The sequence below is a fragment of the Cyanistes caeruleus genome, chromosome Z (genome assembly GCF_971803275.1).
Source record: "Cyanistes caeruleus chromosome Z, bCyaCae1.hap1.1, whole genome shotgun sequence".
NCBI classification, from domain to species: domain Eukaryota; kingdom Metazoa; phylum Chordata; class Aves; order Passeriformes; family Paridae; genus Cyanistes; species Cyanistes caeruleus.
In genome coordinates this window covers 68,454,464-68,515,411 of record NC_141732.1, presented here as the reverse complement: position 1 = coordinate 68,515,411, position 60,948 = coordinate 68,454,464, and the positions used below count along the sequence as shown (strand labels likewise).

At 37.3% G+C, this 60,948-nt stretch overlaps 1 protein-coding gene and 2 long non-coding RNA genes across 6 annotated transcripts in view; 2 read left to right on the top strand and 1 right to left on the bottom strand.

The window, feature by feature from the left end:
* Positions 1-6,306: 6,306 nt before the first annotated feature.
* LOC111941530 (uncharacterized) lies at positions 6,307-30,269 on the bottom strand. 2 transcript variants are annotated; one of them, XR_002870089.2, is made up of 3 exons: positions 30,183-30,269; positions 11,715-11,772; positions 6,307-6,394 (listed from the first exon to the last, which is right to left on the bottom strand). It is a non-coding gene; the product is annotated as an uncharacterized LOC111941530 (long non-coding RNA). The 2 variants fall into 2 exon arrangements; XR_002870090.2 differs by lacking the exon at positions 6,307-6,394 and adding an exon at positions 7,891-7,960.
* On the top strand, positions 7,956-14,559 carry LOC147648549 (uncharacterized). Its single transcript, XR_015281216.1, has 2 exons — positions 7,956-9,846; positions 10,939-14,559. It is a non-coding gene; the product is annotated as an uncharacterized LOC147648549 (long non-coding RNA).
* Positions 30,270-56,695: 26,426 nt separating the features above from the next.
* The window catches only part of LOC147648548 (uncharacterized), a 17,726-nt gene continuing 13,473 nt past the window's right edge, over positions 56,696-60,948 (top strand). The window contains exons 1-4 of one of the 3 annotated variants that reach the window (XR_015281215.1): positions 56,696-56,871; positions 56,981-57,089; positions 57,184-57,247; positions 59,490-60,948. The exon at positions 59,490-60,948 is cut by the window's right edge and continues 1,000 nt beyond it. Coding sequence is in view for 2 of the 3 variants with exons in the window: in XM_086870045.1 (XP_086726171.1) it covers positions 57,076-57,089; positions 57,184-57,297; positions 59,490-59,591 (230 nt within the window). In the remaining variant the exon portion in view is untranslated. Of the gene's footprint in view, positions 57,090-57,183; positions 57,298-59,489 lie in introns of all 3 variants that reach the window. The other 2 variants (XM_086870045.1, XM_086870046.1) reach the window with 2 other exon arrangements.

Here is a 60,948-nt window from a genome sequence, read left to right as displayed (position 1 = left end):
AAAAAACCACAACAAAACCGTCCAACCAACCAAAAATCACTTCTGGAAGCTGACAGTACTAACAAAGATTATGTAAAATACATCCTCTCAGTCTGCTGAGTTGACATAACACAGGTACAAGAAGTAACTGTGATTCCAGAACTTTGTATGGAGATTCTTGCCAAACTTTTTCTCACACCTTTTGACTTAAACAGTCCCTACCATGTACCCACCAACAGTGGTACCTCTTCCTCACCTTGGCCAATCTGGCCATTTGTCACTGCAAGGGGAAGATTCTAAGCCAAGACTGGACTGGTATGTCTTAGCACAAAGCTACATTAGGTAGTATTCAGTGGCTCCATGGTCACCTTCAGGACATCCTGTAGGCTTCTGAGGGTGATCTGTGATGACTTTAATAATTCTATTTATCCTTTCCCCTCTAGCTCACTCTGGTCTTGTCTCATATTGGGACCTCTCTGCACTATTACAAAGCTTTCAGCTGACTTACATTTTTAAGTCAGTAGATCAAAGAATACTTACCATACCACAACTGAGACAGTAAAAAAACGCAGATAAGTCGTACTTAAATTAATTTATTTTCAAAAATATTTTATTTGGTCTTACCATTTCTGAATGTATTTCGCATTCCACAGGGTTTTTTTTAAACTCTACAATTGATGACTTAATTTCTTCAGACTTGTAGACTTCAGCAGGGTGGAGACAAGCAGCAAGCCTTAGAGATGTGACTTTTCTTCTGCCAGTGCATCACACTGAAACATGGTTATCTGCTTAGCAATAGTACCTACAGTAAGTGCTTCCATTCAACAAGTGATTGTAAGCAAGGATTTAAAATAAGCTGGAATACCTCTCACAGCATTACAATGGTTTTCATAAAGTAATGTCTCTAGGCTGTTCAGCAACTTCATCCCACACCATAAATTCTACCTCATCTCTGTGTAAGAATGACTTTTTACCAAAAGTCAACCAAACCCAAATCCAAAGTTCTTTTTCAAGTTTGTTAATACAGCTATTGTGATTTTTTTTTTCCCCTCTAGTATGGACACATTTTCTGCACTCTAGGAAATGCCTAGATTCTTTATCCTCTACTATCTAGTCCCCTTTCCCCACTGCAAATGAACCCCTTCATATAATTAGCTGTCTAGCCTTTGAAAACAAGTTTTGAAAACTGGTTTTTCTGAAGAAGTACTAATTTTTGTCCACCTGAGTGATTTTTACTGGTTAGGGATTCTTGTAGTTATAGAGTAAAAATTTAGATAAACACTCATTTCGCCATGCAGAAATGAAGATAAAGAATAAAAATATCCTCTCAGCTCAAAATTGCACAAGAAATATAGGTGAACATAATTTATTTACCTACTTGTGATCTGTTCATAAAGCTGTGATAAAGTCTTCTTTCATTACACACAAATGGAATTTTATTTCTTTATTTATGCAGTGTAGATAAGAAAGGATTTTACATCAGCAGTTAGACATGGGTGAAGAAATTAAAAGTGGTGGAGACTAGAAATGCAGATTCTTTTTTTGATCTAAAGCTGTTTTTGCAGTGACTGCTGAAGTCTTACCAAATCGGAAACACCAGAGTCTCACTGTATTAAATGGCTAATCGAGGGAATCTTTTCACAGTTATTTTTTTTATGGCAGTTAGCTCTTTATATGCTCTTCAGAGAGGCTAATGGCATCCTAGCGTAATTAGGTGCTCAATAATGGGAGCTTAAATCACTCAAATTTAATCAGACATGAAGTACTATGGCTGAGAAGTTTAGATTGTTCTAACATTAACTAATTTGTCTAATATGACACTATCTGTCCTGTGCTCAATTCCTTGATTGAGTTGAATGATGGTGGTATGATTCACTATATTACCTTATGTTTGATCAGCTTGACTTGTCTGAGTCTTTGACATTTACAGATGTCTTTGCTCTAGCATACACTTTCTCCTTGAGTTTTCCCAAAAGATATGGCTAGAGAGACATTCTAATGAATACCAGTGATTTATTTCTCAGTAGACTTTCAAATGGACTCTGAGAATTAAATACTTTTCCCACCACTTCATATTTTTTTCCATTGTGAATAAGGAAAAATATTTAAATTTAGTCAATTTTCCTCTTCAAGGTCAAGTCTCTTTAGTCTCATCATTTTCCATCCAGAACTGACTCTTCTATGATCATGGCAAAGGGATTATTATTAGCTTATATGTGCATAATCATAAGATATTCTTGTCAGGTTTCTTGTAATGGATGTTTGTATGTAATACAAACTATTACAGTTACAGTTAGAGTCAGCAGGAAGCCTTTATTTTAGGTGCCTTCACATTGCCCAAATTTAATTATGTTGACAGAAGCTTTTTCCATGTCTGGTCTCTGTTTTACCCTGGCTTTATTTTGACAGCTGCTGGAAAGCTCTCCACTTGTTCCTACACTAAACCCTTATTTTGCTTGAGTGAAAGGATAACCATTTATTTTTGTCTCTCTAGTCCTGTATCAGCCAATTTATATTTGAAGCTTTTGACAAAAGGGTCCTATCATCCGAGATTGAATTGCGGGGATTAGCTAGAAATAATATGAAGGAATATTTTATATGACTGGCAGATGGTCATACTAGTCTATCACCTCTTTTTGGAATCCAAGGTTGTTCATACCTTGGATAACTCTCAGTGAGGTAATAGTTTGTCTTAGGTGACAGTGGTTTGGTTTGAACTTGCATTCAACCTCACTTAAGATGCATGTGTGAAAATACTATTGTTGGACATCTAAAAATCTATAATTTACTTTACAATCCTGGATATATGCACATACAAAAAGTAAGGGCTGCAAAGAAAAATGAGGATTCAGAAGTACTCTTAAGGGGCCTTATCCCAGCTTTTAAAATGGCAGAATATGAGAATTGCCTCTTGCTTAGTGTGTGACGTGTGAGCTAGTCAAGGCATGTTGAAACTGGGGCTTTGGATTCCTGTCTCTCTGCTGTGAGAACAGAAGTTCAGCAGGGAGGAAAGCAGAAGACAGAAATTGGAGTGTCACACCAACACCTCAGGCAGTGAACATGGACCATTCTCCTTGGATTATTAATCCCCAACCTGTTGTGCTTTAATTGATCTAAGAAAAGTGTTATATATGGTGTATTCTTTCTGCCATCCTCTGGAGACAAGGCTTATTTATGGCAGTTTTGTTTTGGAACATTTAGTTATGTGTATTGCTTTGTCTTAGGGAATGCTGGTCAAAGATGTTTGCCCTTTGCTCTGGCTTCAAGTTGGGCTTTACAGTAATACTTTATTTTATGGGAAAAACTCAGTTCACTGTGTCTGATTTTCTAAATGTCAGCCTAAGCTTCCTATTTGAGGTAATTTGCTTTTAACACAATAAAAATCAGGTGAAAATGCAAAGTCAAAAATGTTTTGTTGAAGTGCAATCGAGACTACTAGGCAAAACATCCAGAATAATATAAACTGTCAAAAAATGGTGTGATGAGCACTAATAATTCACCAGCCCAGTGCTCTCTTTCACTGGCTTTATATTTTATCTTTTAATAACAGTTTTAAATAAGCTAGTTAATTTTACTTTTCTGTGAAATCTGATGAAGAAATTACTTTCAAGTCAATTCTGCCTCAATGAGTCTCAAGAGGGAGAAAATTATTTTTAGATAGTAACTTTAAGGGGGCAAACATTTCTAGGGGAGCAAAGTCTGTAATTTATATCCTGTGACACTTGCTGGTGGCTGTAGTAGAGAAGTCCAGGATCATGTCATGGTAAGTGAGAGAAAGAAGCACCCAGAACTAGTTAATGGAGTAATATGAAAAACTTACAATAGTTTTAAAGCATAAAATAGTAATAAAATGTTGAGGCGTGTGTTTTATTTTGGACTGTATGTAGTGTCAGTCAAAGCATGGAGAAAATATGCTTGGGGTTTATATGTGTTTATGACCATGGTTTGTATCTTATACAGGGTTTGTAATATTTGTCATTATTTTAACTGGTGATTTTATTCTGTGAATGATTCTTTGCAATTTGTTGTGCTGTTGCAGAGACTAGGTTGTTCTGAGGATTGCAGAGTCCCCCAGGGTGGCAAGCCCAGCTCCAACCTGAGTTTGTGGTCTCTTATCCTTCTATCTACTGTGCATCTCTGAGAACAATCTGGTTCTGTCTTCATTTGTTCCAATCAGGTATTTATAGACAGTGATGTTGTCTGCCCTTTGCCTTCACTTCTCAAGGCTGAATAAACACTGTTCTCTCCACTTCTCATATTTTCTATGCTTTAGCCCTTGACTATCTTAGTCCTTTCTTTACTGGATTTATTTCTTTTTATCCTTGTGTTAGAGATGATAAACCAACATGACTTCCAGATCTTCCAATAGATTTATGCCCTGAACAGCATTCCATGCAGTCATAACTTCTTCTCTAGATTCCTGCAAGCTTCATGTAAGATGGAACCACTTGACTGGGAGAGACTGACCACATCTGGATACTAGATAGTATAAAAGCTAGCTCACCTTCCCTGTTTGTGGGGAAAATTAAGATTAAATGACTGTTCTACTTAGGAAAGGACAATTTGAATGTGTATCTTTCCTCTGGAGATGATTACAGGCATTGCTCTGCTGTTGAGTAAAAGGTGGATTATACTTATTATTTTTTCCACTAACAAGTCAATATTTGCAAGAAACATAAGTCAGTGTTTCACTTGGAGTAGATTTTTGATCTCAGGATTTGACATCACTGCTGCCTGAACCTTTAGATTTTAATAAGTTTTTTTTGTATCAAGTGAATAAATGTTCAAGTAATTTAGGTTCTTTCCATACTGAATGTCAACTGTGTGGTAAGTCTAAGGATTGAAACTTGAGGCGTGGGTTCTAAAACTAAGGTTAAATATGCCTTTATGCACATGCCCAAATTTGATCTTCATTTCACAGGGCAAGCATTTGCTGTTTACGAGAAAGGAGCCTGGAAGCCACAGATGAACAGATTGCTCAGTACGTTCCATTATGGCAAACCTCAGCATCTTCACAGTGATCTGTGTGCTTGTGGCTGGCACAGCTATTTGTTTTGAAGATGGCCATGACAGCAAAGCTATAAACACCAATAGATAGTGGTGTATTTTTTTAATGTCTTATAAATGAAAAACTGGACAAGAAGTGACTAGTACAGAGCAGGTGTTAGGTGCATTAAATGTTCTCGTGCCAAAAAGCAGTTAGTGCCATAACAACTTTTTGTATCAAGTAAACTTGAGTAGAAGCTCTTTTCAGAAACAAGCTTAGAACTGACTTTGGATTCATGCATAAATATTAGCTGTGTGTTTGGGATTCTGTACCTGAATTGCATCAGAACTCTATTTTGCATTTAAGAAAATGCAAATCTAAATTTGTCATGGCTTTGCTGTGAGAACAAACAAGTCAAAAGCATGAACGAACACTACATGCCTGCATCTGTAGACAGTTCCGAAGAAGTTCAGATCTGTTTCACCTGAGAAGGCTGTTAATATCCACATTCATATTCAGAGTATGGAATGAGTTCTGCAAGCATTCTACAGATAAAACACTCTTGGTGAAGCATGAAGTGAATATAAATATTGGAGCTTTTTCTTGTACCATAACTTTATGTTTAGAACAGATTCTTAGTGTCAGTGCTCTTTGGGACCCATGCTGTTGTTGCTTCTTCTGAAGACTGGATGATTCTCCTTTACCAATGAGGACTCTAGATCTTGGACTAGCTGTGGCTAGTATTACTTGTATCAAGACAGGATCAAGTGACATGTTCTCCTTTTGCATGCTCAGAACAGGAGCAAAACTCCTCAGCAGGTAAAATCAATCAAAACGGAATGTTGATCCACTGGAGGGCAGGAAGGCTCTGCAGAGGAATCTGGACAGGCTGGATTGATGAGGCAAGGCCTGCTGTGTGAGGTTCAGCAAGACCAAGTGCCTTTCCTGCCTTTGGGTCACAGCTCCAGACAGCACTTCAGGCTTAGGGAAGAGGGGCTGGAAAGTGGCTCTGGGACCACAGGAAGGGACCTGGTGCTAACTGACAGTGGCTGCACCTTTAGCATGTGACCATTGGCACCTTGAGTCCTCTATCAGCACTGCTTTCAAGAATGACATTGAGGTGCTAGAGCATGTCCAGAGAAGTCCAACAGAACAAGGGAAGGGTCTGGAGCACATGTCTGATGAGGAGCAGTTGAAGAAGTTGGGGGTGTTTAGCCTGGAGAAAAGGATGCTCTCTACAGCTCCCTGAGTGGAGGGTATAGTGAAGTGAAGGTTGGTCTCTTCACTCAGGTAAAAATGACAAAACAAGAGGAAACAGTCTTAAGTTGTGCCAGTGGATGTTTAGGTTGAACATCAGGAAAATTTCTTCACAGAAGGTTTTTCAGGCATTGGACCAGGCTTCCCAGGGAAGTGATGGAGTCAGCATCCCTGGTAAAAAAATGGATATGGCACGTAAGAACGTACTTTGATGGTGAACATGATAATAGCCTGGTAGCTTGGCCTGATGATCTCAGAGGTCTATTCCAGCCTTACCAATTCTATGATTCTGTGAGTCTATGAATTCTGTGCTTTTGCCATGGTGGATTTTGTTGAAGACACTGAGGCAAAAGGACTACAAAGACAATCACTAGAGATTTGGAATGTACTGGGTGATCTCAGAGGTCCCTGACAGGAAGGATAGGAGTGTGTATTCTCTTTCTTTTCAGTGACTGTCTTGCGTCTTCTGCTTCACTGCCCACGTCCCCATTCTCTCTATATTTGGCATTCACAAGTACCTCATAGCTGCCTACGTTCACCCCTTCTTTCTCCAGCAGGTTGTCTTACTGTTTTTGTGGAATAGGAGAGAGGCCTGGTCAGGGACACAGCTGGAGGGAAGTCCACCAAACCAAAGAGAGGGAGAGAACCAAACATACTTATCCTGCCCTTGCCTTGCCAAAGACAGCTGTTGTCTCTTCTAGGAGCTGAAAAGCTGCAAATTCTGCTGTCTGGCACAGAGAGCAAGAACAGGGGCTATGCATGTGGGCAGCTGGTCAGGCTGGACACCCAAACATGTGCATAGAGTTGTGCTGTACACTGCAGTCTGCTGTGCAAAGAAGTCTCCATCTCTTTGTGCCCTGACAATGAAATTGTGGTAGGATAGCGGGACAGATCAGCACACATGCAAGCAGATTGAAATCATGATTGTCTTGGTGGTGATTGCTTGACAGTATGAATTAGCCAGAGAAGTTGGCTTTTGAATAATGTAAACTTTAAAAGCTGTAGGGCAGTGTAAGATGACTTCTGTCTAGGAAAAATCCCCACCACTCCATGATGTAGTTTAAACAGAATTACAGAGGGAAGATTCTTCTTGAACAAGAAAATGGATTTGCAAAAAAAAAATATGATATAAGAGGAATAAATATTTTATGAAACAAATAGGAATAGGATTAAAATGATAAAAAATCCATTGTCAAAATGCTAAAAAGACTGCTTTTTCATTGCTATTTAAATTTAAATAGCAAGAGTAATTTAAATTCCATATTAATTAGTTGAAAAGGGAAACCTTTCTTTTCCTAAACAGCATCATGAAATGATTCTTGTACAATCTCCATTCTGTACAAAAACATGATAATTCAAACAAAAAAGATACTGAAATGCAGAATGGTGTTTGTCTGGATGGATGACATGGTGCAGACACAGATGTTTGTCAGGGTCAGCAGGATTTTTCTGAGCACTGTTTATTTATAGAAAAATGTGGTTTTACTTCTCTAAAAGTGTATACATACTTGAATTGATATTGGGTTGTAATTTTGTCATAACAACCACCCTCAAGTTTCAACATTCCTGATATATTTTTCTTTCACTTAGATTCTTGGTACTTGGCTACTGAGAAGGTTCATGACTGCTGACAAAGCTGGCAAAAAGAAGAGGTTGCTCTTACCAACCTTGAGCTCCAGAATGCTTGTGGTTAACAGTGTCCTCAGTTTGGTCTCCAAGAGACCTCATTCGAAGCTCCTGAATCAGAGAAAGCTTGAAATTTATACATGCCACTGCTCAGAAAGTGCTGTAACCTCTAGGTTATGTGGAACGAGCTGAATACAGTATATCCTCCAGGGGCCCATAGGAAATTGAAATTTCACACAGAAAAATCCTGAAGTGGGACTACTTGTTTCCTATAGATTCTATGTAGTAAATCTTTTTCTCCCTCTCGTAATTTTTGTTAGGAAACAGTTTTAGATTCAATAAGAACATTTTAGTAATGAGTGAAAATGAAAAAGCAATAAATGGTTTACAAGGCTCATGATGTTTAATAGTGAAAATAAGAGATATAATCAGATATTGAGCAAGTTTTAGTTCCAGCTGTCTCTGGTTTGGTTTACTAGAGAACATTCCCCCACAAGAACTTGCTCTAATAGAGTCAGAGAGAATGAGTACGACATTTCATATTAAAAATTAAATGTACAGCAGCAAATTTATTGCATATAGTGAAGATTAATCATTTAGTCAGAAAACATTGCTTGATTCTAACTTTCTTTGGAGAGCACTAACAGGCACTGGTTTGGACTTAGCAGTAAAAAGTTTATTGGATGAAATGGTGATGGATATTATTCAGTGTCTTTACTAGAAATCATGACCTAAAAAGGAATATGTATTATTCCCCTGGGTAGCTTCAAGGCCAAGAAAAAAGACTTATATCACATCAGCAAATCTCACTGGGTATCACTTAAATGAACAGAAAGATAGATATACACACACTATGTCAAATGTAACCAAAGAGTTCAATAAATATGTGTGAAAACTGCTGGAAAGTTTAATTAGAGTAGTTCAGGTCACCAGGTGGGGGAAAAGTCAAAAAATATAAGAAAACTATGAAATGTTCTTTCTTAAAAAACAGACTAAGAAATCCTGATTAACAATACTAGTAGGGGTGAGCAAGTTGACAGACTAAAAAGGATAGACAGAATCTTTTTAAATACCTCTTATTTTTCAGTCCTATAAGAAGTCAAGTTTTGCCTTCCTTTATAATATTTGTTTATTTTAACTAGAATAAGAAAGAAGAGGTTTTGGCCATGTGTTTTGTACAATAAGTAAAGCTAATCATTCAGGCTTTAAAACTCAGTTTGCAATGCCAGATTAATTAGGTATTCTCACACTCTAGTGTCCCACTGAAAAAAACACAGTGCATTTACAAACTATTCTCTTTAAAAAGAAGAGGAAATGAAAAATTGAACTTCACAGCAAGACCTCCAGAGATTCATGTGACCAATGTAGCCTTGTCTGCTTCGAATTTTAGTGAACCAACCATCACTAGCTTTACATTAAGGTAAATAGCTAATTCAGTGCAAGCAGCTGTGCAGTATAGAGATGTGTATCTGATTTTGCTCTAATACTTTTGGAGTGTCTAATGTCAAGATGATGTGATTTGGGTGTTGATGCTTGGAATTTCTTTCTGCCGTTGCTTCTGATTTTGCTTCTTCCCCCAGCTCTTAGTTGATGTTAACCAGGTGTGAATGATATCACTTGTCTAAACAGGTAAGTGACCACTTCTACTGTCACATCCGACTTGCTAAATGAATTAAATGTTCATTTAGTGTGCAGGTTACAATTTATATTGCCTTGTTTTCTTATCTGCAGGGGTTTAGGATTGCAAATCTGTGATTTGTATTGTGACTTGAGCTGTAGCTTGTATTAATTGGAAAGCTAATCTCTTGGCTTCCTGATGTTTCCACAGAGACAAAACCAACTAAAGCTTCATAATATTTCAGTTGTTTTTTCAAGACAGTGAACCATAGCACAATTCCACTGCAATGGTTACTGAAGTCACCACTGAACTGAATCTGGACTAACATGAAAGAATCAGGAATCAGACCAGCAACCAAGGAACAGAATCTCTTCTCCAGGTAGTGAAGTGCACCAACTGCATTTAGTTTCCGAAAACAATCTGGAAATCATATGGGATTATATAGGATTATATGGGTTTATATGGGATAATAGTGCCTTTGGACAAGTTTACAACCCTTAAATTTATCAGAACTTCCATTTTAAGATAGGTCCCAAGCTTTTTTTTTGCAGACAATAGTAAACTGACATATTTTATTGAAAACTGTAGCTTGGTTCTCAATAATATTAAACTATTTTATCCCTGCGTCTAGTGCCACATGTATGATTTGATTCATCATGGTAGAAAGTGGTTATTATTCCTATCCATCAGGAATATTAAGAAGATGCTTAGGTGGGGAAGTTCATATTGATGTTTCACTCTGTTCTTTGAGTTACAGTAAAGGAAGTGGTCACATCTGGGTGGGCTTTATTTGGACTGTGATGGGAACTCTGCCAGGTCACAAGATCTGTTTCTGTTAAAGATGCTGTGTTCATCTAATTCATTTCAGAGAAGTCTTTCATAATTAGCTGACTCATACACTAACATGATCCCATCCAGATGAAGGGAGGGGAGGGGAAATGGTGAAATAGCTTGGAAAGCTACAGCTTCCCTCTCTGATTTCTTTATTAACTCTTGAAAGCCCTTTATTCATTATCTCTCTGTGAATCAATGAAGAAGCTAACTTCAATATCTTACTTAACTTTTTAGCACTGTCATTTGTAAAGGATTATAATTATTATTTGATTGATGTTACAAGAAATGCTTTGCAACTTCTTTAAATATTTTAAGTAATGAGATGACATCAAAGAAGTAGATATTGGGAGCTTGAATGATTACTTTGTTTACTTTATGACCAAGTCATACAAACTTGTGTGATGTGCGATGTAGACCTGCATTTTATCTCAACTTTTTACTTTAATCAAAATTCAAACAAACTAAAATTATTTGAATGAATACATCAGACTTCTAAAACTAATATGATTCATCAGAATATCCAGAGGGATATCAAGTGAAAAATCTGGTTTGCTAGGCATCTTTTATCTTCTACATGGTGTACCCTCATTAGTACACTGGTGACCTGGGTAGCTTATCTGGTATTTCTGTTTTCAAGGAAAAAGCTTCAGTGTGGCTAAATTTGAAAAAGAGAGAAAAGGACCTGATTGATTTATTCTTCTCAAAACTGGTAGAAGCATAAGGTACTAAGGTAAGTCCCTGGAACATAACTGATTCACACGGCCTCTCAGGTCTACACTGATTTGGAAGATCCTGCTTCTCAAAGAGAGAAGCAATACCACAGTGGGAGAGGTCTGCATAATTTCTTGTATGAGCTGAGGTTAGCTGCTGGATCCAGGAGTAGGGACTCCTGGAAGAGTGGAGAAATGTTTCATACATGGCAATAAGAAACTGCAACAACCACTGGATTTTTAGTTGTGGTCCTCATGCCATCTGAATAATATAACTAATTTTTAGATTCCTGATATGATAGTCCTGATACTAAGCATCATTTAATCAATTATGCTAAATGCCGTATCTGTGATGCTACTAGCAAAGAAGAATTTAGTGCACCTCTTAGTTTCAGGCCATTTTGCTTTCCAGAAAGAAAATGCAAAATGGAGATATTTAAGTAGTTGAAGTACTGCCAGGAAGGAAACTGAGGGAAGCAGTAATGTTTAGGGAGAAAGAGTAAGAGAAGCTTTTTAATGTTGTCATTGTTAACATATTTGTAAATATTATTGTCAAGGCAACTGCACACATAATTTGTGGCCTTCAGGAGAAAAGACATTGGCATGCCTTGGGTCAAATGGCTACCACCTATTTTGTTGCTTATAACTAAAAAAGAAGGTGAGAAGGTGGAAGTAACTGGAATATATCCCACTACAGTCTTACCTTCAATTTGGATGAATTTTCTAACGGTTCTGTTCCTTGTGCAGCCCAGATTCAGTGGCTGAGAGTGAAGAAAAAGAGAAGGGGTGAGTAACATAGTCATTGTAACAAAAAAGCAAAAGCAGAAAACAAAGTCCTCTATATCAAAGACTTGTGAAAGAAACTCAAAAGTGTAGTTTCTAGAACCTTAAATCTGGAAGGTATGCACTTTTTCAGGGGTCATGTCATTTTTGTATATCTAAGGTTAGCAGATGATATCCAGCATTTTCCTACATTCTATCCTACCTAAAGATTACAAGCCACTCTTCCAAGCACAGAAAAGAGAGAAACTCCTCTTTTGGCTATCTCTCACACTGTAGCTTCTGTAGCTTCTTCTTTGTAGCTTCTGTGTTACTTAAGTTGAGGGGAACTAAGATAAAAAGTTTTGGTGCTTTTAATAATTCATTGCAAATCTCTCTCATAAAGCTTTTTTTAACTCATGCATTGATCTACTGTAGTAACTGTGTAAGAGAAAGATACATTTTACAATGCAATTTATGAGCTGCTTCTAAGCTGAAGCTTGTAAAGTATCACAAAGCCTTGTACAGTTGGAAGTTCCCTAGAATACTCTTCCTTAGGCAACCTATATGCTTTCCAAGTAAACAGAAGAGCAGGACAGCTGTCAAACAGATGTGGAGCTCCCATCCCCAAAGTTCCCAAAGCAAGTGTTCCCATTGTTTGGGTCATAATATGTGTCCTTTTCTTTCTTATAAGTTAGTGTTAAAAGGCTAGTGCTTACAGATTGTCTAAGGCAACAGTCTCAGAGAAGAAACAAAAAATGTCATCTAATTAGGCATTGTTCAAAACAGCTGCTTTCAATTATGCTTTGGAGCATCCTACATATATTTTACACACTTTTTAATGTAATTGCTTCCCCCATTCAGTCACAACTAAAATTCCTGACTTTTGCCTATACTAGATACAGAAGAATTCAGCTTGGTACTAATGCAGTAAAACATAAGATTTTTAGAGCTCTTGAGTCTAAAACCTTTTCATCTTGCATCATAAAATACTATTTTTGGATTAATTTTATTTTTTCAGGTTCTTGACTCATGAAAATTAATTTATTTCTCAAACCATTCTGTATTATTAGGGATATGAGAACCATACTGGACAAGAAAGCGAATTTTGTATAACTACATGTGGTCAGGTAGTGAAGTTTTAAGAAAACTGTCAATTAAAACAATATTTTATTTGAATGAAAAGTTACTGAAATATAAGAGGTCTTTGAAATACTGCCTTGTCCAACCGCTTCTTGCTCAAAGCAGAGTCAACTAGATCACATTGCTCAGGTCTATGTCCTGCCAGGTTTTTAGTATTTACAAGGATCCTGTAAGTAGGAATGTTTCAGTGTTGGAGCCGATTCTTTGTTCTGTGGGACTTACATAAGGAAGTCTATATTTGGTACCTCTCTCCAGTTAGAGAAGACCAAGACAGTACTTTTTACTTTAGCACTGGTTTCTCCCTCTAAGACATGACATTACATCATTCCTGTTGTTTATTTTTCTCTGTAGGCAACCAGTTTAAAATTGATCTTTCATGTCAGTTTAACACTCAATAAAAATGATGAGTGGCTACCTTGCCAGGGCCTTCTTTTTTCCAGAGACAGAAAATATGAGTGATTCCAGATCTATATTTAATGTCAAAGGAACTCTGTAATATGGAGAAAATTTATTGCCTGGGAAGAAATCTTCTGAAGGGTTGATGAGGGCATCCTTTCTAATCACTGGTAATCAGAATGCCTTAGTGGCCAGTAAATCTATGAATGTGGAGTTGTTCTGATATTGATTCAGGCTGTTACCCTGAACAAGCACTTTCAATACCTGACCTGCTATTACTGTGTCTTGTCTTTTTTATGCTTTTAATTTTACAGTGAGGCTCTATGCTATGTTCTGGAGAGTTGCAATTTTTGTTGAAGATACTTGAGGACAACTATAGCCATGCAGTAAATATTTCATAGAAAGGTACAAGGTACTTTATGTTTCTAACAACCATCTGTTGTCCTAGAGAGAAGTTAGGGGGTCAAATACAATAAAATGCTCAAGGAAGTACTTCCACTCAAATACTTGCCCCAAAACACAGTCCATACATGTCAACCAGGTAAGTTTCTATTATTTCTTTAGCCAGTATTTCAAGTAAGACTGAGTGTATCTCATTAGGCCTCTGTCCTGTGCTATCATGATCTCCTTGATGGGAGTTGAATAGTCCTCTTTAGATTTGGTTTCTTTTCGTGGAAGTTGCCATCTCTCGCCTCTGCCCCTCCCATATAACAAAGAGGAATATTCCTGGCCAAGTGTGTAATCCATGACACATTCCCATTTTTGCCTGCCTTATCTGTAGTAAACTGAATCAACAGTGTCAGCTGCTGAATAACCACCCCAAAGTCTGTGTGATCTATATTCACAGATTAAGTGAATTGGGTTTAAGCACATCATCATAGTTCATAGGTTTTCCTTGTTTAAAACCATGACACCAAAGTAGCCAGAAACTTGCATTTTAAATGGGCTGAGTTTTTGATGAAAGGAGATGGAAGGCTGAGTGGGATGCTGGTATGGGATATTGCCAATGCCAACCTTCTAAAAACAAAGTATTTTGAAAACTCTTCTCAGTGAGGCAGCATTCAGAATTATATGTCTAACCATTTCTCTTTGCTTTTAGGAGTAACAATGTATAAAGATGACTAAGTTTGTTAATTTAAACTTCTAGAGGAAATATTTTTTTTAACAAGTATGACACAATAATCCAAATACTCAAATAGCATGGGTGGAAAAGAGTTGTATTACATTTAATTAAATTGTATTTTCTTACAGATTTTGCTTGGTTTCTATGTCAATAATAAATATATTTAATTACTGGGTAGAAAAAACAGGCTATGTTAGAGAGCATGAGAACAACACTTTACCTTATTTATATTTATTTTCCTCTGCCTAAAATATCAATGTCTTCTAAGAGACAAAAGCTGTATTTCTCTAACAATCAAAATCCATATTTTCACGAGACAATGTGTTCTCCACAAGACAGTGTGCTCTGTGAGAATATTGGTAACACTGACCTAAAATAGTTCACATCAGTGATTCTCACTATTCTGCCTGTGAGCTGTAGCCATATATGACTATGGATGCTAGCTTTGGAACAGGCTGCAGAGAGCTGCAGAAAATGCAGGCCCATGGCCTCTCAGTCCTGCCTGATAAGCTAGCCTGGGAATTCAAAGGAGGATTTCAAAACAATCCTCAGAAACAGAAAACAACTGCCAGGTGTTGTTTATCTGTCCTCTTGTTTCCCCTTGCAAGAGAGGGTCAGGGGGGTAGAGTGCCCCTGACCAATGATGGTGATGTAGCACTTTGCTAGCCAATAAGAGTTTCCTTTCTGTACTTTTCCACGTATCTGTCTATAAGACAGGCCTGAAGCAATAAACTGAGGAATTCTCCTGTTGTGACTCCCTTGAGAGTCCAGTGTCGTTCTTTATCGCCGTTCCCAATCGGAACGACATATGACCATTATTTCTCCTTCTGAAGTCAACATGGAAATTGTGTGGGGAAAAAGCAAACTGGCACAGGTGTAAATATGGTCTTTGAACACACTCAGTGGGTGTAAAGACTGAAAGCATCAAGTATGGCAGGGACCTTCATTTTCTGAGCTTCCAGGAGATCAGGAGGAACTGGCTTCTAAACCGCATCAGTGATACTTCACAGAGAGGACCTGTTACATAGAAATGGAGCCCCTACGTCTTCAGCACTTGCAGAGAGAGGAACAGCAGTGGCTTTCTGTGGAGGCTCTGGAGCCAAGGGCAATAATGGTGTTGAAGGAAGCATCCGTGGTATAATATATGTTTTCCCCCATGTGAAAATATAAGGAAGCGGTCTTCCCCCATAGTTCTTTGCACAGCCACTCTAATGTATCAAACTACCCTGTCGGCCATACCTCCCCTTTTTATTGTTTAGTCTTTGCTCTGGGAAGTTCTCCCTTCCCCGTTTCCCCATTGGCCGCAGTTTGGTGCAATCCTCCTCCCCATTATCCCATTGGCTCTCCCGCTCTCTGACCCCGCCTATGCACCACTGTACCCTGTTTCTATTGGACCCTGACCCTCTGGTCCGTCCCCCTCTGCCCACATACAATCTGAACACCAAGGTTTTTCTTGTTTTTGTCCCTGTACTCCTTCGGTGGGTAGATGCAGTAAACCCCACTGGAACACTGTATAAAGACCCTTCTCATCCTTTTACTCGTCAGCTTTCCGCCACTATCCGTGGCTGCTGAGCAGGAGTGTGTAGCTGTATGCCTGACTACCCAAACGCTTCCTAGTGGAGACACTAAAGAAGGTAGCAGAATTTACAACTGCACACGCTGCTACAGCTTTCTGTCCCTGCAGCGTGATGACATGTGGTGACATGCTTTGAGAATGCAGGGCTGCTGAGGTAACAACACTGCGTCCTGTGTTTCCATACATGTGCTCATCAAAAACCTCTCTTTCCTTGGTAAGTCAATGCTTTTGCTTCTTTCTCCCAGGCCTCAGGTTTTAAGTTGATGATGAAGCTACCCTGTTTCCAGTAAGGTTTCTTACTTGGTCTGTCAGTGCTTATAAAGAAGTGCAGAAGTCTGAAATGTAGTGATGCAAGGAAGTAGAGGCAAAGCATTCATCGAGGCAAAGCATTCATCAGTTCTGGGGTGAGCACTGAGACCACCTCAGATTCAGCACAGAGAAAGAGATGGGTGTGATACCTATTTACCTATACTACCTGTAATGAATTAATTTACCTCCTTCTGAGAAGGAGGAGAAGTGGCTAAGGGTACTTAAACGGAAGGGATTTCGTCACTGCCCACATACTGCTCCAGAATATTAGAATAGGTCTGAGACAACAGTAAAACATAGATTTATGGACATACAAAAGAAAAAATAAACTAAAATTGCACAACAAGCACTCCTAAACTCATTATAGATACAGAAGGATTGAATAAAATCTTTTGTTATGTTTAAAAGAAAGCAAACCAGTTGGTACCCATTTAAATATTTTTTCCTTAATTTTAAGTTGAATAAAACATTGTCAAATAGATTTGAATAAGTTTTAATTTTACTGAAACAGACAAAAGCAATAAAAACCTAAATCAAAACCCCCAAGATCCCTCCCCTCCAATTTATTACCATTTTAACTCTCTTGTTCATATCTTCAGAGGTAGATTGCTTTTTCTTTATTTTTTACCTATGTGCCCAGTCATGGTTTGGCAACAGATGTTTGTTTTTATTCTGAGTCAGACTTCAAACGTTTCCCCATGAAACTAGTGTATAAATTTTCAAGTAGTTGCGTGATGAGGTAAAAGCAGTGTTTGGGGGTGGTAGTCATAAACAGCTGGAATAAACAGCTGGTTCCTACTGAACATGTGTTAGTGCTTCTTGGTTTACAAGATGTTTTTCAGCCGCCCTCTGCTCAAGAGAAGAGAAAATGAAATTACAACTGTACAGTGTTGCTGCCTGCCATGCTCTGTGGAAAACATCCCCCATAACTCAGCTGCCTCTGATGCACAGCACTTGCAGCACTGTTTTCCTACAACTTGTGTGACAAAGGAAGGTGCTAGAATGGAGCTGTGTGTAAGGCTGCTGTCCCTTGAGGGAGAGACAGGCTTCCTCTGGTGCTTGCACATGCCACCTCCTTGCTTCCAGCAGGCTTGTTGGCTTCCTGTTCACTGACCTCAAGTTTAATCTCCTTGTTTTGTGTTCAAGGCTTTGTCTCTACAATCTGGTTTGCATCGTGGGTGAGATCACTAGAGGAGGATGAGAACTGTAATACTTCCCTTGACTGTAATGTGGTTGTATATTTTTTCAGTGACTGAAGAACTGGCCTGTTACCTTCTTTTATTCTCAGATCATCCCATATAAGTGTATGAACTCAACCATGATGTTCCCTGATTTTCCTGTTTTAATGTTTTCCTTTATGTGTTTCATATGGTGTTCTTCATTGTGCTGTAATGCAGTACAGCCATAACACATTATCTCATCTCTGTTCCACCTGTGGCAGGGCAGTTTCTGATCCAAAACTCTGCTGTGGTACTGATGGAAAGCCTGCTGCATCACTGCCCTTCATGCACATGGAGAGGCTGTACTCAGTGCAGCAGAAATCACAGTCCACAGACTGAAAAACCAGTTTTGAACTCATTTTCACTTAATTTGTGCCATTCCCTTATTTTTGTTGTCTAAATTTTTCTCATTGGAGGAGTAATCCTTCAAATTTTTCAGACATTTTAGTAGCAAATATGTATATATAGGAAAACATCAGAAGTATGCCATTCAACATCCATGGTTCCAGATCAATCTGTTTTTAATACATCCTAGGATCAGGCTGAGAAAGAAAAATGTTTTGATTCTACTAAGGACAACTTGTCATTCTCTGAGGGTGAGAGGAAAAAACATTCTTCTCAAATTTGCACTCCAACTGCCAAAGTATCAGATGATACTATTGTTTTCCATAAAAGGCTTCACTAATTGAAGTCAGTGGTTTCTACTGCTCCTGCTGATACCTGCCTCAAGATTGCTGCTACACAAAGAAAGCAGATATGGAAGAAAAGTAGCCAGTGTTGAAGATATCACATCTCCTCATCAGTAACTATGGAAGTGATGCAGTCTATTAAAAAACAATTACAGAGGAGTAACTACCATGTGCTGGTAAGAAAATGCTGCAAATATTTGTCCAGAGAGTGGTGCTCTGAACTCAGCTAACGAAATGTGTTCTTGTTTGATCAGCTCTGCTGCCTTGGGGCTCTGGCAAATTCCTGTCTTAATCTTCAGCCTCACCTGGAGACACACCCCAGTATGTGGGGATTTGCAGGCAAGGAGTGGAATTTACTCATGAGGAAACAACTCTAAAAATCCTGTTTTAAAGTGAATGCAAAAGGGGCCAAGGAGAATGGAATCTGCCTCACTATCACGGCTAAGAATCACATGACTGAAAATATGTTGCAAAGATAATCTTACTGGTTTAGTAAGAATGGGAGTATAGTTGTCAATAAGCACTGGGTTGCTCCTGCTTTTCTGAATATTACCTTGAGAAGTTTGAAAAGTGTATACTATTGCATATAAAACTGCCTTAATTCTGACATCTGCAATGGGAATCACAAATGGGTGCAATTCAAAGATCTGTGTAGTCCACATAGGAGAAATGCAGCGGTTTAAAGATAAAAATTGAAACAATCAGAAGATTACTTGATTTTTATCTATCAGGAATTGTGTGTGAAGTGTCTGTGAACTCAGAACCTTCAAATATTTTTATGTTACACTCTTCCTCACGTACTTTTATTATTTGCAGTTGTTGCTACCTCAGGTTTGGGGTAGTGAACACATTAGGAAAGGCCCTTTTCTTTGCTTCCTTCTTCAAGCAGGGTTCATGGCAAATTTGTAGTGTTACCAAAATATTAAAAAAATTTTTGAAATAGCAACATTAAACTTCATGATTAATTTAATAGAATTTTTTCTCAAGTACGACAGAAAAATGTTCAGAATCCCATGTGCTCTTTAAAATGAAAAGGCCTAATTTTCAATGGCAGTGAGAATAATTTTTCTTCTTTTTCTGCCTTGAAACAATCTTGGAAATAAGGCTTTGTTCAGGGCTTAATACTTGAAAAGAGTACTGTACTTCAAAATTAGCTGTTGTTAATCATGGGGTTGTAGCCCTCAAATACTATACCTGCTAAAGTTTGCTGCACTATGTGCCAGTGACAAGGTGCTGTGTAGTGGTTTTCTGCTTAGAAGCTGCTGTTTCCCAAGACTCATTCTGAATTTTAGCTCAGGTTTTATTTAAGACAGCTAGTGGGAGTGTTTATATATTGTGGTAGGAATGGAACAGGAACTGTCTTTTTCTTTTTTGATCCTAACTTCTTGTGGGCAGGACACCCTGTTTCATAAAAAATACAGAAGTATTTAACTGAGCTGTGCTACTTGGATGTGACACAGAACTGGGAATCATATAGCTCTGGTATTTGTTCGTTTTAAGAGGAAATACTCATGGTGTCTGTATTTGTTTCCTGGTCCCACCATTCTGCCTGATTGCTCAGCTAGTTAAGCCTGCTGCATTACATGACAATGCTAGAACATCGGTTTAAGGTCTAAAACAATTGGCGAAATGACTCATAACACTAATTGTTTTAGGTCTGAAGTAATTTTCTGTTGTGCCATAATGACGATGATGACTCAACACAGTTTGTCCATGGAGAGGATAAACTTTTACCCTTAAGAAATTTTTCCATACTTATCTCTTAATTTAAGCTTAATTATATAAAAGATGTGGAAGTTAACTGTTAGTGTTTATGGTTGTCTTCTTATTCATCTACCTAAAAGGCAAAAAACGAAAGAAAACAAAAAGAGCAAATCAATACACAAGAAATGCTGGCCCTAATCCTAGGAGAACCTTACATTTTCATACTGAGAAATCACATTAAACCATTCAGATTGCCAGTGTCTTTAGAGTCCTAATCAGATCTGCAGAAAAATATTATTATCTTGTGTTTAATAGGTAGCCAAATCTAACACTCATTCTGTCTTCTTTCAGTGAACCAGAGATCTTAACTGTAGACCATTTTTTTTGTCATCTGGGAAGAGGTAAAAGCAACTGTAGGTTAGAGAAAGATTGCAGATCATCATTTATCATACTTGAATTATTTTTATTATTGGGGGGTTTGGATATGTCAGCTGATATTTAGCACTCAGTTTCTAGGAAGGACAGCAGCTTCTGCAAGTCTTTTCTTCCAGAGTGCAATCTCACACTTGGCTTGCTCCCCATGGCTCGTGGTAGACAAGCAACAGCACCTTGTATCTGACAGGAGATGGACAGTGAAAAACATATTTTTCCTAAAACTCTTGCCCAGGACTCAGACTAAGACTACAGGCCATTCTCCTAGCTCCTGTGAAATTCTTATTAACTGTGAGACCTATATCACTGAAACTTAATTTTGGGCTTCATTCTGCATTTTCACTAGTAAAATAAGTTAACTAATTTAACTAATATTTAACTAATAAAATAAGACAACTAGTATGGTGCACTTAATACTGGTTGCTGGTATTTCTTTCCTGCCCCCAAGGGATAGGACCAGGACTGGGTCTTTACACTACATTAAAGGAATCCTTTGCACTAATATAATTGTTCTGGTGGAAGAACCTGGAGAACCTGGAGAAATCCAGATGGACATCCCCAGAGGATTTTGTTTTCAAAACTTTCTTCCACAACTTTTACTAGAATAGTTCTTTACTATATTAGACAGCCTTTAAAAATTTAAAACTGTTGTGAAATTTCTTTTACAGCTTTCCTGAGTTCTTGATGAGAAAATCAGTTTTTCCATCTACTTTTCTTTTTCCTAGCTGATAAGCATATGTTGTGTAGTGCCAGGTGCAGCTTTATCACTGTTCTGCTCTTCCAGTTGTCTCCTCACCTTGGTTATCCTTAGGTGCTCCTGACACTTGCTAATGTTTCCCTACGACTCCCAGCTAAACTTTTCCCACCTGTTGCCTTGCCATGACAAAATACCTGTGCACTTTGCACATTAAAGACCAAGCCTGCCTCTGGCATTAACAGGTGAGCCCGCCTTATAATTCAACTTTCTCTGCCTCTGCCATCCTTTGGGGCACAGTGTCTCTAACTATTGTTTAGATTGTTCAAGCACCAAGAATAGTGTTTTTTCTCAGCACAGAAGACAGCAGGCTGAGCCCCTGAGGTGCCTCCAAGATGCAGCTGCCAATATGCAGAATTCTCTTGGTAGCTATTGTGACAAATAATGGAAAACTATGAAGATAGACCTGTGATGCCATCAGAAAGAAGGCAATGAGCACAAAGAGTCTCAAGTACATAAAGTACATCAAGTGCATCAAGTACAGCTTGGCAGAATGAGCAGGATTAAGTGATACTAGGGGACAAACAGCCTTGACATGCATTCAGAGGGAATAATTGTACTTAGATTGGTTTCTGAACAACTCTCTGGAATGAACTGTTGAATGAAAGTGTTGGGGTATAACTATAGTCTGTGGATTATTAACTAAAGATTGTCAAAGAGTCTTGTAGCATAAAGTCTGTTTTGCCAATGAAGAAGTTTTCTAGTATTGGGATTTATTTCTCATAATTTTGTCTCCAGCTAACATTAATTTCATACCTCTCTCTGCCCATATTATCTTTCAGACAGAGAGAAATTCCAACAGGGATTTGTTTTAACATGAAGTGCATTTTTTTACTTGAACACAACAATTAATATGGGAATTTGGAAATTTCTATTTTGATTATTTTTCTAGAATATCTCTAGCTCATCTTCAGTTATTTTGTACATTTTTTAATGTTATAGCATCAATCTTGCACTCTGTTATACACCATTTAAAATATGTTCATTGAAGAAAGCAGGAAATATTAAACTGCCTTTCATTTTAGCTGCTGCAGTATCCCACAGGGTGCACTTGATTTAGCATGCCTGCTTCTGCATTGCTGGATAATTTCCTTTCACACTTAACCCACAACCCTCACCAAGTGCAATTTCATGGGGATTAGAGGACATTTTCATAGAGTATGTAGGATAGTACTGGAGTTACTCCATGCTTAGCAGGGGAGCTCAAGGCAGCAGCCTGGCTCAGAAGTACAAGCAACTGTGATGCAATAGCTCACCTGTCCCTATTCTTCACTTTTTTGTTATAAACACACAGCTTCCAGACCCTTGTGATGCAGATGACTGTCAGCAACATGTGTCCTGCTTTTGCATCTGTCCCATTTGCAGAAGAATTATGGTTATTTCTCTTAAGCTAACGTGGAGCAATACAGGAGTACAGACAAAACACATTAATTTCAGATAATCTGTTGGCAGTCTCCTATCTTTTTATTTCCCTTTGAACTAAACAGAAAACAACACTAGTGACCAGTGTCATTACTTTTCATGGTACACCTTAGAGTTTATAGAGTGCTATTTGCTTTATACCTAGAATAGGCTTTTTCTTCAAGCAACTTATCTAAGCCAGACAGATAGGATAGGAGTAATTAAAAAAAAAAAAAAAAAAAAAAGGGCAGGACAACATGGAGCTGAGAGGAAAACCTTGCAGAGGCATGCTTAACAGTCTTCCCAAGATTGCTACACATGCTGTACTTCTGATTACTCAGTGTTCAGACCTGTTTTTCTCCAACAAAAACATTATGATTTGGTGCCAGCTGTGGTTGTGGTTCTGGGATGTGCACAACACAGGCAAAGCCAACTGAATTTAGACAGGCTATGAAAGAGCACACAGATGATACTCAGTTTGCTACAAATCCATTTTCCCCATTTAGTATAATTTTAATATGTTGGCCTAGCCTGTTCCCCTTCATTATCTCTTTTATTAAGTATTACCACTTTTCCCAAATAGATTAAAATACAGATGTAGAAAAGTTGAAAACCACCAAATAGCTGCTTCACCAGAACCATCTCCTTAAAGATAATAACTCTAAATTAACAATAGTGAATGCTATGCACATTTAGCATTCAAAGCATCTGACTTGGCTGCTTATGCCTTGCATCTTTTAAAAATGGAGAATTTGTAGCATACCCACAAGATTTATGAATTCTAATTCTGGTAGAATTTTGTAAGAAGTGTATTTCACAAACCAAGATACCATAAGAGTGATACCATGTCTTTAGAAAGAAAAAATACTCAGTGAAAGTTACTAATAGTAATAATTATAATAACATCAATATTTAAAATAATTTAAATCTCTTTAATAAAATATTAAATAACTTAAAGCACGTTTGATATATGTAAGTATTATATATAAAACCTGGAATGCATAGTCAAAATTCTAATTTTAAAGATATCAAACCTGGGATTTAACTTCCTCTGCACTGTTATGTGGGAAATTAAGAGTAAGTGTGATGAATTTCTACTGCATTGAATTCTGGAAGATGTAATCCAAAAACCACACACATCTAGAGCTCTTCATTAAAAGTGGTAAGAAGTGCATTTAGACTGAAGACCTTTTCCCCCTAAGGATGAAAAATACAAAAGTAATGGCATTCTCTTTATTGCATGCAGGATCCATAATATTTAGTTCAAATGTTCAGAGAATAAACAATTATTCTTTGGCCTCTTTCTAGTGCTTCAAATTACCTTTTTTTGATTTTTGCCAGTGTATGAGTATGCTCAGACTCTTGGAAATTTTTAATACTTGGCGCATCTAGAAACATCATTCTGATATATGTAATTAACTCACCGCTGTATAAAGTTCCAGTTATTGTAGTTATCCTTGAGAAAATTGTTCTTTTGTCTTTGTAGACTATTACACAGTTTGTATAATTTTCTAAAATACATCAGAAAATTGATGCAGAGAGAGATGCCAGATGTCCAAAGAGTGGAACTGTGCAGGAGTGAAAAAAAGTCAGTTTGTGTCAAACACCTGGCAGGTGGAGAGAGATCCCTAATCTATATGGTGCATTACTTAGTATTGAGAATTTTGTTTTCAAGGATATATATTCCCTCCATTCTGCTTTAGAAATCCATGTGAAGTGGAAAACAGTAATAAGTTGAATATGCTCAAAAATATTAGTGGAAATAAAATAAGACAAACAGTAAAAACAATAGCAAACCAGCCTGGGCTAATCCATAATTGTTTTCTTTTCAGTGCATTTAAAAACCTTCCAAGAGTTTACTTGACAGATTTCTAAAGCAGTCAGCCTGACTTCTATATTTTATTTTACCACTAAACTGGCATAAGTTAATTTGGAAGTCACAGGAATGTTCAGTGGCGCAGTTCCACTTTTGTGAAGTCAGTGGTGTCATGGGCACAACACAAAGTATGGAGAATTCCAGAAAGTACAGTTTCAACCTGGTAGTGCTTCACTCTTAAGCTTTTAAACTTCCTCTTTCTCAGCATTTGCTGTCATGTCTATGCACCTATGAGGGCAGTGATAGTAACTTTAGGCTTTGTGGGTGTTCCTGGAACAAGCAAGTGTCCTGCCTACTGATCTGAGCTGGCATTCTTACCTGTTCTTCTCTGTGTGTTTGCCTCATGCTGTTTATAGCCATTGTGTGTAACTTTGCAGAGGGCTGAACCAAACCCATGAAAACTCAGCACTGCTATGGACAGATACATTTGTCTTAACATGGTTTTACTTAAGTCTTAATAAAATTTTTATTAGAAAAATATTCTTTGACTTCAATTCTTATAGCAGAAGATGATTCTATATGATTAAAGTACAAGAGATGGGCCATGTTTTTAAACACGTATGTGGAGATAAATTCATAATCAGTGTGATTAAGCTACTAGAAATAATGATGGGTTGAAATATTACAGATGCTCACAGAAATGCCACTCATCAGGACACTTAGTGTTTTTATTTATCTTCCCAAGGGAAAGAAGAAATTCTCAGGAGTGGTCTGGAGCATGGAGAGCTGACAAGTGTGCAACATCTGATGAAAGATCTTTAAATTCTAGAGGAGATTATAAATTAGTATAAAATGATACACAGTGAAACTGTGTCATTGCCTTATTCCACCAGTGCCAAAGATCTGTGACAATACAACCTTGTCCAGGACAGTTTAGTGGCACAAAGTTAGCAAAGCATTTCTGGTCAGCCTTCCTGCAGATCTGCAAGGGCAAATGGGTATTTGGGACTGCACAGCTGGGCAGGGCACCTGTTGTGAAAGCCATAATGCAGGTAAGGGACATGGGGGGACACAGTAAATTAGCCTGGGTGAGGAATAGCTGCTAAAAGAAAGCAAATCCTTGTGAATCTGTGGGTGTTTAAGAAAACCCATAAAGGTATTTTACATTGAACCATATCTAGTTTATTGAATTGTGGCTAAAGAGAGAGTGCAGTGGTAGATGAGCTTGAAAAAAAGTTTTTGAAGAGTGGTTAAACAACTTCTTTCTCTACTCCTTCCCTGGTGACCTGACACACTTTTCTATTTTTGTCAAATTAATAACCTGCCTCAAGACATTGAATTCAATGACAAAACCCATGCAGTCAGTAACAGGATCAGGATTTTGCTCTGGGATGTTTCCTATGCTAATAGTATTTATACTTCTGGGAAAATAAGACCTCAAAAGAATCTTAGAAATATCTTGACAAATCTCGCGTGTATTTCCTTCTCTCTTCTGTGTTAACCCACTGACTGAGTTCAACAGAAGTCTCTTCAGCAGTCATCAAAACTTGCTGCTTTCAGCAGATTATTTTAATGTCATAAATGCAGCCTTGAAGTCACCAGGTTCTTGAATGTTGTCTGAATATTTTCTTCTATTCTTCAAAGACCAGTGCAGGGTTTCCTAAACACAAATTCAAGATTGGCCTCCTGGCTTTGCTCTGTGGCATTAAGAATGCAAGAAGCGATAATAAAGTATGGAAAATTGATGAGAAATGCGTATAGAATGAGAAGATAATTCTGTGGCAAAAGAGAAATCCGACATCATATGTAAATGGAAAGGTCACACTGACCTCCAAAGAGCTTTATTTCAAGTAGGTTTCTTTTGAAGAATATTTAGACATTGACCGAGACTTCTTTGGCTGTGATATTTGCTAATGGTCTGAAAGGGTACATGTCTATAGCTGAGAACCACCAGGTGCCACATCTTTATCAAATGAAAACACTGGTGGTATGGTACACAGGAATGACTGCATAATTGCTATCCTAAGATATAAAGGATAAAACCTGTTAATGAGATTTATTTAGCATAATCTATTTCAACTTTTCAAGCTACAGAGTTGATATTTTCTCTGGTAAAGTAGCAAAGAGATAAATTTGGCAAAATTTTATCAACTGACAGAACCAAATAATTCTTTATCTAAGCAGATTCAGCAGTAAAAATGTTTGGAGAACATCTGTAGAAGCCCAGAAGATGTGTATGTCACTGATAGCCAGATGGCTGTGGACCCAACCAAGGATGGTTGGTAAGGACACGCTGTGAAAAAGAACAGGAATCAGGAGAAGAGACCATGTAGGTCTCTGTAAAACTCTCCAGGGCATCACTTTCTGGGACAGATGTCCTTGTCCTGGCTCCTGGAGATAGGCAGCACAGCCCAGCACAGCAGGAATGAGGCCAAGAAATGGATATGGACTGTATTGTGTATCAAGACCACCCAAGACCCCCAAAGCCTCTGACCCATTTCCAGAATGGTCTGAAAGAATGAACTTCACATGAGAACTGATTTGCATAGAAAGAGAGAAATTTATCTCCAAGGTGGGAAAACTTATCTCTAAAGGGGTACCCCCAGCACTCTGGGTCACAGGACACTGTCAGCTGGATCAGCTCTGGAGCCAGGATTTACAGTCTTTCTCTCATTCTTCCTTTTCTTCTCTCCTTCTCTGAAATCCATCTGTCTCTCTTCCCCTCTTTAATCCATCTCTCCCCCTCTTTCCTTTCACCCTACCCTTTTGTTCAAAACCCACCTCTGTGTGCTTGGACAAGGACATCACGGACTGATTTATACCAATGCCCATGCCTAGTGTGTAATTTTCTAATAAAAATTCACAACTTTTGCAGAACCTCTGACTTCTGTCATTCCTTTCTACCACAAACATCAATAAATCTTGGGTCACTCTTCCCCTTGAGCATGGGACACCACAACATTTTAGCATGTTTCACTCAAGCCACCAATCTATTAAAGAAAACATTGCTGCAAGACCACAATAAAAGAAGAGGAAATTTAGTAATTTAGATGTTGCAATATATTTTCACACTGTCCTCAACCCTTTAAATAAAAGGTTTCTAGAGCACTACACACCCTGTTGACATGATCTAATTCAACAGGAAGAGCCATTGCTTAAAGAAATGTTGCATAGTATGACCAGATGGGCCACTACAGCATCAGCAAATGGCTTAATAACACTGTGCTGGGTTCACCCTCTTTCTATGCTTTTTGCAGGAAAATAATGAGCAGTGTAGGTAGGTTATGTATTCCTTATAGTGTTGCATCTGGAAGAATATGATTTAAAGTATATATATTTCCATTTGCCAAGAAAGTGAATGAGTTTATTTTCCCCTAGGTTGGAATACCAAGCACTTGTACATACACTGGGTTTTGACTGCAAATACAGAAGATTTCAAAAGGAAGCAACTTTAATAGTAAATGGTCAAGGGGTATGGGGATGATGCATTTCAAGCATCAATACTCTATTTAATAAAAATATATCTAATTTTTTTGCTTCTTAGTGATATGTTTTTCCGTCATAAATCAGGATGATTAATTTACAAAATCAAAGCCTTGACCATGATTTAGTTTGTTTTTTCCCATATGCATCCATGTAGTCCTTCAGTGCAAAAACTTGGCATGATTGAAAATTTTTTTGATAGTTTCATCTACTAGTGAACAGTTTAAATGACTTTTGTTTAATTGTCAAGGCAGGAAACTTGTGAAAAGTCAGAAGTAAATTCATGTAAGATTGCAAAAAATATTCATCAAGCTGCCTTGGTCATTTTGTCCACCAGAACAGTCAGATGCTGTTTTCTGAACAATAATCTAAATAACCGTGTTGTAGATCTCCAATATTTTGCATTTTGATGTAAACTTTTCCTCACTTTGGAAGTTTTTAAAAAGGTCAAGTGTTGACCCTGTGGACTGTGTTTAGTATGGTTTCTTGGTTATATCTTTTAGCTACTTCCTTAAGAGAGGAATTGATTTTTAGCACATTGTATAGACATAATAAGTGTGTAGTCAGATGCAGGGAGCGCTGGGCACCAGAACTGGCCTTGTCCTGAGAGGTGTGAAAGACCTGTCACAGTGTAATGCCAAAAGGAAGTAGTAAGTTACGTGTTTCACATGACAGGTGATGCTATATTGCACCCATCAGCTCCCAGAAATGCATGTTCATCCAGTGGAAGTGTGCTCAGTCCTGCTCCAGACTGTCTGCCACAGACAGTAACACCCCCATGGATGCAGCCCAGGGTTTGATTTGCCTTTGCACTGAGGCCTGATCAGCTTGCTGTCCATCAGGAGCCCAGATCTCTTCCAGCAAAGTGCTGCCCAGCCACACAGACCCTGCACTGGGCTGGGATCTTTGGTTATGCCATCCCAGGAGCTGGAGTTTGCACACATATTTGTTAAACTTCATAAAGTTCTGACTTGCCCACCTTTCCAAATCTCTCCTTGTAAAATGGCTCTCCCTTCTAACATGTTAATCTCACCAACCAGTGTTGTGTTATCAACAAACCAGCTCACTTACAGAGACGCTGGACACTGTATCCCACTGTGGGACCCTGCTTATGACTAACAGGTATTATGATATGCAAACACGCCTCATGTCTGGACTTGTATGCTAATAGTCACCTGAATGTTTGCACGAGTTACATATACATTGAATATCCCCAATAATAAACACTTTTTAGATTTATCTTACATCCCTATGTTAAAAATAAAGTTTCTGCAGCTGTAGGTCTGTTAATCTATTGATTTGATAATCTGGATATATGAATTTGGAAAGATTTTTGAGATTATTTATTTTTGAGATAATATTAATTGTTTCTGACTTTACTTTTCCATGCTAATCTATTAAATAACTTTTCCTATATTTGGAGGTGTATCCTGTGAGACACTGATGTACAGGTGTCTTTTTTCTTTTCCTTTTTGATTTGATAATGATTAATTTACAGCTGAAAATTAAGTTCCTTTATTTTGTTTTGAAACTTCCAATGAAGCTTCCTCAGGAAGCTATTAGAATTCCTAATTACTCTGACAGTTAGCATGCTACATTTAATTTCAAAGTCCAGCTTATTTATCCTCAGTTTGTTTCTGAGTTTTGTCTTCAGTAACAGGTTTCCATGCTTCCTTCTCATTAGGTTAATGAATTGTTCAATATGTTTGATTATAACTGCAACACTTTGTTCTTTCAGAAAAAAGAACTGAAATATCAGGCATTAATTCTACTTTCTTGTCCATAGCATATTCAGTCCATGCAGTCTACAGTGATAACCTGAAATTCAGGCACATAACAAGATTTATTTTAAAATCTTTAAAATCAGTCCTTTTTACCCTCAGCTGAGCTTTTTCCTCTCACATTCACTGATCTAACAGGTTTCTCTTCAGGAGAGCCGTCCTCCTCTTCTGTAACTTAGTAACTAGTTGCAGGCACTAGTTTTGCATTATTTTAACCAAGTAATTGTGAAGAAAAGTGAGTAAGAGCAGCAGAAGGACAAGAAAATTTTCTTCAGCCTGGAGTCTGTTCCATTATCAGCAGCAATGTGTTTTAGTGCTCCAGTGGTGTAAAACTGTGCAAGTCCCAACAAAGTGCTCCTTATCATTGTAGGCGAGTAGTTGCCTACATTTCATATGGATTCTGTGCTGCCTGTAAGGTCCTTGCTAAATCTAGAAAATCTTGTCCAAAATACAAAACCATTTTCCCTGCCAAGTAGCCCACACGCAGTCAGTGACCACCAGCCCACACAGAGCCTGCCGTAATGAGTAATGCCAATCTTACATTCCAATACTTATTACTCACACTTCTCCAGCATCCTTACCTACCTTTGTGAGGGGGAGAAAAATCTCATACATGGAGCAAAAGGCTGGCAGCTAGGAGGTGATAACTTGATTCTGTAGGTAAACCATTGTGATCAAAGCTTTGTGGTACATTTCGGTGAGCCATGTGTGTTGCCATAAGACAGTGTGATTACCATAAAGTGGATTCAATATTGGGAGTTGCATCATAGATGAATCACGCTGTCAATGGGAGTTGCTTTCATGCAGAATACAGAAGACTAATCATGTTAATATCTTCCATGAAAAGTGATAGCAGCAAGGTGGCTACCAAGAGAATTTCTTCCCTGTGATGACTACAACTTGCTCTGCAGCATCACAGTACGATGCATTCCCTAAAAGCCCAGTACCTTATATAGAAATGATCTTGCAAAGTTTGAAAAATCAATAAAAGTGATAGGTAACTTGGAGCAGGAAGAATTGTATGCCTTTCCATTTGCTGCCAGATTACTTCAGTGTTAATTTTTTTTTTTTTAAGGCTTGTGAATGTATTCAGTTAACGAGCTTCTAGACTACAGTGTGGGAAGCAGAGTGGGTGAAGTGCAGGAGAGGTATTTTCTCTCTCTTCCTAATATTGTTATCCCTGTTCTTGTTGAAAGAGTTAAGTCAATTTTACATCCAAGTTTCTCCCTGGAAAGGAAACTGATTACATAAAATCTATAATACTTGAAATTTCTTTGTTATAATTGATATGACTACTTGCTGATTGAAGTGTACTGTGCTATTTGCTATTAAAAAATAGATTTTAAAGTTCAGTTATTTAATGTTGGGGGATTAGCAGAAATTAATTTTTAAAGATTGTTGGAGTCTTAGAGCATTGTGTATAAGGGAAAAAATTAGCCACTGACTAAGAGTTCTAAGCATTTCCTATCATGAAGGCTGTGATTTACTTTGACTCCATTTTCACTTTTATTCCCTGCTAACTTTATTTCATTTAAAAGGAGCAGAAGGCTCCTGAGGCAATAGTTTCAAATACAGTTGTACAGTCCTGCCATAGCACCCATTAGTCTGAATGACGCAGAACAGAAGTTAAAACAAACAGATAATTACTTTGTATTGTAAAATACAATTAATCTATATTCAGGCTATGATGTGGCAATTAACTTGAAGGAAATAAAGAAATTCCAGTTTCATCTATTGAAATTGCATTTCAGTTTGTAACATGTGAGGTAAAGAGATCCACAGATAAGTCTGTTTCTACAAACTATAGGACACAGAGAGCAATTGGATATGCTTGATAAACCTAAGCTATCATTCTAATTAGTTGAAGTGAAACATTGCCATTTCAAAAGATCCGGCAATTAGGAAATTTGGTGCTACACATCGTTATCCAAGAGTCATGCCAAATTCTTGTGTTTAAAGTAAAAGCCAAACTCCTTCCTTGCAGGGAGGAGGCATGGCCTCTGGGAGAGGATGCAGTCTGATTTTTCAGCAGGAGGCAGTCAGTCAGAAAACACACCTGAGAGCAAAGACTAGAAAAGTATGTTATCTTTACTTGTACTGACCTCTAAGGAACAAGACCTTTGTCTTTTTTTTTTTTTTTTTCTTTCCATAATGCCTTTCCTCTTCCAGAACTAAAAGGCATAATCTTCCATCTCAGGAGGGTGCTTATAAAAAATGCCAATTGTCTTGGGGTAATGATGTGCCCTTAAACTCTGACAGTGCTTGATTGCAGGCCTAAAGATCATCCTGATTATAGGATAGTTGCAAATGGAAATCTGAGAGTTCATGCTAGTTTAAAGGATATAGACAGCTAATGTGCAGTAACTTGTTACCCTTTGAGATAACTTGTTTATGTGTTGAACCTCTGGAGATTCAAAAGAGTCTGGAATGTGATGTATGAATTTCCTTAGACTGATCTGAGGAGGGGTAGTGGACTGTTGGGTATTTTCCCCCCATATGGCAGTGTGAGAAGCAGCTTTACTTACATTAGTTTATCCTGTCCTAAGAAGTCAGATTGCAGGAATGGAGACATGTGACTTGACACATGTTGCTGTGTGGAATAGTTTGCAGGATGACATCTTGCTGACAGAGCAAACTTGCAGAGCTGCAGAATGAATTCTTCTCACCTGTATCCTGTTAATCTAATTCCAAAACTCCTTATGTTTGTGGTCTCAGGGTGGCACAGTGGTTTGCACTTTGGCAAGCAGAGAAAAACATTACTGGGTTGTAGCTCAACATTATTACCATTGCACCCATCTTTAGGAAGACATGCTTTTATTGGCAGAAGCATTTTTATTTGCATATTGATAAAATAATGATTATCATTGGAGAGCCACAGTCCCTGTAGTCACATAAAAACATCCCCATTCCATATTTGCTTGTCAGTGACATCTACTTTAATATCTATCAGTCAGCTTTCTGAAGCTGCTTGTTTGGCATGTTAAGGATATTGCATAGTGTTATTTTTAACCAGAATGTTATGCAGCACCAAGTCAAACATCTCATTGTAACTACAAACATGCTGCCTCTCTGTTATACCTCCATCACACATGCAGTCTGATTGATGAAAGCAGTTTCGTTTGACAAGATCCAATTTCTATAACATGATGTTAACAAGTATTAATTATATTCCCATCCTTTCATCTTTTATCTCTTGCATTCCATGTAAGCTTGTCTCCTGCTTCACCTGGATTAATTGAGTGATAAGTATTTAGGTCATTTCCATGATGTTGTCTGTAATTGATTGGTAACTGCCAACCTATCCTTAGTTTTCTAAGATACATAAAAGTAGTATTAGTGTGATACTCTTGTCTTTCTCTTTTAGGATTCTTGAGTGGAAGTTATCATAATTTAAAAATAAATCTACAAAGATGACGTTGAGTACAGCATCCTCTTTAATAACCCATGAGCTGGACAAGATTTCATTTTCTTTCCTCTGCACTGCTGCTTTTTAAACACACAAAGACACAAAAAAATCCACATAATAAGTATAAGCTGCTCATCCTTTTACACATAATTCCCGCTCAGTGTACTGAACTGTTAATACTACTACTACTACTTCCACTACTACTTCCTCCCCTACCCTGCCCCCCTCCTCCCCCCACCCAGGAATTTTTCACCTGCTTTTTATCCATCTGAGTCAGGGTTCTAAACTTGCTCTAAACTTGACTTTTGAGCTTTTTGAACATTTCTCCTGCATTATCACTCCTCCTGAATTGTCAGTGCTATGCACTCCTTGTTTCAGTTCTAACTTGTGCTTTCAATTTCCTGATTTGCTTTCCCATGAGAGGACAGTACTTTTCCTTTCCTTCATTTTCTTTCATTTAATTTTGAAACATATGCCTTCAACTGTCACTCAGTTTTATTCTTTAGCTTTAGGCATTTGATTTCTGGCTTCTGAGTTTTTGTTTATCTAAGTAATCTGTTTTACTTAGGCTGCAATCCAAACCATCAATTTTCAAACTAGATTTTGTTTCAACTCTTTATGTGAAGACAAAGAGCCGGGATCAAGATTTGAGGATCATCAATGTTTTTATGGATCCATTTCATACATTGTAGTAATCTATATGCCATTATAGAGTAGACACACCCCAGACAGAAGTGGTTTTGAACAAAACATGAACACACAGTGACTGATCATGTGTCTCTCCAAATGTCAGTCTTGTAGCATCTCTGCTCAATGCCATAATCTAAATGTTAGCTGTCCTATTTCCCCTTTGGCAGTCAAATAAATGAATAAAAACCCAGCAAAACTGCTTTTTTAGCCTTTGTCTAGGAAAAAACAGTAAAAGAGGCCATGAAAAATTTAATCTAGATGTTTTAAGGCTTTTCTTGTCCTTGAGATGAACTTTGTTTTAAACCTTTTGCCTTAGTATTTACATTTCTGTATACTTTTAATTGACAAAAACGATGATGTTTCCTCTCCAGGTGTCTGAGCCTTCTGGTGTATGGTATGTCCAAGTAATGTATTCCTAAGTGTTATTATTACTTTCCCTTTTTCTAGTGGTTTCCAGTTTAAGATTGGCACTATCGTGGTAAAACCAAGACTTACATAGACTTTTATCTATCAAATTGTAATTGAGTGCAAGAAGGAAAATCAGGATAAATGATGACATTTAGCTCCTAGATTGAGTTACCAGAAAGTTTCTGATCATTGCCTTATCACATTATGAAACCTTGGAAAACTTGGTGTAAATAAAATCTCATTTTCCTGGAAGAATTTATCAACAAAGAGCAACACAGTGATTTGCTCAGCCTGGTTGATCAGATTTAGGAGTACTACTTCAGAAAATGAAAGCTAAAATGAATTAATTTTTCTTATATGGATCCTTTCCCTAGCCAGTTTTCCTGTCAGAACGTCAGTTTAACTCTGATGATGTTCTGTTGCCTTCTTTAGGGCAGGATTTGTCAGCTGACAGGTTGTACTGCCCATTTCTAGCTCCTGTGGAGCTATCCAATGCCACAGTTTCTTCTTGGTGACTCACAGTTCTTTTCCCAGCATCACAGTCCTAGTCTTTTCAGAGGAGAGACTCTGAATGGAAAAGGAGAGCTGGATTATCCTTCTGTTTTGCTATTATATGTAGCCCTCTGTCTCTTGATAAGCTGCCAGTGGTGGATGTTTTGTTTTTCTTGCCTTAGCAGGTACCAGGACTTTTTCATGTAGATGGGGAGATCTTAAAAGTCCCTTTGTGTGAGTCAGGGCTACTCAGCTAGACATAAACTCAGTGTGAGCCTTGTGTTCAGCAGAGAACATTGTCCTCCCAGAATTTCAGGTTTATTCACAGAGGTTTTTATTCAGCTTCAGCCATAACAAAAACAAGAAAGATGAGCTTGCACATCCTGCACTTTTTTCTCCAGAAACTTCAGTCAGAAGTTCTGTAAACAGAACAAATCATCAGTCTACAGGCTGGCTTCCTCTCTCCTGGTGGTGCTTATGACCTAGTTTCTAGTTAACAAACCTCTGCCTGTTTCCTGATTTCACTGCTCTGGCCAGATGAGATAAGGCTGGATGCAGGAACAGAGCCGCCTCCATGTATTTCCACAGAAGTGTTTCTAAATGGGAATAACATCTAATTAAAATTTACATTTGAAATCAACTTCTAAGTGTTACAGTTGCTAAAGGTATATCCTCATCCACCTTTAAGATCTGCTTCTGTGTCAGACTTTCCTGCTTCCATTTTACCTCCTAGCTGGTAGTCAGGGCCTAGTAATAACGTACCCTGAGCATTTTACTGTTTAAACCTGCCAGATCAGAAGACCAGTCCCAGAAATTCTCAGTAATGTTTAAAAATAATTAGCTGTGTAGCTAAGTTTCTTTGAGTGGGTTTTTATTTATTTCATTCATTGGTTTTTGTTTTAACTTGAAGGTACTAGTGAATCATATGTTCAAGAGTTTCCCTAAATTTATGCAAATTTGAAATCGATCCTTAAAAACAGCATCTGAATCTATCCTTACTAAGAATCTACTCAAAAATCTTTCATTTTGCCAATATCTGCATCTTCTTTTCTTCACATCTGGAGTCTCCAAGGCATTATCAAAAAAACCCCACCAAAACCAGAGCAATTTATTTAGAGATAAGCTGGATAATTTCTATATCAACTACACATTGACATGTTTGTTCACTCTTGAGCGACCTGGGAGATAGGAAAACCTGCCAGCCATCTATGTAGGCTTGATTTTTCTTTTCTCTATTTCCATGTAATTTGTTCCTGTACTTGTGAGTTCTTTATATTGTATTGACATCATAAGCTAGGTTAGGGACACCCTCATACGAAAAATAATTGCACAGACTACAAAATGTATCTATCTGTAGCCATAAATTCTATTTTTCCACATCAGCAATAGTGTAAAGGGTCTGAAATAGCTCTCATCATAAACCAAATTCATTTATTAAACATAGCTCATGTTATCTTAACATTTACTCAAAATTTCCACTGCTTTAGAAGCTCTTGTGTCTCGAGGCCTTCTCTTGTGCCTAGACCCAAGCGCTCACTTTCTGGCAACAATATGCACAGAAGTTTTATATTAAATTAACCATCAACATTTTCCACTGATGTGGATTAATCGTTTTCTATTTTTTACACCTGGTAGGTGCTGACTTGCCCAGTTGATAAGAAGATTCAGATTTGTTTTATATTTCTTTAGTTTTACTGTAAATTATTTTTCTTATTTTAGATAAAAATTGATTGTTCTCTTACTGTGAGAAATTAGATAAAAAGCTCACTTTCTTAAATAAATCTTTAACTTAAATCTTTTCTTAAATAAATCCTTAACACATCAGGGTGATGAACCCTGATAATATAGCTAATACCTGAAAATGGCAGGGCAATTTTAACTGCTCTGTGATGGTCTTGAACTCTACAGCTTTCCAGAAAGCAAATAAAATCCACATTTATTAATTTAACAATGAATATGAATGTATTTTGTTCTTGTATCTGTGTATGAGACCCAGTCTCTGTCTACTTTTATTCTGGGTTAGGCAAACTTTAAAGACAAGTGTTCAATTCTTCTCAAGTATAATTTCCAATTGTTCCCTATGGAAATGTTTTTTATTTAATAACAGCTTTGCAAATAGAGGAACGGTAGAACTGAAAGTGAGGGATCATTTGGCGAACTCTTCTTATGACAAAAAAGGCATCAAAGTACAAACAGTACTCCCTTTGTTATCATCTACATGTCTAAAAGCAACACTGAAGCTGAATTCTGGGATTATGGACAATTGTGAATCATGAGGATCTCCTAGGCCTGAAATATCATGTATGTCTTATCCATACAAAAAGATCTTCGAAAACTGTAGACTTAAAACTATTACCCTGTATCAAAGTGAGTTATCTAGTTTCCACAGAAAACTGAATTTAATGACATCTGAACACCTTTGAAATAAACAACCCTTCCCACTCTTCTCACCCAGCCAGGAGTAAAATATATAATTATTCTGGCTTCAAAATTATTTGCTTAAATATGAAAGGAAGTGAAACTTATCTGTTGACTCTAACATAAATAGGAATTCCTTGACCATATCATCTCTACAGTGGAGTTAATCAAAATATAAAAATTTTTAAATTACTTTAGAAAATGGGAATAAAAAATTCAATTTTAGTAGAGAAAAAGGTTAATCTTTATGCTTATATCCAAAATGTGGACCATTTAATTAATAATTCTGAAACATAATTCAGTGTAGACTAATGCCATACTATCACATACCATGGTTTGTGAAATTTCTAACAGAGCACTACAAAATATCTCTGGAAATTTACATTTCCCTTATATTTGAAAAAAAAAAAAAATTCTACTTACCATTCAAGGTAAAACCTTAAGAACATGCTTCTCTGAAAGTCATATTTTAATATGGTGTTATGGTTATATGGTGAAGAGCTTCACCATGAAATTTTACCCTTTTCCAGAACCAATTGAAGGAATAGAAATAACCTTTCTTCTTCTAGAATTCAATGCAACAAGTAATGTTAGGGTAAAACCTGGAATAAGAGAAGAGTGGATAGTAAGTTTAGAGAGCTGAACGTTGCCTGAAAAAACAGAAAACTGGACCAAATTTGTGAGTGAAGCAGCACCAAACTTTCCATTTCTCCTGAAATCAGCTTCACACAGAAATGCATAAAAAATGTGGCTTCTGGTGGGTCCCTTCAATACATTTCTTACAAGGAAGAGAAGTTTTACAAATTCAAGATTCTGGTCTAGAGTACAGACTTTCTGAGATGGTCAGCTTTAATCCTACACTTCTTCAGTTTATTACAATGAGAAAAGGCCTTGGATTTTGTTCTCTGCTGAAAAACACATCCATGAAATAGTGACATGACCACAGTGTGTTACAGCAATGTTTTCACTGTTTCAAAAGCTGCTAAAAGTCACAATGAAATAAAGTCCCTTGAAAAAGACCTCCCATGTTAGCAAAAACTATATTCACATAAGAAATCTAAACAAAATAAAAGGGCACACAGTTGATATCAAATAACCTGAATATCAAATCTTACGAATTTACACAGTTTTGCTATTTCTTGATAATCAAAGTTGCCTTAACTCTGTGGGAAAAAAACCAAAAGAAGTTGAAATGATAGTTTTCAGGGCAGAAAATGCACATGGAAAATGCAGTACATTGTTGTCACAGCAAATCAAAAATTGGTTTTTGATCTGAGAACAAAATCCTTCTCTGACTTTTCCAGAATGTGTAAGAGTCCAAAGAACAAGTCAAAATTTTCTATTTTAAACAATTTATATTTTAGATAAAAAATATTTTTTTTACAGATATGAATAGAGCATCATTAAAACAAAACCCTTTGGAAATGCAGTTTGTACAGGAATTATATAAGCTTAGACTGGAAAAGCATTAAATGTTTAGTGTTATGATTTTTAAAAAAAATAATTTCTTTGGTTTTTTGTTGTTTTTTTTAACCTTCTTTCTCCCTGAAAGTTGAAGTTATGTAAGAAAATATACTATCATTATGAGAAGACATACAGAATTACAGTGTGTTAAGAGATGAAAAAACGAGTCTCAGCTGACTGGAGGGGAAAAATTTGGCACCTGTTAGAACTGAAATTTCTCCTTCCTCATCTGTTCAGTTTTAAAGCCATAGCCTTAATTGATTGCTTTGGTGTCTGCATGTTCCTGTAGTTCATGAAAATCTGCTCATACTGGATATTTCATTTAGTCTAGTTCCAAAAGGCAAAAATTCTTTACATAAAGAAATTCTCTCTTTGAAAGTTCTTTATCTCCTAGTTTGGCCTTGCTTAAAAAAAAAAATAATAAATGTTGCTGCAGAGTTTTTGATGTTAATTTTTCTTTTTCTGGATTTTAATGGATCTATATGTATACCTCTCAGAAGCCCAGCACCCTGAACAAAATCAGACCATCTGTCTCCAGAGCTCATTATACTATATACAAACATAATTATCAGATGCTCCTTGTTTTTAGTGTGAACACACTCTTCTTCAAGTTGGCAGAGTAGTGTTTTCACCTCCATGTAGTGGGATGGATTTTTTTTTTTTTTGTTACAGCTAGACATAATTATGTTAATGAAATATCCTCAGGGAATGTACTATTTCAAATGGAATGTCTAGTTAAGGTATCTTTGTATTTTATTATTATCCTGGGTCAGTGGTTTTCAGGGCTCATCTTACAGCCAGAGTACCTACAGGTTTCAACATATTCCTTAGCTCAGTACCAAGAATGTTAATTGAACTAATAAAGGGATTATTACATAGATTATTTTTTTTAATGATTAAAATACAAGATGCCCTAAACTCATCTTATTGTAGACCTATATATTTTTTTTTTCTTTAATAATCTAAAAGACCTGCTTCTGGGCTGTTTTCCTCTATATTCTCTTGGTAGACTTTTTTTGATCTTTTGACATATCTATTGTATGGGTTCACAAAAATAGTGTTGATTTGGGAGCACTGGATCCAAACCCATTTGAGTAGTAGAGATCTAAACCTACATCTGCCTCTCTCCAACCAAGATGTGTAACCCCAAGCATACTCTGCAGAAGAGTTGTTCTCTTCCTTCTCAGAACTCAGTGTGCCAAATCCCAAATCAGTGATGCATATCATCTGCTATTTCCTAGAGGGCATCTCTGGGCTGCTCCCTGTAAGCACACTGAATTTCTTGGCTTTTATATGTAGTCAAAAAACTGATAGTGCTTCAGTGTACATATCAAACCAGTCTTTACCGCGGAAATAAGGAGCTTAATGTCCTAATAAAGGCTTTCATTCAGGTCAGTAACCTCTGCTTAGACTTTGATTTTCTAAGTTTGGAGCTTAAACAAGGCCCCATTTTAACATAATTCCACCATAAAAAACCTGAAAATGCCATTTAAAGGCCTTTAAAATTATATTCTGCATGCATTCAACATGGTGAATCAGACATCCAGTTAGTCCTTCAAACTGCTCAGCCATCCAGCAATGCCACCCTGGTTGCATACTGCTGAAGCCTTGTGGCTGTGGATGCTGTGCATCTCCCTGGAACTTCCTTCATGGTGCAAGAACATTTTTCTGTAACAATATTTTCCTGCTACTCCAACAAATCTCCTATTGTGTTATTTTTATTCATCCCCAAACCCAAGAAAATTTAAACACTCCTGCTACTGTGCTTACACAGTGTGTGTATTCCATACTCATGCCATCACAAGGTAGAAAACAAGAACTTACACGTCTTTGGTAGCAGCAATCTATCTTTTGCTGTTTGTATCACAGACTCTTTCAGCTTTAAAGAACGAACAGGGTTAAAATTGCTGCTCACTGTAGAACTGAATGAAGATATTCCAGCTGTCATAAAGTGAAACTAACATCAGCCATCATAGCTGGGAAGCCCCTTGGCTTGGGTTGCACAAAACACATTCAGGGAACAAGGGGTGCAGAGTTACCTGTAAAGGATTAGATTACATCAGGTCGCCTGTGACCCCATTTACTGGCTAAATTGTAATGCTGGTACTCAATTCTTGTACTGTTCTAACAGTACATCAACACCATTTTCTATATTGTATCAAAATAAATTGTTACAAGGAAAGAGTGTTGTACAGATCAGTAATTTCAGTGATGAGTGTGTAAAATTCTGAAGTAAAGGAAAAAATATTACTTTTGGTATGTTCTTAGTAAATATCAATGAACATTAATAATTTTTAAAATTGCATTCTTGTGGTTAGCTTTGCCTGTTTCAGCTGGTGACCACAAAAAAAAAAAAAAAGGAAATTATGGAAAAAATAATAGAATATTTTACAGAAGGAAAGAGACATTTTTTCCTGTAAAATTCACATTAAGAGTCATTCATTATTTAATTTTCATCTGTTTAGATGCAGACAAAATTCATCATGTCTAAAGATAATGGAGTAAATGCAACATAATCTGCTTACAGTAGACAAAGATCATCTGGCACAGGTTTGTCCCAGTTTTATACAATTTTGGCTTTGATCTGAACTGGGCCATTTTGTTTCTGTTTCAATATTCATGCTGCCTTTTATAGTGATAGAAAGGACAGCCAAAAAAATCATAAAGCTGTTAATTCTCCAGCGACATCAGAGTCCAAACCTGCATTAACATGAGTTCTTTATCCTGTTGTCCTCTTGCAGTTACTCCCTGCACAAGATGGGAGCGTGTAGGCATTGAAGGAGGAGCTGGTTCTGTGCACACACCGTTGCCATAGCCTCCTGGCTTTCAAAGCCCTCCAGCACTTTCTGGTTCCAAATTCTTCACATTTTACCAGGCATATATAAATATCACTCCTCTGTTTAATAAAAGAAAATTAAGTCAGTTCCAAACCTCAAAGACACGTTCGTCTATGAAAACATTGCAAGAATGAGGTATGTATTTTCTTTCATCTTAAGAGAATCCACTAATTTCCTAAATAATATGTCCATTAATGACAAGTTGCCATCCCTACTGCGCAGCCAGAGACAATGTGTCAGACATGGACTGAGAGCAGAACAGTTTATAGAGGACTAAAGAAGAAAACAGGGACTTCTGAAAGTAGTCAAATAACAGCAGCAGTGTTTGGTTTTGAAGAAAAGATCATTTGCAACCTTCAGAAACACCCTCAGCACTCGGGGAGATTGTTGTAAAAGGCTGTTTTGATTTGACCTGGGCTTGATGACTGCAGAAGAGCATTTCAAATAGTCTGAAATGAACTTGATATGTCCAGTAACCTGTGCCCAGAGACTGCATGAGTGCAGCCTCCTCTTTCTGCTTGTATAAATGGGGACACCTCTGCACTTCAAAGGTGTTAAGAGAACTTCCATATTGACTGGTTAATGGGACTGCTCAAACTTGCCTCCAAATAAGGTAATATTTTCCTTTATTTAATTGTGTAACACCTTTCTTCCGATGCTGTGTAATTCAGTGACAGTAGGGTTGAGCACCTAGCGGCCACTTACAAGAAGAAAAAGACTCTTGTCTTTATTTTGGATCAGATCCAAAATTGTCCTAGTGGACTGAGCTGGTGTAGCATGGCCTAATATACAGACTACTGGCTTCAGACTGAAGAGATCCATGTCAGGTTTTGACTGAAACACATATTTTGGAATATTTGGGACAAATATGCTAATCATGATGAGTGCTATCTTCCCTAGTCAAGGAATTATAAGAGCAGATGTAGTGTAGTTTTTCTCCCCTTCTCTTTTTCAGCGCTAACCCTTTTGGAACCTTTTTGGGATCACATAGACAGAAAGAAAACTCAGTGCTATTAATTTTCCTTCATTGTCTCATTTTGTTTATGTCTTGTCCTGTTCTCTGAACTCCTTAAAGGTTTTCTTAAAGAATATGCTCCTAAGAAGTAACAATTTTTTACTCAGAGTCTCACCTGGTTGTAGGGGTAGGCTAGGCTAGTTAAGCAGTGGGTGGAGGTTTCCATTCTTATCAAACACCATCAAACACCATTGAAAGCCAGTGCACTGTCAGAAGATGCACTGGGTAAAGCTGTTTAGATGATGGGGAACAGGGAAGGTCAAAAGCAGACGCTGTGGTCACCTGTGCTAACCAGGACAGGTGTGTTCCTAGAGAAAGTTTGGAAAAAAAATTAATGAGATTCAAGATAAAACAATAGTAAGGAGAAGGGAATTACGTGTTTTTTTTACTTGGTAGTTTTAGGTGGCTGTCCTGCCAGAATCTGGTGATAATTTTACCCGATATTAGTTCTGTTGCATTCACAGGACTATTGTTAGCACAGTAAATGTGAGCATATGGTATCTACTGCAACTTACATGCAAGAAGAAGATTGAATTGACTGCTGAATACTGTGTCAATAAGAATGTCCAGGAAAACAAAGAGAATATTATCTTTTTTTGAGAGCATATTTAAGGCAAAATAATATATAATATGCAAAATTGCCTATCTTCCATTAAGTGTTCTTCCTCTTATGAACAAAGTTAGTCATATACATAAATAAACCAATTCCTTAATTGATAGGGAGACAGTTAGAAGGTTTGTGGTTGCTCTATAAGTAACAAGCTGAAAAATGGGGATAACAAAACTGTTAATCTGAAGCTGACATACACTCTTCTAACCATAAGTGGCCTTAGCAGAGTGTTCAGTAAGAAATTGTCAGGTTGTCAGGAGCACTAGCAGCAGTATTTATAAGTGCATGGGAAGGTATTCGTAATACATTTGCTTTTTTATTGTGAATTTTCTAGAAATCCACTTCTGCAGGCTGTCCAGTTTGATCCAGTACAGCTGTTTGCAGGTCTTGGTGTGTGGCAATGAGAGTGGCAATTCATCTGTTTCAATTTGGAAATGCAGCATCTGTTCTTCAGACCTGATGGTTCTACGTAAATCCTGTAGTAGCTGTGACTTTGAGAACAGAACTCTGCTACCCTCATTATAAAGAATCATAGTCATGTAAGACCATGAGAAAATGGTCCCAAATTTAAAAACATTTGGGAAAATTTATTGAGCCAAAACCCCCTTAAGCAACTTTTTTATCTAGTTTAGTTTACCGGTTGAAAATTAATAATAAAATGCCTCTGAGTTCAGTTAGGTATTACTTAAGGGTGTCATATTGGCAAAATAGATGAGTCTATGTGTTACCACTGTTTGACTTTTCATTGTGTTCTCATGCTTGACTCCAGAGCTGCTTTATCTGGAATGGTATTTGATGAGATCGCATGAGGAATGAGGAGTGGCACAGAGGAGAAGCTGGGTAGTGCCTGAAATATTGGTATCAACAAAGTTTGCTTAACTTGCAGACTGTGCTGCTAATGATTAACCAATCCCTCTTTTCTTTCTCAGATCCATTATTTTTGTTGCACAATTTTCAGATCTTTTCTCTTGATTTTAGTTGGTTCCTTTGTGTTTTCTTCCTTGTTTCATGTTATTTCTTGTCTTCTACTTTCGATGGTCATCTTTACTGGCTGGTTTTCCCCACTCCCAGAAATGAGCCAAGACTAAATTATTAAGAGCTGGCTGGGTATGTAGGCATAGGAGGTGGCAGGCACCCTGTTAGGTCCTCAGATGTTCTGGATCATAATTGTGAATTAAGGTTTAAAAATAATAATAATAATAAACGTATTAATTGAAAGAGAGATTGAATTTACATTATAAAAATATCCATAATGCAACATTTTGTGCTCAGCATTGGACTGGAATTAATTCAAATTAAATAATTAGATCAAATGAAAAAAAAAAAATCCATCCTTGTACATGCATTCTTAAAAATCTCAGGTTTGTTAGGTCTATTACCCAGCTAAAGATCTGGACCAAAACCAGTCTCATTGATGACTCATAACTGGTATAGGGAGCATTTGTTCTGTATCAGAAGGGGCCCAGAATAGTGTATCTGTTTTCAGGCAGGTGGATTAGCATGTTCTGGCATTTCTTTCACTACAAAATTAGCTGTTGAATTATAAACTGAAAATGACATATTATCTAAAATCTAAACCACAAGTTAGGACTAATTATAAAACTTCCTTCTTACATTGTAATTCTTGTGTTGTGGTGACTTTTCCTTCCAGGTGTCAAAGTATACTACAGATGTTTCTTGTAACAGATTTTTTCCAAATTATTGTAATGCCAGGATTCTTAAGATTGGAAGTCTGGGACATGAGTGTGTTTACAAGATAATATTTAAGCATCCTTTTCCTGGCATATTTGTCAGGTACATTTTAGGAGAGTATTACCTTCACAGAGAACTGCAATTTCACATTCTTAATTAATGACTATAAAGAGCACAGACAACCCACAGAAGCAGATCAGAGGCCTATCTAGCATGGTGAGGAAGACAGTTACCTAGATTTTTACTCACACACGGCGATAGAACTCTGAAATAGAATTCTCCCAGTTCTGTGCTGGAATTCTTGTAATTGCTTATCGAATCTCCAAATTTTAGGTTTCATTTGGGTGAGGTCTGGATTATGCTTTCATCTCTACAAGTGATGTCTTTCTTGTGTTTTTCCACCTTTCACTTCTATGAAATATGTAATCTTGAGTAAGATCTTGTATGAGTAGCAGTCAGAAGCATCATGTCCTTAATGTCTCTCTCACCTGTAGCTGAGATGCTCTATGTTTTAATCTTTATCAATATAGATAGCTTTCATATAAAATTAATTCCCTTAAAATGCATGTGAAATTCAGTGGCATAAGTCAGGTATCTCTTCTTTTCCTTATCTACCATTTTACGTCATGTATTTTAGTTTAAAAATAACACTTCTTAAAACGGATTTTGCTTATTAGTTCTTGGAAAATAGTGATAATATAAACCAAATAGGAAGCAGCTATTGAAAACAACACATATTGCTATTTCTGCATGTAGGAAACATAACTTTCTTTCTAGATTTCTGAGCTGTTTGCCTTCATTTGATGTTAAGTACTTTTCCAAAGTAAAGAAATACAGACAATGTAACAGCTATTGAAACTGGAGCACAACTCCCCTCATGTGATGAAATTCTATCATTAAAGATCATACCCTGCAGTAAATTTCATGTTGCCAAGATCAGAGCATGATCCAGTCATTTTGTGCTGGGATTTGGCAGGATTTGGCTGTGTCTTTTGTTTGTCTGTTTGTGCCAGTATGAACAGATTAAATCATGTTAAGATTAGGATAGAGTGTGACAGCTCTAGGTAGAATATGTATTGAAAGAAGTATTTTGAGCAACTAGCCTATGGAAACAAAGATCTATTTGTTTTATTTAGGCTGATGTGATCAGTGCAGAAGGGGATTGTTTCTGAAATTGAGGAATTCCTGGGACTTTCACTTTTGCTTTCCTTTAGTCTTGAAGCAGTCTAACAAGTATTTTTCAGTACTGCAGGGGTATTATATATCATGATTGCCTAAATTTCCAAGAAACTGAACTTGATGTCCCAGCATGTCCTGTCCATGCCTGTATGTTCCTAGTCCAAGCAGAACAGTCTGTGCTCTTCTGAGTCTCAATACATCTGCCTTTCATAATATCCATATATTATGGAGTTGAATAGTGTATAGTAGTCATTAGCAAGTTCCAGAGAAGAGAATTAATTGAAGAGGTAGGATTGCATTAGGATCAGTGTTAGGCTGTCATGTCTTTTGCCACAGAATCATAGAAATAGAATGTAGAGATTGGAAGGGACCTTACAGATCATCCACTTTCACCCTCCCTGCCATGGGCAGGGACGCTTTTCACTGGACCAGGTTGCTCAGGGACCTCTATAACTTGGCCTTATCTAAAAATTTACATCTTTTTTTCAACCAAAATACTCCGAAGTATTTCATCATCTCTCTGGGAAATTTTTATGAGATTTGTAGCAGTATATTAACCAGATTCTTATATCTTTTAGATGGATACATGCTTAAACAGTAGAATATTGATGATCAGTTATGCTGGGCTGTTATTCTGTCAATGGAGGACCCACTAGTTAAAACATGGAATGTAATTATGACAGGCAGCTTTTTTAGGGCAAAAGTAGTCTTCCTCAAAGTCTGTGTCCTTTTTAGGACAAAAGTTTGAGTCTTCCTCAAGCTGTGATGAACCAGTTTACATTACTGGAGACAGGAGGAAGATGGCACTCACAATTTCCTTACCTATCACTGTGTGAACCTCTTAATGGGAAAAGGAGATGAAAATTACCAAAAGCAATGTACCTGTGATAGTGGTGGAAGATGCTACTCAATAAAAATAATTCTGAATACTGTAGACCAATAAAAGAGATTAGCCACTTTTCTGGAGATCTGGCGTAGCCTGGGAGAGCTGGCTATGCTCAAGAATAAGTGAATGAAGATGTGCCTTGTTCTTGAAAGAGAGAGAAAAGAATTAACACATGAGTTCCTGTCATAATGTGTTTTATTAAATGGGAGTGAAAGAGCTGAGTTCAGAAGTCAGAGTAAACATCTGATAATGTCAACATCTCCCTCTGGGTTAGTCACCGCGTGCTTCCTTTATACTCAGTTGAGGGGCAGATAACACTCTGGGAGCTTAAGTCATGCTACCCTAAAGCAGATGTCTAGAAATAGGTCAGCTGAATCACCCCACCTGGGAGCTGTGGACAGATATCTCAGAAGTCATAATCTATGTTTCAGACATCTCAAATCAATGAGATGAATCCCAGCCTTAAGGTCTCTGTTCCAGCACAGAGTCTTGCACAAACAGCTATCTGCTTGGGCAGTTTCTGTTGCTCATCTGATCTGGCATGACATGAAACAAGCAGTTTGAGAACATGAAATGAAATGCACTGCAAAACTCTGTGTGCTGGGAAGCTCTGCAGTATGAATAGCATGCAAGTGAATATGCAGAGGCCTTACTTGGAGTACAGAAACCAATCTTCGGCATTACTGGTAACACTATGGACTGAAATTAGATTTTTAGTGAGGGGCTAAGAAAATTTTGTAGACTTTCTTATGGATTCCTATTTATAAGTTCTTCTAGCATTTCCTTAGCTCCATAACAGGTCCAGCTCTGACTCTGGGACACTTGAATAGGTCCTGTACAAGTACTTTAGTACAATACCTCCACTGCAGTAGTAGTTTCATGTCTGAGACTTGGCAACAGATGTGTTCACAATTTTTTTTATGTAAAGAGCTTTTAATGTAGAAACCTCTGCTTCAATGTCCTCAAGTCCAAACTATGTATGTCTTTGCAATGATTATGATTTGACAAAGATCGAAACCTCACTGAACATGATGGTTGCTTACTCACTGCAATGCCAAATTTTCTAAAGAAGCCAAAATACTCTAAAGCAGTGGTTGGTTTTCTGAAACAATTCTCACCTATCTACAGCAGTAAACCAGCCTGGTACTGCTGGATGCATGCAAATAGAATACCAGATTCAATGCCCAAATTGCCACCCTGTTGTGTCACTTGCCACTGAAAACAAGCCCATTAAACATTGAGTTAATACAGGAAGGTCTGCTTTGGGGCATATGGATAGAGGAGACAGATGGTTCTGGCTATTAAAGCTTAAAGTTGGCATGTGGAATTAGTTCTGCTGAACGTGTGACAATGTGGATGAAAAACCTGTTTATCTAAACTAGGAAATAGGAATAGTGGAAACCCTCACAATGGGATAGCTAAGCAAGCATTGTCTGCTTACATAAGCACAGATGGTGGGAGCAAATGAACTTCATGAAGGTGAATACTTGATGAGATGGAAAACAGTGTTTCAGCACACTGTTAACTAATTCCCAGCTTGAGCAATAGCTGATGAGCATCACACCTGGAGAACTTCTTCCAATAACTTCAGGGGCTTTAATCAGCATGTTCTGAGTGCCTTGACATGTCACTGAATCAATCTGTTTATTCCCTGGTGTGCTGACTTTTTTGCTTCACTAGAGGCATCATAACTGCCCAAGAACTCTGTTTCAGTTTTCCTCTTCCTTTTTTTAAAAGCCATCTGAGTTGTAAACTTTGGTTCAAGTAGATTACGTGGCTTTTAATTTTGTTAAGTAATGTCTGAGTTATAGTGTTTTCCCTTTCTCCAGGTACTTCCTATTATTTTTAAATCCACTTACCACTTACTCATTTGCCCATTAACTTGGAGGTCATATTGTTTTGTCTAGAAGCTAAGAAACAACAGAAATAAGAAAACAGGCAGTATCTAATAAAGCTGAAATAAATAACATTTAATCTCTGCTTAAAATTCATTTTGATAAATGCCTGTCAAAAAGTATGGGTCTGGATGACTGTTTGATGTTTGCATTGCAAAGTGAATGTATTTCCAAATCATTAGGCACATAACCTGATGCTACTTTAGTTAGTCTAACAGCAAAACTGGTATTTTGCTGGTGTGAGAGGCCACTATTTGTCATAAACTGATAACATAAATACTCTTGCAAATGGGTTCAGAAAAGACATTTCAGTTCTTTGAAGAGACATGCTGAAGAGGCTTAATGAAACAAAACCTATGGCAAGTGTGCTCCATTTTAAACAGGGCAGATTTTTCCATGCGGGAGAAGCAGCCTGAACCTGGCTTTCAGCTGACAGAAACATGCCACATTATTGCAACTGATTATAAAGGGGAAAAAAGTATCAAAATGATGTTATCTACATTGGTTCAGGGCTATTGATGCTTTGTTCAGCTACGCACATCCACATATCTGAACCCATTTGGTATCCAGGATTCAGTTTGGAAAGGATTAAAAATAAATTCCTTTTCAGTATGCATAGCCACAGTTTGGTCTCACCATCATCCTGAGTCTGTAGTGTTCTGTGTTTCTACAGAACTTCAAGATCTGGGACAGTACCACAGTGTCTTAATTGGTGGTGTTACAGAGGTCTGGATGATTACAACCCAGTTTTGACTTTTGTAAATTATTTTTTCAAGTTTGGTGAGTCATTATATTAGTGGCATAATAGTGTGAAAGAAGCCAAAACATCAGTTTCATTTCTTTGGCATAGCTGTTAGTGTTTCACTGGCATTCATGAGAGAATATCCAGAGATTCAGTAACTCAGAAGATAGTATTTAAATAATGCCTTTTGGGACAGAAATTACTGTCCCAAACAGACTAACATTTCTGTCTACATTTCCAATAGAATTTGAATAGACAGTTTAAGTTCTCAAACTGAATTTGTTGTCAACCTTTGACTACTGTATCTTAAATCCAAAATTCATCAGTCCGAGTCTTTGCCTTTGAAAGGATGTTTTCATAAAAAACAAAAGCAAAAAAGAAATTAAGCAGTTATGTTTGCAAACTAAAGGTTTGAAGATATTATGTAAGAATTGTTAAAAAGTAATTAACCTCAAATTTAAAATAACATATAGACCATTGTTTTAGGATTTCTGGCTTGGAATTTTGAGATATGTACAACAGATGGTACAGTTAGAAAGAAGTGTTTTATCTAACATGTTTTATCTTACATTGCTGATAATTATGTTGCAGATTTTAATAAAGTTATCAACGCACCAAACCAGCTATTTATAATTTTAGGAGAAAGTCTTAGGTCTTCCTTTTAAGGTGAAGATTTAACATGATAACTTTTACAATCTGTTCTCTATATTTTTACAATACTGTATTGCAATAGTAACCCTCTTAAACTATTCAGCTAGGACTCATGAGCATGCTGACTCTTAAAACTCCCAAATTACTTCCCAAATATAAGGATATTAGTTATGCTGAATGATTTTGAAAAATGTTATAATAATCCCAAGGATAGAAAGAAATTTTCATTTAGTCACAAAAACACTTGTAATTTAATTCTGTGTAATGCCCCACTCTTGTGTTTTGGTTTTATGAATGTATGTCTTTCATTTGATTGCACTTCACACAGTTTTGCAGTATTGTTGGAGTTAAAATGAAGTTTCAACTCTGTAACAGAACAGTGTTTTTCCAGCCAGATACACATCTTATTATGTCTCTTGATAGTAAGGGTTACTGTTTTAATGTATTTTGATATCTTTTACTTTATTCCATATAACAAAGGTAAGGAGGAGGATTTTTATTTTTTATGAACAAGTTTTCTAACTTCTCAGCCAAAGAAACAGTCATTCTGACTGCAATGTGATTTCTTTCATATTATGCAATAGGAACAATGAAGAGTATACATGTTCATTTAAAATTTTCTTACCAGTATTTCTTAGTATTTTTAGTTACCACGGATCTTCAAGAGTTTACACACTGATGTCCAACTTGAGAATGAATAGGATGACTCCCATTCTGAAAAAAAACAAGCAGAAAAAAGTGGGTTACGTGAGTATAAGTGAAAGAAACCAACAAAATTTCTGATGTTTGCCAGAAGATGCCTTTTACACTACCATGACATTTAAACCTGGCAGAGATAACTGAGAAGCATGGATTTAGGTGTGGCTCTTTGTATGGAAGCAATTTATACAGATCAGAGGAGAGACAAAGCGTCCAATATATTTTTAGGCTGTGCTTTCTAAGCAGATGGTGAAATAAAGGCTAGGTTGCTTTGGAGTAAGAAACAATACAAACATGATTATGTTAACTTACTGCTGTCATCGTAATAATTCTAAAATCATCACCTGTTTTTGGATGCAACTAAAATATCACCCTGTGCTCTGAATGCACAAATCATAAATATTTTAAAACAATATTTGTTGCATATGTCCTGTGTCTTTATAGTCTCTTTCAAGTAGCTACCAAACCAAAAAGAAAACGTGACTGTTAAGTGTGCCAATAAGAACACTTTGCCTTGCTGACTATTTGCGTCTTTTCAGAAGCGTGACCTACAATTAAAGCAAGATGGAACATAGAACTGTGTCCTTGGCAGCATTTCCCATCGAATCAAGTTTAACAAGATCTCTTCTATTGCAGCTACTCTTTCAAACCCCTGCATTTCTGATGTAAGAAACCTTAGTGTCTCCACTGATTGCAGTTTTATTCGTGTTTCACCAACGTCTGGCAATCATTCAGCTTTGAAAATTCTTATTTAAAGTGACTCTTGAAAAGTATAAGATTAGTGTAGACATGCACAATGCCTGGAGCTGATACTCATCTTCTATATTCATGTTTTTTATCTAATACAATGTAGAGCATCCCAGCAAGTAGCCATAGTAACAGCAACAAGGTGGAAAGTTCCTCATTCTTTTCGCCTTACTATACTTCCTATAAGGAATTATTACACCTGTACTTCCTATTTTCAGTTGTACAGATTATATTTACGATTATTATTATTTCTGATCCAGTCAGTAACTTTCCCTTGCTCTTGGAGATGGTATTTCAGATATTGCATTGTATGTTTTGCCTCCAAAGCTTGGGAATACTTGCCATGTTTTTTATGAAGTAAAAAATCTTTCAATCAGTAACTTTTATTAAAAGCTGAGAAATCAGAAAACTGTACTTAAATCTTCTCTAATTATTATTATAATAAAAAATAGTAATTATTCTATATTTTCTAATCTCTAGAAGTGAGAAAATTTGATTATTTTTCTGAAGTATTGTACAAAAAGCTTCACATTTTTTTGGGACAAATCTGTGGTAAAAAGTAGCATCCTTTTGTTCTGTGCTATGCTGGTAAAATAATAAAACAAACAATAACATTCCAAAATTTCCACAGAAAACATACTTGGTAATTGATTTTATAATTTTAAATGTGATGTAATTTAAATGTGCATTCAGTGACATTAGGAATTTTTAAGGGTGGAAATAACTTAGGGGAATGTCAGAAAAAGTATCTTCTTATTTTTGATTGATGATTTTTGTCAGTGTGATTTGGTAGCCTATGACATGATTCTCCTTAGAACAGAGATCTAGATGATTCTCATCCAAATGGCACTGGTAGTTCATACCATAGCCTAGGCTGTGAAAGTGAGCCTTGAAATGCCTGTCCTTCATTTTCTTTGGACATTTTGTGTAATTGGATGCTGGAACTGGTCATTAAAAACATAAATGGTATTTTACAAGTAATTTCTGCAATGAATCTTCTAAAAAATCACTTTGGAATGATGACAGAACCCAAATATTCCTAAATAGTGAATGAGTGGGAACCTACTATTGAAATAAACACAGTTTGGTTAAACCATGTGAAATTGCTTGGGTCTGTGCAGTATGGCTCTTTCCAGGGTGTATATCCTTATTCTACATTTGGAAATGAGAACTTTAGCTAAAATCATTATTTTGATACTGCCTTAGACAACAATTCACGCTTTTCTGGTGCTACCAAAGACATTCCTAACCAAGCCTATTTGTAATACATCTTCACATTCAGCAGCATCCTCTGTCCTTGAATTTGAATTATTTTTATTTTCACCTCTGTTGAATTCACACCTTTAATCACCATGTCTGTAATTTTCTATCATTCCTACAAATGCTGTTTTTTTTAAGTTAAAGGAGTAGAGAAGGTCCAGCAGTTGGGGTCACATCAGCCCTGTTCTAGATTCCTCTAAGCCTCGGAACTACAACAGGCTGTTCTTGGCTTTCCTTCTGACCTCCTGACCACCTGCTCTTTACTTTATATCTCTCCACTTGCTGTTCATCATGAGTTCCAGCAGCTCCTCCACCTCTCCTGTCTTTGTGTAACTTACCTGGCCCTTTCTGAATCCAAAGACACACTTCCTTTTCAAACTACACTTCCCTTTTCTTTAGTCTTTAAAATGTTGTTAGTGTTCTGAAGATGCTCTACAGAAAAAGAAGATAAAATTTCTCAGGGTACATGAGAAAACTCTGTGTTTCCTTGCTTTTCTTAATCCAAAGTCTTCATACATTTGAGGGTGTTTTTGGAGTATTTTGGCCTCTCAAAACACTTTTCAGAATTTTTCAAGTCAGACAGTTACATGCATGGCAGATCAAGAAATTGTTTCATTATGGATTTGTAGCAGGTAAACCAGTCACTTATTTTGTCAGCTATAAATTAAATTTAACAAACATTTCATAGCCTTCCTACCAAGGTTAAGACTGACAATAACATGCACTTGTGAGAGTCATAGTCTTAAAAGATAAAAATCCTGATCTATTTTTTTTTCTTCTGTGCTTATTGAGAAACCAACAGAAGAAAAAGGCAAAGACAGGATTTTAGGGGATTCTGTCTCTATTGAAAGGAAATGAAAGATAATAACTTCCCTATTGTTGCTTAACACAGCATGGCAAATTATAATAATAACAATGAAGAATTCGAAATGATGAAGAAATGAGAGAAAAATTCAGAACCAGAATTTTTCTCATGGAATCCCTAATTTGATTTTGATGTGGATGCAGACTTATTGAATGTATTACAATATTACAATTCTTTAAAGTCCTGTTGAGAATTAATCAAGCACACAATAAATTGATTAGCAGTTGTCAAAATTACCATCTCCAAGAATGTGTGAATATGTCAGCTGATCAAAGACCTTGTTTTATGAAAGGCCTCAGAGTGGTATGATGTGAATTCAGTCACATTCAACAATTCCACCAAAAATTTGAAAGGAGCCGTAAAATTATCATTCAAAAATCTTTACATAATTTTTATAAGTTTAGGCAAGCGTAAAAAAAACAACTGTGTGATAATGAAGACCTATTAAGAATAACTTTTCTCATAAAGCTAAATGCTGTATTAGTCATATGGAATCAAGGGCATTTCATGCTTTTCTTTTTTCACCAAGTTGCATGTATCTGTCTCCTTGTCTCCTCATAAAAACCCAAGAATTTTGGGTTTTTTTATGTTTTAACACCTCTAAGTGTTATTTAGGCATTTGAGTTGGCACCTTCATTCATTTTTCTAGAAAAGAGGACTGAAGAAGACAGTTTATTCTGTCCACAAAAGAACCTTGCTCCTTTTTCTTTGCCCAAAGAAGGTGGGAGGAGCCCTACACTCCTGGCTTTTGGCAATGGTGAATACATGTTCTGGTAGGAAAAGACTGCAAGGCCACCTAAGAAACCTCATTGTAACTACGTTTATGTGAACTGAAATTCTTCAGTGGCTTACAATTTCTCAAATATCCATGTGTTTTCAGAGAAACAAGTGAATTTTTCTTGAATAACATCTAGCAATTTCCTTAGCAGTCTTCTTAAAGTTCCAAGGATTTATCACAGAAGAGCTACCCATCTTTTTAGCAAGGGCAAAACATATCCTTTCTTGTGTCATTCAGTGTTTCATGAATATATTTTTGTGAAAATTTTTATCATAGATATGGGAAATTTCAGCCCCCAGGGGTGAAGTTTTGCCAGTGTGCAAGGAGCTAAAACCAATATTTTACTAGAAAAGTAAGTCTCACTAAGCCTCAGACAGTCATAATCTCATAAGAGATTAGCAAAAACAACTTCCTGAAGCTGTCCTTGAGCCAGTAAGTGATCAGGATGTTAGACAGACCTAATCACCATGAACAACTTACAACAGACAGTCCTTTTTCCTTCCTTTGTCTTAATGGAAGAGTATTTCCATTTGCCATATACTGTCTCATGTTCAATTTTTGAACCTTTTCCATTTCTCATCCTGGTTAGCTGTGGACAGGCACGTGAAACCATCAGTGCTCAAGCATCTTCAGAACACCATGGTGCTCCTCCCAGCTGGGCACTGCCATGACCATGCCAGACATGCCCTTAACTCTACATACCAGTTCTCTGCTGAATTCTCAATCAGCTTTAAAGTCTGTGTGTTCTCATTCAAAGCCTTCCCTAGCCTGAGACAAAGAAGTTTAGGAGTGAAAAGCATCATCTGTGCACCTGTCGCACAAAGAAAGAGGCAAGGGCTTACCTGGCAGTCTTAGGGGTTCCCCTGATTCCTGAGGACCTCTAGACACATTGCAGCTCCCCTCTGATTCCATGAAGCATTACTCTGGCCTTGTATTTTCTGTTGTAAACACATAGCAACATGCATGCTAAACAAACAAATAAACAAATGAAAACCACTTCACCAATACCAGACCCTCCCCTCCTTCTTCCCCCGGGGAAAGAGAAGAAAACAAACAATATGTGACAGATGTTAGTCATGTTGCTTAGTGCATGAATAAAAACATTCAGATGACATGAAAATGACCATGACCAAAAAGAAATAAAATCACAGAATAATTGAGCAGCAGGAGGTCTCGGGACATCTTTTGAATGTATTGGAATCCCCTTAAAAAGTCTTCTTAAATGCTGAATTTTATTGTTTTAAAAGAAGTCTGAGATACCCACAAGAAAAAAAAGAAAAAAAAAAGTGGGGGAAGAGGGAATCACTACAGTAAGCATATCATAAATAAAATAATAATAATAAGAAGAAGAAACTAACACTTTAGAGAAAAGTACCATTTAAAGGAAGCACAGTAATTTGAATACCAAGAAACATAAACCATAGGTTGTGGGTGACAATGGGTCAGATATGTTAGGGACAAATGTCAGGGACTGCTGCAAGCTTTGCTTATCTAACACTTCAACCAAACTGTGTGTTTATAAACAGCTTTCTAAAAGACTTTGTTAGGGCTCTGAAGTCTTTTGTGGAGATACCTTGAAGAGACAGACTGGTGACATTACACCCTCAAAGCATCAGCTCAGCCTTGATGTGTGGGCAGCTGAGTTGGGAGTTCTCATTTGCAAATTGCAGGGAGATATTTTGAGGCAAGCCAAAACTGGTGATTGGGTTTTCTCCAAGAGACCTCAAGGTAAATTAAAATGGCTTACCTGCTGCTTTGTGAGGGGTCAGAAAGCAATGAGCTGCTTTGTGCTGTACTCACCCCAAACCATGGTCAGAGTCTCAGAAGTGCTTTTAGTATCCACAGTTGGACTACTTAGAGCCAAGTAGTGACTACCAGTGATGGCATGTAAGGGGGGCCTGGGTAAAGACAATGCTGGAATGAATTAAATCTTTGGTCTTTGAGAACCTTAAATAGATAGGAACTGATTTGGAAAACTGGTGGACTCAGGAGCTTGCAGCTGCTGGAGACATTCAAATCTGATAGTCTTCCAGTATCACCTATTTTAGTGATGAAACTGGTGGAACATGTGGTCTGTGCTTAAAACTTTGCTTCTTGGGCATATTGTTCCTATGGAAAATAATGCAAGCCCTGGGAATTGGTTTAACTAACCCTTTTGCCAGTGTAAACCACATTTCTGCTGGAAACAGTGTGGGAGAAATAGCATACCATCTCTTCAACCAAAGTCAGAACAGCAAACCAATGTCAGTGATGGCTTGCTGTTACTTATTGAATGCTTTTGTTATTTTGTTTGTTTTCTTAATTAGTCTAATTGGAAACACGCTGTTTTTAGAGGTTTAATTGATCAATTAATTACTTGCTGCTGTAGACACCAAAAAAATCTGGTCATGAACTAGAGAGAGATGTGTCAGTGTTACTTAAGCCTGGTTGATTTAATGCACTGCTGATTATATAAGGTCATATAACAATTTAGGTTCCAAGGGGACGTAATGGTTATCTGGTCAAACCCTGCAATCAGCTAGGATATCTTCAACAACCAGGTTGCTCAGAGCCCTGTCCACATTGATCTTGGATGTTTCCAATGGTGGAAGCTGCATTTGCAGCTTCTCTGTGCAACATGTTCCATCCAGTTCCTTACCACCCTCACAGTGAAGAATTTCTTCCTGATACCTAATCTAAAAGGAGGATTATGTTGGTAGGAGGTAGAGGTAGGCTGCTGTGCTTAACTCAGCTTGGGATGGAAGATGCTGCCTTGCAGGTCAGAAAAGGGATGCTGCAGTGAATTTTGTATTCAGTTTGGAAAAGAGAACATGGAGGGGCAAACCAGAAAGACTTTTGATTTGTCCTTACAGGATCCTGGTCAGGAAGAGAAGAGCAGCTGTTGTGCCAGGTCAGGGTGTGATGCTGCGGCTGCAGGTAGGACTCTGGGGCTCTGCTGCTGTGGTACAGCTTCTCCAAGGAGGAAGGTGAGCTGTGGTCAGCACAGGAATACCTGGTCTGTGACCAGTTCATGAGTGAGATTTCAACTCTGTTTCTTGCCATTGCTGAATAGGCAACATAGGAAAGGTTTTGTCACAGAGTGTGGCTGTAGTGTTTGCTCTGCCTCGGGTCTGTGGTGACTGGGTGATTTGTCAGTGACACCATGTCAGAGAAGGCAGGAGCTGGGCAGCCCTCAAGGTCTGTTTTTCATAGTAAGAAGGCAGGGGGTATTAGAAATATCTTCTGTGCCACAGAGTCAGGCTGCAGAAAGAGGATTGTGTCTCCCAAGAGGGTGACAGTGCTTCAGGGCCAGTCATTCTTTCTGAGAAATGACATCTGCTCTTCAGATCTGAAACACAGTGGCTGCTGGTTAATGGTCTCTGTAGTAACCATATGGATGGTTAAGTTTTAAAAAGGTGGGAAACTTGATAACACATGAAAAGTACAGTAATGGGGATGAGATTTTTATTGGTTGTATTTTACACAAGATTTCTACATTTACATATTCATTCAATATGGGAACTTCACAGCTGTACATGTAGATTAATTGTCCTCCTATTTTGGTAACTCCAAGTTCTGTGTAGTCTTAATGTCTATGGTTTCACAACTGATTTATTTTCTGAGAGCCCTGACCCTTCACATCCAAGAGGACATACATTCCAGCTAAGAGACTCCAAACTTTTCATTCCAGCGTAAATTTCTTCCTTCTCTTGTGAAAACTTGAATTAAAGTCTGAAGCTTGGCATATTCTGGAGTGACTGAGAGTGCAGGCTGACCTACAAATCTTACAAATTGCATAGCTTCAATATTTTAGTCTTTCAGCTGCTGTATTCACTGTGGAGATACCATGGGGTCTCTGGGTGAACACTTCTGTTTTTCAATGAACATGGTTTTCAGAGCAGTTGATAAAGATCTGGTTAATCAAAAAATCTCAAGAACCCTTGTGAAGACCCATGCAAAGCACTAACTCTATACTACCATGTGCTTTAACAGCAGTAAATGACAAAAAAAAAAAAAGTTTTTGAAGTGCTTAATTTCAGTATCATAGCACCTATGCTAAAAATCTGTACAATGTTACTAAAATTCAATTTCCTAAAACATTGCTTTCGGTTACATTTTATAGCTACCTAATGTGAGCACCATATGCATGGCTGTCTGTTTCCTTGCTGGTTCAGAGTATGCCCTGCCAAATACTGAAATGTTTAGTTAAGCCCTAATGTTCCAATAATTGTTCTTTACTTCTTGATGCTGAACCCTGTGGTTAGAAGTTGCAACATCATAATAGGCAGTAATTTGTTTCTCTTAAATCCCTGGGAATGGATTTCCATGCTAGAAGGGGAAAAATGGTTATTGAAGAGGTATCTCTGTGATGGAAAGAGAAGAATGAAAACACAAGAACTATGCCTGAAATAGTTAACTAATTGCCTGTAATAATACACTTTGGCACAAATCCACGTCTGTGGAAATCAGCTTTATTGATGTGCCTCTAAGACTGGAAAGAGGGTTCTAAGATTCCCTTCCCTTGAACTGTCTGTAATATGAGACAATCCTCTCTTGTGTTCTCCATCTTTCTGTGAATGCATGTGTGCCAGGAATTTAGACAGATAAAGTTATGGGCTGGAAACCTGTGGAGTTACATGTAGCTGTAGGTAGACAGGAAAGGGAATGACTCAGTCTAGTGCCTTAGTGGTACCTTTGCATTCAGCTCTATATGCATTCTGTCTGGTCTTCATGGTTTTTAGTTCCTGTTTCTTCCTTTACTATGACTTTGATAAACAGCACTGAAGTGAGTGATGCAAAACATGACACCAGGGAGTCATGTGGTGTTGTAAATACTGTGTTTGGTGCAACCGGGTTAATGTTGGCCAGAAGAGAACTGGGCAAATACCCTGAAAAACCAAATTGCAAAGGAAATTCTTTTCCAAAGTAGACTGCTTAAAAATATTATAAGAAGCAGCAAACTCTTTTTCTCTCCAATACAAGAAAGGAGGGAAATTCTGATCTGATATCTGGACAAACTTGTTCATGTCACTTGCTGCATCTTAGATTCTTCAACATTTCCAGCTGAATTCATTGGCAGAACACAAAAGGTGGTCCCACATGAGCAGTGAACATCCCACCAGTGGAAAATGTCCATAAAAGCAAACATTACCAACAGTGTGTTCTTTTTGTTTTACAGACTTTTTCTCCTGCACTCATTTGGAGAAAGAGAAGAAAGCACAGAATGTGGAGAGTCTTTTAACCATGATCCCATACAGCTGAGGCTGCCAAAGTTTGGGAAGTATGTTTTTTACTCTTTTGTTACCTCCACTGTGAACTTCCAAAAAACATAGATGCCTCACTCCTCACAGCTTGGCACATCTGGCAGGACCTGCTTGGGAAGAAAGTGGAGAGACTGGGGAGTTGGTTGCCTAGGTAATGATGCTCTGCAGAAAGCCTTGTCAGGTTCTGTTTGTTGCTGAAGCCACCCTTTGTTTAAACATGCTACCTCCAAGTTTTTCACAAAAAAAAACCCCCACAGTGCTTTTTCAGCAGAGTTGATGGGATAGGATTTAAAAACAAAAGTGGGGGGAGAAGGATGGGACTCTTTTCTTGTATCAGAATTGAGATGCAAAATTTTTCATGCACTTAAATCAGCCTGTTTTCCAGAAAGGAAGTAAATGTATTTATTAATGTAATAAAGGTAAGGCAAGTGTGCATCCAGGCCATGTTCACATATAACATGTGTTCACATGTTTGTTTCTTTGTATAGAAAGAAAAATGACTCAAAGGCAATGTATACAAAATACAAAAACCAGTTGGTTGGAACCACTGGGTATGATTCAGTATAGATCAGTGAGTCAGCAGGCTTGAAAACTGGGAATAATTTCTAGTGTGAAAGAGCAGACTTCAAGTCATTGGACAAGAAGATTGTAATGAGAATAAACTGTAAGAATTTCTGTAGTTTGCTGTTCAGCAATGTGAGATATCCAAGAGAGTATTTCAGAATGGGGCACAGGGAGTATCCTTTGCAATCAAATTGTAATCTATGTTATTCACTTGCATTGTTAGAAAATTACAGGCAAAATCATAGCTGCTTCCCGCAGCCTAGGCTCGAAAGGAAGTAATTCAGGTCAAAACAAAAGTTCGTCCCAGACAATCCTAGTATATTTGTGTTTGGACACTATGTAGTTTTAGTAACTATTTTTTAGTAACTTTTTTTTAGTAGTTTTAGAAACTATGTAGTTTTAGTATTTCACCCAAAGTCATACTTGAGCTGATAGTTGCTTTCAGAAGTTTTTCAAATTTAAAAGTTTCTGCTAAATTCAGTGCTTTACGTGGCCCTTTGGAGGATAGGGTAAAAAAAGAAAAGAGACTTAATAATTGTAATTGTAACAAAGTATTTTATTCAGCACCCTTACAAGTTTATAAACTCCTATATTGGAATGCTATTAAAAGAGAACACAATTATCAAATGACAGCAAATATTGAAGCACTTTCTGCCTTTGAAATTTATTTTGTAGGAGAAAACCCCCAGTGATTCTAAAGGCAGATTGCTCTTTGCTTGTAATCTGGATGGTTACTTAATGGTCAGCTCTGCAGATCTGAGTCAGTAAAATATATTTGGAAGGGTTCCTGAAAGATCTTGCCACATTGCA